Source organism: Cibotium barometz, chromosome 19 (genome assembly GCF_041138505.1).
Source record: "Cibotium barometz isolate CiBa-2024 chromosome 19, ASM4113850v1, whole genome shotgun sequence".
Taxonomy (NCBI): Eukaryota; Viridiplantae; Streptophyta; class Polypodiopsida; order Cyatheales; family Cibotiaceae; genus Cibotium; species Cibotium barometz.
Window position 1 is genome coordinate 54,654,424 of NC_141064.1, and position 72,089 is coordinate 54,726,512.

Below are 72,089 nucleotides of genomic sequence, written 5' to 3' on the forward strand. Positions count from 1 at the left end.
TCTTATTCACATCTTATCTCATCACATCTATTCACATCTATTCACATCTATTCACCTCTATTCACATCACATCCATCCATCCATTTGCATCTATCTAATTCACATCACATCCATCCATCCAATCATCATCTATCTAATTCACATCTTATCTCATCACATCTATTCACCTCACATTCTCATCATCTCTATTCACATCACATCCATCCATTTATTCATTCCCATCTATCTGATTCAAATAACATCTCACATCTATTCACCTCACATCTCATCACCTCTATTCACATCACATCCATCCATCCATTCGCATCTATCTAATTCACATCATATCCATCCATCCAATCATCACATCCATCCATCCATCCGTCCAATCATCATCTATCTGATTCACATCTTATCTCATCACATCTATTCACCTCATATTCTCATCACTTCTATTCACATCACCTCTATCAAATCATCTTTCTGATTCACATCTTATCTTATCACATCTATTCATAGAATTTAAACATAGAATTTAGGAGAAATCTAATTTTTGATATAAAGATTCTCTAAACATCTATTTATACATAATTCAAATTTAAGGAAATTAACACTTTTGAAATAAAATTAAATCCTTTATGCATCTTCCTATGCATAAATTTAATTTTAATGAGAATAACAGTTTTGAAAAAAAAAATCTTATATGCATCCTTCCTATGCATAAATTCAATTTTAATGAGAATAACACTTTTGAAATAAAAATAAATCTTTTATGCATCCTTCCTTTGCATAAATTTAATTTTAATGAGAATAACACTTTTGGAATAAAAATAAATCTTTTATGCATCCTTTCTATCCAAAAATTCAATTTTAATGAGAATAACACTTTTGAAATAAAAATAAATATTTTATGCATCCTTCCTATGCATAAATTCAATCTTTAATGAGAATAACACTTTTCAAATAAAAATAAATCTTTTATGCATCTTACTATGCATAAATTCAATTTTAATGAGAATAACACTTTTGAAAAAAAAATCTTTTATACATCTTCCTATGCATAAATTCAAATTTAATGAGATTAACTCTCTTGAAATCAAAATAAATTCCTTTATGCATCTTTCTATGCAAAAATTCAAAATTTAATGAGAATAACTCTTTTGAAATAAAAATAAATTCCTTTATGCATCTTTCTATACATAAATTCAAAATTAATGAGAATAACTCTTTTGAAATAAAAAAAATTCCTTTATGCATCTTTCTATACATAGAATGAAAATAACACTTTTAGAATACACAAACATGTGGGGATTACTCTTTTTGAATAACTTAAAGATAAAACTTATCTCCACAAAATTTAAGAAAATTTTGCAATAACCTCCTTTGTATGGCTGACCATTTCTCAATTTTTACATCCTAAATCTTCTTAGAATTTACCCGAAGATGAATTCAAACACTCTACTCTAATCAAATTTCACTTCTAAAGAGCAATCCATAGGAAAAGTTTAACTTTTTTTTATTTGTTTCTTGTTTTAGGATAAAGAAAGGCTGCTATTCTTAATGAAGAGAAGGGGGAAGCCTTTCCATCAAGGCATAACATCCAATTTCAGATTTTAAAAAAACAAGAAATCTACAGAGGAGTAGAGTAACAGTGCATAAAACACTATTACCCTTCACAAAGGGGGAGGCTTCTATTTATAGGAAAAAGTGAGCCTCTAACCAAGCAAACTGATTCTAGAGTTTTCCAAATCAGTTTGGTCACTTTTTGACCATTTTTAGGCCCAGTTTAGCTTACTTTTTGGATCTAGTTGAAAAAGGAGAGATGAAAATATCTCATTATTTATGAGTTTAAAACTCATCCACACATGTGAAATATGTGCCTCCTTCATGGTGGGAATTCCCCACACTGAGGTGTAAAAAATGCATCATTTCCTTTAAATATCTCTTATGTTTTAACTAATAACCTTGTCCTTAGTCAACTCTTCATCTTATGTGAGTATTTACTCAGTTTTGGGGGATTTTCTTTTATTATTCAATTTATCTCCTCCCTACATTTAGATTAATCTTATTGGTCCATAGGAACCTTAATCCAAAATTTTTAAAAAATCTAGACCCTCGGGATAAGGTCCTTTTTACCTATTTTCAATTTATTGCAATTGCACATTGGAAAGTTCTTTTTGAATTTCTGTTTCATGGGAAATCATTTTAAACACTAGGAGGATTTTTATATCCAAAAATATCTCAATTTTGAATTACCTCCCTCTATACATTTTGAATTACCTCCCTCTAGACATTTTGAATTACCTCCCTGTAGACATTTTTTCTCTCTCTAGGCCAAAACAGGGTAAAACAGGATCTTTCTTTTATTTCAGAGAGGGGAATAATTATAAGATTAAAAGGGGAGGTTCTTACACGTGTACCCCTCAAAAGGTGGAGGGAGGAATCCTACATCTTACCCCACTTAAAAAACGCAAGATGTCCTCATCTTGCAAAATTAGAGGATAACTCTTTTCCTTAAGATTCAACTTATTCTGGAATTCCTTATAGTCTGGTGAACCCAATAGAATCTTGGGATAAAGATCCCTTATATAGAACTCATCATTATATAAGGGATAAAGATCCCTTATATAGAACTCATCATTATATAATAATTCACTTAGATTATAACATTCAAATCCTTATCACAATAATGGTCCATTACACCGAACCTTCTATCTGAACAGTCCTCCATAAGAATTTTCAATTATACAGATTTTTAATTTGACATCCCTTAACTTGATCCACTGGGTCAAGAGTTAATAGTAGCAATCTGTCAGCACAATCCACTAATCTCATAATGATTTGCTGAAGTCATTATTGTCCTTCCAGTTACGAATATCAACACAGGGACTCGTCCCATTCATCCTCATTGTGGTTTTGCTCATTTTATCGCTTTTCAACCAAAAAATCAGGAATCTTTATTTTTTCAATCAGAATCCAATTCAACTCATCAGTTCACATCTCATCACCTCTATTCACATCAGATCATCCATCCATTTGCATCTATCTAATTCACATCATATCCATCCATCCAATCATCATCTATGTGATTCACATCTTATCTCATCACATCTATTCACCTCATATTCTCATCACTTCTATTCGCATAACCTTTATCCAATCATCTATCTGATTCACATCTTATCTCATCACATCTATTCATAGAATTTAAACATAGAACTTAAGAGAAATCTAATTTCTGATATAAAGATTCTCTATGCATCTATTTATGCATAATTCAAATTTAAGGAAAATAACACTTTTGAAATAAAATTAAATCCTTTATGCATCTTTCTATGCATAAATTCAATTTTAATGAGAATAAAATTTTGAATCAAGAATAAATCTTTTATGCATCTTCCTATGCATGAATTCAATTTTAATGGGAATAATACTTTTAAAATAAAAATAAATATTTTATGCATCCTTCCTATTCATAAATTCAATTTTAATGAGAATAACACTCTTGAAATAAAAATAAATCTTTTATGCATCCTTCCTATGCATAAATTGAATTTTATTGAGAATACCACTTTTGAAATAAAAATAAATCTTTTATGCATCTTCCTATGTATAAATTCAATTTTAGTGAGAATAACACTTTTGAAATAGAAATAAATCTTTTATGCATCTTCCTATGCATAAATTCAATTTTAATGAGAATAACTCTTTTAAAAAAAATAAATTCCTTTATGCATCTTTCTATGCATAAATTCAATTTTAATGAGAATAACTCTTTTGAAATAAAAATAAATCTTTTATGCATCTTACTATGCATAAATTTAATTTTAATTAGAATAACTCTTTTGAAATAAAAATGAATTCCTTTATGCATCTTTCTATGCAAAAAATCAAAATTAATGAGAATAACTCTTTTAAAATAATAATAAATTCCTTTATGCATCTTTCTATGCATAAAATCAAAATTTATGAGAATAAATCTTTTGAAATAAAAATAAATTCCTTTATGTATCTTTCTATACATAGAACGAAAATAACACTTTTAGAATACACAAACGGAGGGGATTACTCTTTTTGAATAACATAAAGATAAAATTTATTTCCACAAAATTAAAAAAAAATTTACCATAACCTCCTTTGTATGGCTGACCATTTCTCAATTTTTACATCCTAAATCTACTTAGAATTTACCCAAAGATGAATTAAAACACTCTAATCTAATCAATTTTCACTTCTAAAGAGCAATCAATAGGAAAAGTTTAACTTATTTTGTTTCTTTCTCATTTTAGAATAAAGAAAGGCTGAAATCCTTAATTAAGAGAAGGGGGAAGCCTTTTCATTAAGGCATAACATCCAATTTCACATTTAAAAAATGAAAGAAAGTAACAGGGGTGGGTTAGTCCCTCACCAACAAGGGAGTGGCTCATGAAGGAGTCACCACTTAGCATCTCACGGGAGAAGCTCACCATTGATTCTTGGAACAAATAACATTATCATGAATGAGCCATAATCCCATTTACATTGGTATTTATACTCCACCCAAGAGTTCACACCTACTTACTAGTTGTCCATGGCCTTGGGCCCATAATGCTTTCTTACAAACCATCCCTTCCCCAATGGTTTCGTCCTCGAAACCTCAAATGAATACCCCAAATTCAGAGAAGAATGTTCCATGTGGCTGAATTTACACCAACCCATATTGCTCTATCAATGCTTCATATCCCTCCAATGCTGAAATAGGTTGCCATGAAGCTTCTTCCTTAGGTAAACCTTTCCATTGAAACAAGATACTCCACCAAGGTACGAGTGCGAAGTACCTTTTTCCTTGTACCCAAGATAGCTTCTGGAATGTATTCAATCATTCCCTCTTCATTCATTGGAGGTAACTCATCAACCATTTGATCGATCATACCCACATATCCTTTCAAGTGAGAGACATGAAACACATCATGAATCTTTGTTGTAGATGGAAGTAAGAGTTGATATGCAACCTCCCCAACTCTTCGTATCACTTGATAAGGACCATAATAGCGATGAGCTAGCTTGGTGTTGGTGCTTCCCTTCAAATACGCATATCTTGACTTTGGTATTCTCAAAAGAACCCAATCTCCCACTTTGAATTCCAATGGTCTTCGATGAACATTGGCATATTGTCTCATTTTCTCTTGTGCAACCTTCAAATTACTTTTGCATTGTTGCAACAAAGCTTGCATCCTTTCAGCTTCCTCCTTGGCATTATGGTTAGAAGTCTCATATGTACCCACCAACATAGGCAAATTGACCTTGTAACCATATAAAGCCTCAATGGGTGACATGCCAATGCTCACATGATATGTTGAGTTGTAAGCAAACTCAGCCAAAGGTAACCAATCATCCCATGTGCTTTGAGTATCATGACAATAGTGGCATAGATATGTTTCCACCCATTTGTTTACTCTTTCTGTTTGACCATCGGTTTCGGGATGATAGGCGGTGCTTGGAGTAAGCTTGGTTCCCATATATTCAAACAATGTTCTCCAAAAAGTGCTCATGAATTTGACATCGCGATCACTCACAATTTGTGACGGCATACCATGCAACTTGAAAACCCCATCAACAAATTGCTTGGCAACATTTTGGGCTGAATATGTGACCTTGGAAGGAATGAAATGGGCCACTTTGGTCAATCTATCCACCACAACATACAAGCTGTCCCACCCTTTCTTTGTGCGCGGAAGGTTAGTAATGAAATCCATTGATATATGACTCCATTTGCCTTCGGGAATGGGCAATGGCTGAAGCAAACCTCCCGGTTTATGTGTAGGATCCTTGTTCAATTGACATGACCGGCACCCACTTACATAAGCCTGAATGCTCTGCCACATCCCCTTCCAAAAGAAACTTTTCCTTATTGCATCAAAGGTTTTGTAGACACCCAAATGACTAGCCATAGGAGTACAATGCATCTCTTCCATGATCTTCTTGATAAATGATGAAGTAGGAACCAAGTAGACTTTTCCTTTGTAGTAGAGGAGACTATTTTTCAGCTCATAATGGGGTAACTCTTCACATACACCTTGCTGTAATTTCTGCACTATTTGTGAGGTTTCTTCATCAAACAAGTACTCTTCTTGTATCTCCATGATCCAATCTTTATGCACCTCAGAAATAGCATACAATGAGCAGGCCCACATACGAGACAAGGAATCGGCAACCACATTTTCTTTGCCCTTTGTGTATGTGATTTCAAAATCATAGTTTTGTAGTGTTACTACCCACCTTCTTTGCTTAGGAGACAAATTGGGTTGTGTGAGGAAATACTTCAGCACCCTATGATCACTTCTCACATAAAAATGACTCCCATATAAGTAATGGTGCCATTTCTTGATAGCATGGAGTACAGCAATCATCTCTTGCTCATACACATGGAGTTCTCTTTCTTTGTCATTCAGCTTTCTACTTTCATACGCAATGACTCCATGGTCTTGGTAAAGTACCGCACCAATCCCTCTTCCACTTGCATCCGCCCTTATTGTGAAAGGTTTGGTGAAGTCTGGACATACCAAAATAGGTGCTGATGTGAACATCTTCTTCATATCTTCAAAGCTTTTGTTGGCAATGGCATCCCAAAAGAAGGTTTCCTTCTTCAATTTGTCCGTCATTGGGGCTGCAATTTCTGCATAGTGGGCAATAAAGCGCCTATAGAATGAAGATAACCCCAAAAATCCCCTCAATTGAGTAGTGTTTGAAGGAACCGGCCAACTCCTAATACATTCCACTTTCTTTGGATCCACACAAATGCCATCCTTGCTCACAATGTGACCCAAATATTCCACCTCATGTGCCATGAAGGTACATTTTGTCTCCTTAACATACAACTTGTTTTGCCTCAAGACCTCCAAAACCTCTTTCACGTGCTTCAAATGCACTTCCTCATCTGTGCTATAGATAAGTATGTCGTCGAAAAAGACCAATACAAACTTGTAGAGGAAAGGTTGAAGCACTTTGTTCATCAATGCTTGAAAAGTTGCCGGTGCATTGCATAATCCAAACGGCATAACCATGAATTGGTAAAGACCCCTTTCTATACGAAATGCTGTTTTGTAACTCATCACCACTTTTCATCCTTATTTGATGGTATCCGGAACGCAAATCAATCTTTGAAAAGCATGTGGCACCCTTCAACTCATCCAAAAGATCATCCACCCTTGGTATTGGAAATCGATTTTTGATGGTGATCTTATTCAAATCACGGTAATCAATGCACATGCAGAAAGTACCATCCTTTTTCTTCACAAGTAGCACCGGAGAAGCAAAAGGAGATTGACTTGGTTCAACCCATCCCATGTCAATGAGTTCTTTGACTTGCTTTGCCACCTCTTCCTTTTCAACCTTTGACAAACGATAGGGAGGCTTGTTGATTGGTTTGGCATTTGGTTCCAAATCAATAGCGTGATCAACACTTCTCTTTGGCGGCATTGATTTTGGCATGGTAAACACATCTTCATAATCCTTGAGTAGCTTAACCATGTCCACATTTTCGATGCAATCCTTTTTGCTATTATCTTCCTCTTTGCAAAGCTGTAGTACATAAACATAGCCCTCTTTCTTGAACTCTTTCTTCATTTGAGTAGCATTGATCATGAAGAGCTTGGACCCTTGCATTCCATTCAATGTAATAACCCCTCCATGATGCACAAAACTCATGAAACTTTTCTGTAAGTTCATGGTAAAAGAGTTCAAAGTGGACAGCCAATCACATCCAAGTACTATGTCAATTGGTCCCAACTCAATCACCAAAAGATCAACTTTGCAAGAGTAGCTCTTGGACAACTCCAATTCTGTACTTTGACACTTCAGATTGCAACCCATTGAATCACCATTGGCCACTTGCACCATGTGCTTGTTTGGTAAAGAAGTTGGTTGCATTTTGAGAGTGTTCAAAGACCTTTTATTGACAAAACTATGCGTGCTTCCAGTATCAATGAGTGCATATGCTGTTCTCCCATTCACCTTGATCTTCAATCTCAATGTGTTGGCACCCTTACTTCCCGCATAAGCATCATGAGAGATTGTACACAAGGTAGTATGTGCACTATTGTTTTCATTCCACACGCATAGAGGCATCCCATCATCCATTTTGTCATGAGCAAACTTTAGTTTCCCACCCGGATCAAAAGGAAACTCGGGATTTTCTTCATCAAAACCATCATCATGAGAACCTCCACCCTCATGAGGATCTCCCCATCCTAAGGCATCATTGCATTCAAGGAATTCCTCCTCCTCATGATTAGCCTTGTCCTCAGTGATAATGTAGCTTATGGAAATATCCTTGGATTTGCATACTTTGAAGTGATCCTTGTTCCATTTTTCTCCACATTTGAAACATAGACCTTTGAGCCTCATTTCATGCAAACGGTCCTCCTTGATAACCTTGCTTTTTGAACCCCCATTTGCTGGCTTGGACTCATTGTATGTAGCTTTGTTGGACATAAATGGTGGTTTAAATGGAAGTCTATTAGACCCTCTACCATACACAGTAGGAAATCTTAGAAGATTAGGTCTTGTGTTTGCATGAGAACCCATGTCAGTCCTTGTGATCACTTCCCCTTTGATATTCCCTTTGCTAGCCCACTTTGTCAAGTACTTCTCTTCATGAATTTCTGCAAGCATCATTGCCTTCTTCAAAGTGGCGGGTTCATGAGACTTGACATCACCACCAATAGGAGCTTTCAAGCCCCTTATATACTTGACAACAAGATAATGCTCATCAAAGTCGTCCAAGTATAATAGAAGCTTTAGAAACTTGTGAGAATATTCCTTCACGGTAGTGATTTGCTCTAGCTTGTCCCATTCCACAATGTGATTGTCCCTTTGCATGCGAGAAGTAAACTCTTCTGCCATGTCATTCTTGAATTCTTCCCAAGTAGTGATGACATAACCATGAGATTGCTTCCTCCTCCACCAAGTGTGAGCAAAACCTTCAAGATGAAGTGAGGCGAAGTAGACTTTGGCAATCTCACTCCTTGGGCTGATTTCGAAGTAGAGATCCATCTTGTTTGCCCACTCTTCAAAGTCTTCGATAGAATTTGATTCTCCTTTGAACTTATTAAATATGATTTTGTCCTTCACAGCATTGTCAAAATCACCATGCATTCTTGAACCCCTCTGCCGTGCTCTTGGATCATCAAATCCTCTTCCTTCACCCAAGTGTCTATGCATTTGCTCATCTTCCAATTGCCAATCACCTGCATCTTTAAATCCCTTCTGTTCATACCCTCTTCTTGCATCTTGCATAAAGGATGAAGTTCTTGGAATACTGGCATTTGATCTCTCATAAGAAGCATCACCCATAGGTCTCTTGCCCTTGTCCATGTAAGAAGAATGTGGCATCATTTGAGGTGGCATCATTTGTCTTAGTTTGTTCTCTTCTGGCATCATAGAAGGCTTTCCATCATGTTTTGCATTATAATGTACACCATCCATTGCATTCATATCGGCTTCTTGGTTGAGCTTGAGAGGAGCCAATTCACTAATGGCTTTCTCCAAGTCTTTTAACCCTCTTTGCATCACGTCATCCAGGTAGTGGTGTCGCTTGTCGAACTGTTCCATGAGGTGTTCACCAAATTGTTGTTGCCGATTTGTTTGGTTATTTTCAATCCTTTGAAACATACTCTCCATAGCCATTAACATCATGTCCACTGTTAGCGGAGTAGTTCCCAAAGATTGAGGCATTTCCACTGGCTGAGATTCATCTGGAGATGGTGCTTTTATGGTTGAAATTTCTTCATTCCTCGTTGATGAACTCGTTGCCATCATTGCTTCCGGTTGTCTTTGATCATTTTCATTCCGGGCTCCCTTGTTTTGACCTCTTCTAGTCATTTCCATGCGCGTAATTGATCCCTCCTTACAAAGACCACTTACTTGATTTTTTTTTCTCTATTCAAACGGTATCCGATTTGGGTGATCTTTATATCGACACGAATCTCTCGACGAGACAAATAAGAATCCCCAAAAATAGATCTGAAAAAGTCAACTTTTTTTACCAGTCAACTGTACCGACTGAAAGTCAACTCTTGATGTTAACCGCTCAATTCTTATCCGATTTGGGTGATCTTTATATCGATGCGAAGCTCTTGATGAGACAAGTAAGGATCCCCAAAAACAGATTTGAAAAAGTCAACAACCTTTGACCAGTCAACTATTCTAATTGAAAGTCAACTCTTGACTTTGACTGCTCAATACTACTCCGATTTGAGTGATCTTTAGCTTGTTTGAAAGAGGTTTTCGGGTAGATTGAAGGGCTTTCAGGACAGATTTGAAAAGCTTTTGAAAAACCCTAGAAATTCAAGGATTTGTCGTGGCTGCAAGTAGGCAAATTTTGCAAAAATTTTGCCATAGTCTCCCCTCTTTTTGCACCAAATCTCAATCAAATCAAAGCATCTCAATCAAGTATTAAAATCCTTATGCATTTGACCACTGTAAGCAAATCAATCCTCAGTCATTTTTCCATCTAAGCATGTGACCTTATGGCATCAAATTTGTCCCTTTGCATGTGAAGTCGATGTAGAGGATTTGCTTGTTTGCTCAAGTCGAATGAAGTGGTCGATGAAGCGCGTCGATGCTTGTCGATCTCCCGGCCAAGCACTTCTCACCCCTTCACCAAGTTTACATCCACAAGGTGAAGGTTGAGGCCATTTCTTTACCACCAAGTACCTAATCCTCTTCCTTACCGCGTTACCCGGCACTAACGGCAAGGAAGATTCAAGACATTCTCCCCTTGGCCTCTTCTCCAAATGCCAAGGTACCCTTACTTCATTCTAGATTCTAGGAATAAAGTGGGGTACAATCGTGAGTGGAATGTGGTTACAAGCTCAAATGAATGAGTAGAGTTGACTTACAATTGATTTATAGCATGACTCATGCTCATTCATATCATAATACATGGTTCATAGTGCTTCCTTCATCACATCCACTCATGGCAATGTCAATACATTTCCACATACATCAACAACATCCAAATCATGTGAAGTATGTATTCAATCCCCCAAATGTGCCAAATGCCAATATGCAAGACATAGCATTGAATGGCTATGTGTAGCATTCAAGCATTCATAATGCATAAAGAGCAGCATGAATGGCCATGATTAAAGTCCAATTTCTGAAAATTAGGGTTTTATGTGTAATAAAACCCTAATTCACTCCATAGCTTGAAAGAATGCTTCAAAATTGTAAGGAAGTGATGGAGCAACTCACCAATGTCACCCAGGAAGCCTTAATGCTTGAATTTGTTGAAGGAGATGAAGATTAGGGTCACTTTGGTGAAAAACGTGGGCAGCTTTGGTAGTGATTTTCAGCCACATTGGGAGCCCCATTGCTCATCAAAAATAGGTGAAATACTTCATAAAACATTGCTAGATACATGAGAGACTCAATGCCCTTTGCTCATGTTGAGATTCCATGACTAGGGTTTGCAAGAAAGCTCCCAAATAGAAAAACGTTTTTGATTAATCAAGATTAGTGAATTTTTCCCAATTTGGTCCACTCATTCAAAAAAAAAAGGTCCATGTGCTCAAATTTGAACCACAAACTCTACCTTAGCCATATCCCCTTCCCCCATGAATCAAGTGAAGCAGAAATTTCACGAAATGAGAAGAAGAAAAGAAAAATTAAAAATCATGGATCAAAAGCCATGCTCTGATACCAATGAAAGAAAGTAACAGGGGTGGGTTAGTCCCTCACCAAGGGAGTGGCTCATGAAGGAGTCACCACTTAGCATCTCACGGGAGAAGCTCACCATTGATTCTTGGAACAAATAACATTATCATGAATGAGCCATAATCCCATTTACATTGGTATTTATACTCCACCCAAGAGTTCACACCTACTTACTAGTTGTCCATGGCCTTGGGCCCATAATGCTTTCTTACAAAAAAAAAAACAAGAAATCAAAAAACCATAGAATAGAATTTAAAAAAAGTAGAATTTCTAACTTATATGGAGTTTTGTGAGCTTTCCTTTCGCTTGAGGGATTGAGGGTTCTACTCTTGCTTGGATCAAGAGTGGCCACCAATTCTTTGTAGAGAGGAATTAGTCAAAAACAAGTGAATTATCAAAGAATTCAATGTTTTTGGCTCTACGGGGAGGAGTAGAGTAACAGTGCATAAAACACTATTACCCTTCACAAAGGGCGAGGCTTCTATTTATAGGAAAAAGTGAGCTTCTAACCAAGCAAACTGATTCTAGAGTTTTCCAAATCATTTTGGTCACTTTTGGACCATTTTTAGGTCAGTTTAGCTTACTTTTTGGATCTAGTTGAAAAAGAAGAGATGAAAATATCTCATTATTTATGAGTTTAAAACTCATCCACACATGTGAAATATGCGCCTCCTTCATGAGGAAAATTCCACACATTGAAGTGTAAAAAATGCATCATTTCCTTTAAATATCTCTTATGATTTAACTAATAACCTTGTCCTTAGTCAACTCTTCATCTTATGTGAGTATTTACTCATTTTTGGGGGATTTTCTTTTATTCTTCAATTTATCTCCTCCCTACATTTAGATTAATCTTATTGGTCCATAAGAACCTTAATCTAAAATTTTCAGAAAATCTGGACCCTCGGGATAAGGTCCTTTTTATCTATTTTCAATTATAAAAGTGTTACTTTTATCATGATTGATTTCTATGCATAAAAGTATGCATAAAAGAATATTTTTTTATTATAAAAGTGTTACTTTTATCATTATTGATTTCTATACATAAAAGTATGCATTAAAAAATATTTTTATTATTAAAGTGTTACTTTTATCATTATTGATTTCTATGCATAAAAGTATGCATAAAAGAATATGTTTTTTATTATAAAAGTGTTACTTTTATCATTATTGATTTCTATGCATAAAAGTATGCATAAAAGAATATTTTTTAATTATAAAAGTGTTACTTTCATCATAAATGATTTTTATGCATAAAAATATGCATAAAAGATATTCTTTTATATTAAAAGAGTGATTTCATCATAAATGATTTTTATGCATAAATAGATGCATATAGAATGATTATATTTAAATAAGGGTTCTCATAATCCTCTGTTTAATTTTTGTAAAAATTAGAAAAATGAATAAGTAGATAATCTGTGAGAAGAAATGCTACCGTTTCATATTCACTAAAATGCTAATGAGAAAATTCAATTAAACTATCGAAGTCGGAGATCGAGATAAATGAATATTTTATTCCTCATAAGAAATTCATGTTTTAGAAATCTCTAAGCAAATATTCGTCGAACGAAATTTAGAAAAAGAGAAATTGAAATAGTACCTTTCGAGAAAGATAGTTTAGGAAGAAACTTTCCGGACCCAAACTCTGATTCAGACTATTAACCAAGACCTAATTCCTTCGTCAATTTCAATCAATGACAATTTCAATCAATGACGATGTGCCCAGTTCAGGAAAAATTTACTCAAATCCCCCACCGAATCTGAAACTAAGTTAAGACTTGATTTTGATCCGAGAATCACGTTAACAGAATTCAAGGAATTCTGTTTGGAATTCAGACTTGGATCTAGAAGTATTGAGATACAAATTTAAGATTATTCATGCTTTTCAAACAAAATCAAAACTGAAAACTTGCATAGAAACCCTGTTTTCTTAAAGGACTGTCTTACGCCAGAATGCTAGAGGGAGCATTTGGCATATATGTTTATCTAAGGGAAGTTCGGTTGCAATAGCTAGCAGGGAGTGTTTGAGGGACAGCTCATGCGGCAAAAACCTGTTGACCAGCTTGGGTATGGTGAAAAATGGTGTGCTTCCGCCGGTACGATGGGCGAGGGCTGACGAAGTGGTCCCTGAGTGAAGTACCACGACACCTAAGGAGGATCCTGGAGGGTTCTGACCAGGTGATGCACGGGCTCGCGGTGCTTTAGGACACCCATACATATGTCGAGGAAGATATATATATGTATGTTGAAGAAATGATTATTGTAATCTGTTACTGGATCTCGTTGTTGTTGACCAGCTGGTCCCAAACGGAGAGTCCAGAGTGGTACTGTTTTTGTGAAACAAGGGATTGAATGGAAATTGTGAGTTATGAAATCTGTGATCATATCTATTTTGTCAATAGATTATTATTTTTATATTAAAAAGAGGAGTGTGTGCGTATCTGTTTTCTAAAGCTAAAGTTAAGAAAGGCATTTCAATTATGGGTGGGTGAGTACTTGTTTGGTTCTACCAATTCCAGTGGTAGGGTGGTGGCTAACCCATGGGCTGAATAGGCTGGAATCAGTGGAGTTTTAATAATCAAACTGAAAAATCTTAGGATTACGCTAGGATTCGAGTAGCTAATTAATTCCCTGATAAATTTCTCAATTGAGTGGATCAACGGCTGTGCCTGATCTTGATTAGGAAAAAAGCATTGAAATCGCTCAGACGATCAAATTATATCAGTGATAGTTTCCTTCTATCTGGTTTATTCAGGTGAAGGATAGTTTAGAATTGATCTCATTAGAAAAAAATTCGTTAAGAAAATTCAAAAAGGTGGAATCGTCCCCGCTTTTCGGGCATGGGAAATTTTTTTGGTTTCGGTTTTCGGAGTGACATCCAGCTTAGTCTCGTGCCCGGACATTCATGGGCGAGGCCCCGAGTGAGAAACCCTGCCCCGCGCATGAGGGGGCTGCTTTCGCTGTCAACTACTGGGAGTCCGGTGCGCGGAGGGGACAGAGGGATCTCACACAAGTTCTAATACAAAGGTTATACAATGGTTGTAATGGAGCTAATTTTGACCTCCCAATATATGAGGATGAGGGGAATAAGCCCCCTAGTTTAATGACATCATATCCAGGATGTACTATACCCCCTTGAGAGAATCTAAGGCCACCTCCCAGATCTCCTCAAATAGGGTGTCCAGTTGACCTATGCCATGTGACTCCCTTGCCACCTAGACTCCTATTTTTGACTAGCATATCTAGTCCCTTTTACACCTTGTAAAAGCACCCACCACAAAAGTAATACTTAAAATTTAATTTATGCATAGATAAATGCATAAAGGAATTTATTTTTATTTCAAAAGAGTTATTCTCATTAAAATTGAATTTATGCATAGGACGATGCATAAAAGATTTATTTTTATTTCAAAAAGTGTTATTCTCACTAAAATTTAATTTATACATAGGAAGATGCATAAAAGATTTATTTTTATTTCAAAAGTGTTATTCTCAATAAAATTCAATTTATGCATAGGAAGGATGCATAAAAGATTTTTTTTAATTTCAAGAGTGTTATTCTCATTAAAATTGAATTTATGCATAGGAAGGATGCATAAAAGATTTATTTTTATTTCAAAAGTATTATTCCCATTAAAATTGAATTCATGCATAGGAAGATGCATAAAAGATTTATTTTTAATTCAAAAAGAACTTTCCAATGTGCTAACGAATTATGAGTAAAATTAACAATTTTTAGCACTTGGAAGAAGCAGGGTAACAGTGCAAAACACTATTGAGTTTCAACAAAGGGGAAGGATTCTATTTATAGGAAAAAGTGAGCTTCTAACCAAGCCAATTGATTCTAGAATTTTCCAGATCAGTTTGGTCAATTTTTGACCATTTTTGGGTCAGTTTAGTCCACTTTTTGGATCTAGTTGAAACAGGAGAGAGGAGAGATAAAAATATCTCATTATTTGGGAGTTTAAAACTCTCCCACACATGTGAAATAGGCGCCTCCATAAGGCAAATTCCCCCATATTTGAGGTGTCAAAAATGCATCATTTCATCTAAATATCTCTCTTTTTTAACTATTAACCTTGTCCTTAGTCAACTCTTCATCTTATGTGAGTATTTACTCATTTTTGGGGGATTTTCCTTTTATTCTTTTATTTATCTCCTCCCTACATTTGGCTGAATCTTATTGGTCCATAGGAACCTTAATTTAAAATTTCGAAAAAATCTTGACCCCCAGGATAATGCCTCTTGAACAGATTATATAACTTAATTTCTAATGCACCTTCTGAAAGTATTTTTGAACTTCTGTTTGACGGGAACTTATTTTAATAAGATGAGGTATTTTTCCATCCAAAAATATTTAAAAATTGAATATTCTCTCTCTAGAACATTTTCTCTCTCTAGGCCAAAACTGGTAGAAACAAGATCTTTTATATTTCTGAAGAGGGATTTGATTACAAGGGAAGATGCTGGACATCTTGAGAGGCTCCTCCTTAGGTGTCCTGGTACTTCACTCAGGGACCGCTTCGTCGGCCCTCGCCCATCGTACCACTAGGAAGCACACCATTTTTCACCATACCCAGGCTGGTCAAGACCTGGGTAGGTTTTTGCCACACGTGAGCTGTCCCTCGAACATTCCCTGCCAACTATTGCAACCGAACTTCCCTTAGATAAACATATATGCCAAATGCTCTCTCCAGCATTCTGGCGTAAGTCAGTCCTTTAAGAAAACAGGGTTTCTTTACAAGTTTTCAGTTTTGATTTTGTTTGAAAACCATGAATAATCTTAAATTCGTATCTCAATACTTCTAGATCCAAGTTTGAATTCTAAATAGAATTCCTCGAATTCTATTAACTTAATCCTCAGATCAAATTCAAAAGTCTTAACTTAGTTTTAGATTCGCTGGGAGATTTGAGTACATTTTTCCTGAACTGGGCACATCGTCATTGATTGAAATTGACGAAGGAATCAGGTCTTGGTCAATAGTCTCAATCAGAGTTTGGGTCTGGAAAGTTTCTTCCTAAACTATCTTTCTCGAAAGGTACTATTTTAATTTCTCTTTTTCTAAATTTTGTTCGACGAATATTTGCTTACAGATTTCTAAAACATGAATTTCTTATGAGAAATAAAATAATCATTTATCTCGATCTCCGACTTCGATAGTTTAATTGAATTTTCTCATTACCATTTTAGTGAATATGTAACGGTAGCATTTCTTCTCACGGATTATCTACTTATTCATTTTTTCAAATTTTGCGAAAAATTAAACAGAGGATTATGAGAACCCTTATTTAAATATAATCATTCTATATGCATCTATTTATGCATAAAAATCATTTATGATGAAAGTCACTCTTTTAATATAAAAGAATATCTTTTATGCATATGTTTATGCATAAAAATCATTTATGATGAAAGTAACACTTTTATAATTAAAAAATATTCTTTTATGCATACTTTTATGCATAGAAATCAATAATGATAAAAGTAACACTTTTATAATTAAAAAAATATTCTTTTATGCATAATTTTATGCATAGAAATCAATAATGATAAAAGTAACATTTTTATAATAAAAAAATACTTTTATGCATAGAAATCAATAATGATAAAAGTAACACTTTTATAATTAAAAAAATATTCTTTTATGGATACTTTTATGCATAGAAATCAATAATGATAAAAGTAACACTTTTATAATAAAAAAATATTCTTTTATACATAGAAATCAATAATGATAAAAGTAACACTTTTATAATTAAAAAAATATTCTTTTATGCATTATTTTATACATAAAAATCCATAATGAAGAAAGTAACACTTTCATAATTAAAAAAATATCAATATGTATCTTTCTATACATAGAATTTAATTCTATTGAAAATTCTTTTTTTATAAAAATTAATCAATATGCATCTTTCTATGCATGAATAAAAATGACACTTTTAGAATACTCTAATGATGGGGATTTCTCTTTTTTATTAAATAAAGATGAAATTTATTTCATAAATTTTTAGAAAATTTGGCCATAACCTCCTTTGTATGGCTGACCATTTTTTAATTTTTAACTCTCTAAAATTAATTAGAAGTTCACCAAGAGTATTTAAATCATTCTAATGTAAATATTTTCTACTTATTTAAGAGAAATATTATGAAAAGCTTGATTTTATACAATAATCAATCATCTAGGATAAAGAATGGTTGGATTTACTAAAGAAGAGAGGGGAATGCCTTTTTTCAATGAGGCATAACATCATTTCATTTTAGAAAAGATAAAAATCATAAAAAAAACCATAAAAGAAATAGAAAAGAGAAGAATCTCCAACTTACATGGATAATTTGAGAGCTTTCCTTTGGCTTGATGGTTTGAGGGTTCTACTCTTGTTTGAAACAAGAGTGGCCACCAATCTTTTAGAAGAGGGAAGGTCAAAAACTAATGAATTATGAGTAAAATTCACAGTTTTTGGCACTTGGGAGAAGCAGGGTAACAGTGCAAAACACTATTGAGTTTCAACAAAGGGGAAGGCTTCTATTTATAGGAAAAAGTGAGCTTCTAACCAAGCCAACTCATTCTAGAATTTTCTAGATCAGTTTGGTCAATTTTTACCATTTTTTAGTCAGTTTAGTCTACTTTTTGGATCTAGTTGAAACTCATTATTTGGGAGTTTAAAACTCTCCCACACATGTGAAATAGGTGCCTCCTTCATGAGGGGAATTCCCCCATACTGAGGTGTCAAAAATGCATCATTTCATGTAAATATCTCTAAGTTTTTAACTATTAACCTTGTCCTTAGTCAACTCTTCATCTTATGTGAGTATTTACTCATTTTTGGGGGATTTTTCTTTTATTCTTCTATTTATCTCCTCCTTACATTTGGATGAATCTTATTGGTCTATAGGAACCTTAATTTAAAATTTTATGTGAGTATTTACTCATTTTTGGGGGATTTTTCTTTTATTCTTCTATTTATCTCCTCCTTACATTTGGATGAATCTTATTGGTCTATAGGAACCTTAATTTAAAATTTTAAAAAAATCTTGACCCCCAGGATAATGCCTCTTGAACAGATTATACTTAATTTCTAATGCACCTTTTGAAAATCTTTTTGAACTTCTATTTTAGGGAAAATTTTAATAAGATGACATATTTTTCTATCCAAAAATATTTAAAAACAGAATATTCTCTCTCTAGAACATTTTCTCTCTTTAGGCGAAAACCGGTAGAAACAAGATCTTTTATATTTTTGAAGAGGGATTTGATTATAGGGGAAGATGCTGGACATCTTGAGAGCCTGGGGAGGAATCTTACAACTTGAGTAAAAAACTTGAGTAAAAAGGCTCTGTGTGCCTAGTTCTTTGTGGACTACATCTTGTGTCTTCTTGAGTTGTTTTGTTACTTAACATTCTTATGAAGTACTTGTAGAGTTTGGGTCTATTTCTAATATTTTTATAGTCCTAGTTTACTCCTTACATCCTTATCTTTCTAGAGTTACCAAAAATGAACGAGATAGCATAGGAATGGATGTTAAGGAATAACACACTACCTTGCACACACAAGAGAAAGAAGAAGATAAAAGTACATGAAAGAGTTGAATCTGTAGGATAGCACTTGGCCAACCCTCTGAGGATTAAATCCTCAATGTGAAACCATTGGGTTGCGGGGGGGGGCTCACTCCACACTCTCCTTGTGTAACCCAAGAAGAGATCCAATTCTAGGTGGTGATCAAGAGGGAAGGAGCTATGGAGAGCTCAGCCTCTACCTCATGCCAATTGTATGCAAATGGGACATGGTAGATAGAAATGAGAAGGTAGAAGAGAAGATAAGGGAGAGCACTACCATTCTTACTCACATACACCCAATAATCAAAGCAAGCAACAACAACACAAGCAATCAAGCAACCATAAGCTCAAATGAGAGAGACAGAGAGAGGGAAAACTCAATGAAGACAAATGGGATTGTCCCTTTTCATAAATCATCAAATGTCTTATATACATGAGCTCATATTTATAATGTTCGGCTGCCCAATTACAAGTGGGGGCCCAAAACTAGTCTTCCTAGTTTTACTAGCTCTATGTACATCAAAAGGACCGATGTTACACATGTCGTAAGCTCGATCATCCCATGTCTTATATACAATTAGCGCATTGCGCGGTTACAAAGGGATGTGTTACAAAAGTGGCATAGTAGTTGCACAAAAGGTCATGTTAACCGGAATGGTTAACATACACCCCTCCCTAAAGCAGATCCATCCTCGGAACTGGTCGGATCTATCTCTAATAGATAGAGTAGGTGCTGTGGATGAAATCCTAGCGCAAGGTGGGAGCAGGAGGGGCTCAGTGGTGGAAGACCTGCTCGTAACTGGTCCAAAAAGTGGTCTCCATCATGTGTCTTCACATGTTTGAAGCCTTCAATCAGGCATCCACATTACGTGCTCATAGTAGCTGAAGAGCTACTTGAGAGTGGGCCCTTTGTTGATGTTGAATGCAAGGTCTTGAGAGCCTTCGAAGTAGTGGTCCCAGGTGGGGAACAACTCTAGCAGTGTGATGATAAGATGGAAGAACCAAATGGTGGCAATCACAACAACTAGGTCGGGGACCTGGTAGCAGCACATAAACTCATGGAATTGCTGGACCATATTCTCTTTGATGCAAAATGCTGTGCGGACAGGGGTGTGAACCATGGAAAATTAAAAATTTATCTTTTGGTTCTTCTATTCCTTTGCATGGAAAGTGTTCCAAGCCCACTGGTGGCGGATTGTTGGGAGGTTGTCTAGGGTGATCTGCAGTGAGCATGGCATGTGACAATATTTCTCCCAAATGAATGGTTTGGCGAGGAAAGGTCACTGTCAGGCCAGTTGCTCACCCATAGGATCTAATGTTATCGGACAAGCAATGACAGGGGGCCGGTGGTAGCCACCGCGGTGGTAGCCACCGTGGGTTTGGGGTGGGTGATCACGCCGCCATTGCTGCTTGTGCTTCGCATCGAGGTACAGGCAAAGGAAATTGATGTTTGAGGCGATCGATGATGTGGGTAAGGGACTAAGCCTAGAGTTATCGGGATGACTAAGCAAGATGACTATTTCCTGCTCAAACTCCGTGCGGTCTAGGGGATTGCACCAGTTGAGGGGGGTCAACTTCCTTGCACTCAGATGGTGGTGGTAGCGAGATCTCCCTTTCTTCGAGGGTATGGGCAAGTGGTTGCTAAACCAGCGATGGGGGGTGAAGGGGTTGTTGATGTCGAGGGTATTGTGTGTGGCAAGGCTTGCATCGAGAAGTGGAAAGGGGGGGTTGGTGGATGTAGAGGGTATATCCCAGAATGTGGTCTACATTCCTAAGTGAAGAGATAAGAAAGGTGGTGAGGGGTGTGTGGGTGATGTGGGAGTGGGTTGGGAAAATGTTGAAATGTGCAATGTAAAATCAATGGGTTATTTGGTTGAGTGCGGGAACGCATCCTAGAGGTGCAAGATATTGTGGTAAGATAAGAATGCCACATGTAATATTGTATCATGTGTGAGTGTTGACTAAAGAGTGGAAAGGAGTTGCCACACATGGATGATGACATGTAAAGTGGGATAAGGCTAGAAAGACTATATCATTGTATGGTTCAATTGAGATATGGAATAGAGCTTGGTGTTGAGGGCAACACAATCTCTCTCTCTCTCTCTCTCATGGAGTTCTTAGTGTGGTTTAATCCACCTTAATTATATTGCTTAATCTATGTCTAACACCATGATCAATCCCATTTTAGGATTGTTAGCATGGTATCAAAGCTTGGGTGGGATTTTGGTCATGGGGTGAAAATTATGTATAGTATTCTTGGATATGAGCTTATTTGATTAAGCATTATTTTTAGTTATTATGAAAAAATTATGCACACTCATCATTATGGATTGTGTTTGGAGACTTAGAAGCTTCTTATGGAGAGATTTGGAGATTATGGTGCTGCCATGGAAGCTAAAAATGGAGATTTTAGCAAGTATGAAGGCTATGGAGTCTTCGATGTCAACAAGGAAGTTGCCAAGAAAAGATTTGTGAAGGTATTTTGGATTTTACCTCATTAATTTTTTGGTTTAAGCATGGAAGAATGCTAAATGTAAAGAAGGGTTACTAATTTATGGGATGGCTCTTGCAAGTTGGCAAAGAGCATGTGTGGTGAAAAGCTTGTCCAAGAAAATGGAAAGCATTGCGGGCAAGAAAAGGAGCCATGAATGTGCACATCAAATGGAGGGATGGATGATTTTCTCATGAAAGATGAGCATTGTTCGGTGGAAGCAAGAGGAATCTTTCACAAGGTATATTACCTCAGGTTGTGGGGAAATCCATGAAAAAGAAGCAGCCTTGAAGCTGGTGTATGCAAGAGAAGCATGCACATAATGGAGCTCAAGTGAGAGCTCATGGAGAAGACCATGAAGATGGCTCCTAATAGGCATAAAGAAGATGGAATGATCATAGCTTGCAGGAGCTACATATGGAGCTTAGGAAGATGCAACCAAACAGAATGCCTACTAATGGAAGGCAGTAGATGAAGCAAGCTCAAACATTGAGCAATGAAAACATGTATGCCTAATTGAAGGCAAGGGACAATGCTTGAGCAATATGGGTGCACAATTTATGCAGCATGTTCTCACTATGTAGAGGATAAAGCATCAGCTCAACACACATGGATAAACTGCTATAGTAGAAGAGCAGCTAGTAGTTGGATGGACAAGATTGTTAAGATTCTAGAAATGGGATTGGTCATGGTGAAGGACATAGATTAAGCATAAGATTAAGGTGGATTAAACCACACTAAAAACTCCATAACTAGAGAGAGAGGGAGATTGCACACTCAACACTATTCCCTTGCATTTCATATCACAATGAACCATACAATGATATAGGCTCTCAAGCCTTATCCCTCTTTACACATCATCATCCATGTGGCAACTCCTTTTCCACTTCTTTTGGTCAACACTCACACACCATACAATATTACATGTGGCATTCCATCTCACCACAATATCTTGCACTTCTAGAGTGCTTTCCCACATACACACATACACACAATATCTTGCACCTCTAGGGTGCTTTCTCACATACACACAACACCGTGATTATATCTCTCAACACCCCCTCTTAATCGAGGTGTTCCACAACTCACCCATCATCCATCATCCATACAATGTAGCATTGCACAAACGCAATTGTTATCTCTCAACACTCCCCCTCAATGATACATTGGAGTGTCCATTATCCAAACATGTGTGCCCGTGTCTACCATCTTAGACACCTAGTCCATTTTGAGTCGACTCATCGCTCACAGCGGAACCACTGAGTCCGATTTGAACATGGAAGTTCGGGAGGGATCCAACCCATGCGCATGCACCTCACACGTGCATCGCTTTTGCACACATCACAACAACTACCATTTCGAGCTTCTAGGTGAGCTCGGGCAGGTTACCCTCATACCATGGATGATTACAAAAAAAAATCTCGTTTTGAGCTTCAAGCTCGGGTACGATGACCCTTCTCATTCATGGGTGAGAGAAAAAAAAAATACAATCATGGCTGAAGCCGGGCAAGGCATCAGCTACATTTCAAGAAGAAATATCATCTCAAACAAGGCTTCAAGCTTCACAAATAATGGTGTGTGTGAACGAACCCTTATAATCAATAAGGGTTTAAAGAACCAAACAAAAAATTAATTAATTTTTTTTTAATTGCTCTGCACGCGCGTTGAATGCGCCTGTTGTGGACGCTGACGAGCCGCTCTTCAGTCAGATTCCCTGACATACACGTCGTCTTCTTCACGTCAGGTCGTCTTCATCTCTTTCTCTCGAGTCTCAACCTGCGCACAACAGCTATGGCGGTCTCCTCTGTGTACGAGTCTGCGACTCTGTTGCCCGTTGCTCCTTCATACTGTGCTGTGACATGTGCATCAATGCTGCGCTGGTTCCTGCGCCAGCTTCCTCCTGGCCAAAAGTTCCACCAGTCGTGCTTCTGCGAGCTTCCAACTCGCTGCTTTTCTCTCCAGCTGGATGTTGCGACTGGCCATTTCTTTGCCTTCATGCTCTACGCTCCTTGCGCCAATGGAAACCTCCTATTGATGCTCTGCTGCAGGCTCAATGGCGACCATCTTCTATGAATACTCCAACTTTCTTGTCCGCCTACATCTGGTCTAAGCAGTGCTTCCTGTGTTTGCAAGCTGCACCATGTATCTTCATCCACCTATTCTTCAAGGCCTTGCTTTGGCTTGCATGGAAATCTCCCCGTTCAGCCTTTCTTACATAGAGACAAACTCACCCTGCACGTCTGACAGGCTCTTTTCCAACACAATCAACAGTTTGACTCCCATGCCTTCTGTGCCTGTTTGAGATACTGCTCAAAAAATTGCACTTGCTTAATGTAGATTCTACTTGCTACAAAACTTTGCCTCAACCTCTTCCATGAGGTTTGTACAGCCATCAATGTGGCTACTATGGCTCAATATTTAGCCCTTAACATGCAGACTTTTGATCTTTGCCTCCTTAAACCTCCAAGTAGAGGTTTTCCATGACCATTGGAATGGCCTTCATGGCCTCCAAATCAGCATGCTCTTCCTTCAATGCATGCATCCATTCAAGGGTGCTTTTCATTTTGGTTTCTCTCAAGAAACCAAGGTGCAATCCAATGTGAAAACTCTAAAAGCTTTCACCAAACATTGCCCATCTTCTATGAGCAAAACCATGAGCATCACTCTTTCGAATGTGCTCAACCATGGACTTCTTCCAAGCCCATAACCGCTTGTCCCTTCTTAGACAAGCATTGCACCTCTTACACTCTTTGCTTGGAAGCAAAGAACCTTGGGATTCTTCCATCCCATCAAGCAACCCTTATACATTGAGCATTTTTCCATGCTCAAAAACAAAACTTTGAGGCAAAACTTCACAAAACCAACCTTCTTGAGGCATAATCAGCAGCATATCTTCTCTTGGCAGCTTCTCCTTGATGATGATGAAGACTCCATAGCCTTCATAATGCTGAAATCTCCATTTTCAGCTTCCTTGATGATGAGCAAGCTTTTCATGTTGCAAAACTCCATTTGCAACTCTCTTGGGCAGCTTCTATGCAACCTTCTTGTTGCAAATCTCCTCTCAAATCCTCACAAATGCAAATCTCCTCTCAAATCCTCATCACAAATGCAAATCCAAATGATAATATGAGTGTGCATAATTTTTTTTCATAATAAACTGAAAATATAATGCTTAATCAAAGAAACTCACAACCAAGCTAATATACATAATAAACACCCATGACCAAGAGCCCATTTGGCTCTGATACCATGTTAAGATTCTAGAAATGGGATTGGTCATGGTGAAGGACATAGATTAAGCATAAGATTAAGGTGGATTAAACCACACTAAAAACTCCATAACTAGAGAGAGAGGGAGATTGCACACTCAACACTATTCCCTTGCATTTCATATCACAATGAACCATACAATGATATAGGCTCTCAAGCCTTATCCCTCTTTACACATCATCATCCATGTGGCAACTCCTTTTCCACTTCTTTTGGTCAACACTCACACAAACCTCAATTTTCACATAGCCTCTTGCCTTTCATCTCCTTCATGATTCAAGATAGAGGGTAAGGGTTAACATTGCTCAGCGGACAATCGTAAAGATTTACCTATGGTCCCTAAAGTCTTTCCGCATGCTTATTACCGCTAAAACCATTGGTACCTCCAAAGGAGGGCGGCAATAAGGCAAGGGCTATCTTGAGAAGTCACAGGCCCACCAAGATAATAACTCCTTATCCCACTTATCATGAATCATCAAAGAGGTCCAAAATTGGGTTAAGCATGAGGAGCTAATGCTAAATGAGACATTCACATGTAAAGAGAGTGTTTGAATAGGGATTTGAAAGATAAGAGAATGGCAATGACACAAAATGCTCAATTGAGGAGGCTCATTCCTTGATTTGAAAGGAAGAGGAGGGCTCCTTTTATAGGTGGAGAATCACCCTCTCTTCCATTGTTACAAATTACAACATAAAAATCTTCAACCCTTCAGTGACATTAGGGTAGATGTCACCATCAATTGTCCTCTTAGGCTAAGTCTTCTATTGATTATTAAATTGAAGACTTTTTGACTTTGAGAGTGTGATGAGATAATTGCCAAGTCTAAGTGGCATGTAGGTGGAGATCCCATTTACACATGGCGGAATTCTCCTCTTCCATGTAGGCATTCTAGAAGAATCTTTCCACCTTCACACACTCCTCCACATGCCTTCCACACTCTCCAACTTGTAGCCTTATGGTGAATACCATATTAATAATACAATAAAAATCCATGTGAGCATAAAGGCCCACTTTTATTTTCCACATCACTAGCCTATCTACCATACCAAAGTATTTATCAAGCATACTTGTGGCATTTACAATGTGTGCACCCTAAATCAAGTAAAACCATTATATTTGAAGATAGAATGCTATTATCGGGGTAGCCGCCAAGCTGCCGCATCACCACGCCGTTATTCCATTGTGGGCGCCGCAATCTTCTTGGACAAGCTTCCACCTTATTACTATTGAGAAACCATCAAAATATGCACAAAATTGACAATGAAAGATATCAATTTTTCACATCACAGTACAAATGCATGTGAGGGGAGCTAGCTTGATAGAAGGGAGGAGTCAGTGTAGGAACTCAAGGAAAGTAGTTTTCTCAGTGTCGCTAAAAATGCGCTTAGCGATGCTTTAACGACACTTATAGCAACGGTTATAGCAGCCTTTATAGTGATGCTGGGTAAATTCTAGAGAGCAATACTATGCATATACCATTGATACTGCAAAATTTAGTGCATGTATTCATATTCAATTTTTTAATTGCACACTTTTTGTGCCCGATACAAATGTCTTCTACTAGTTCGGATAGTGATTGGTCACCATTAATTGGAGATCTAGAGCGGTTGCAAAGAATCCCTTTTTCATGTGCAAGATGCAAGAATGTTTGTGTACCTAAATGTCGAGTGACATTGGAGCATATTAGAAAGTGGGGATCATTTGAACCAATGCTAGCCAACTTGAAGTTGCAAGCCAATTCCTCGGTTAGTATATAAACTTATGCCTTGAAAAGTAAACTTGTGGTTTGCCATATTTAATGTTGAGTGTCATTTTTAAATATGGTTCATTAGGATGAGGAGGGCATGGACATTTGTGCACAAGTACTACACAATATGCCTCATTATTATATTATTGGGAGAAACTTGAGGAAGGAATATAGGCATCGTAAAGGAGCACTTGGAAAGTGAAGCATGTTCAGAACATTTGGAAGACCCGGGATTTCCTCGACATGAGATAGAGGAATAGGATGTCATGGAGGAGATAATCACTCACTTTTTTCAAAGTGAGGGTGAGGAAGAGACACCTAACTTTGAAACACATGAAAGACAACATGTGTTACACAGAGGCTAACACACCATTGTATGAGGGTGCAATGCACTCAACTTTGCGGGCATGCTTAGAAATCCTCAACTTGCAAACAACATATGGATGGAGTGACAATAGTGTGAATATCCTACTCCGGTTATTAAAGAAGATGCTCCCAACAAAAAATTTGATGCTCACAAAAAGAAGTGATGCTTAAAGAATACTTTCCAAGCTTGGTATGGATTACACTATTCAGGGGTGCCTTTGCCAATGTCATGCAATGTCCAATTTGTGGAGAGAATCGTTATAGGAAGGATTTATAGGGTGCAAAAATTTTACAAAAGGTATTGAGGCACTTTCCTATTATACCTCGCATTTAACATATGTTTCAATGTCAATCTATCATTTGCGTTAATGACATGGCATGTGAACCATAGTTCAACCGATGGCATGATAAGGATGCCCACCGACTCATTGGCTTGGGCTCACATTAAGGATGGATGGCCAGAGTTCAAAGATGAGCCCCATAATTTACGGCTTGGATTGGGTATGGATGGGGTGAACCATTTGGATTGAGGTCTACATCATGGTCTACATGGCCCATTGTTGTTGTGAATTACAATATTTCTCCATGGATGTCCATCAAGAAGGGTCATGAGATGTTTGTGCTTCTTGTGCCTGGGAAGCACAAGGTAAAGATTATGGATGTATACCTTCAGCCCTTGATTTATGAGCTCGAGAAATTATGGAGAGGCATAAGGATGCATGCTGTTTCTCATCCAATTTCACGCTGCAATGCAATGGTCAAGGGTATCTTGATGTAGAATATGCATGTTTTTTTGGGCTATAAGGAATCCTCAGGTACGTCGTACTTAGAAATGGATTCTTATCTAAGCATACACAAATGATTCATTTATAACTCTAATGTATTGTAATGTCTATTAACTTTCAATTCTTACATGCCAATTTTGTAGGTCTCACAACTGCAGGATATAATGCATGTCCAATTTGTGCTCCATCACTTCTTTCTCCAAACAAGTATATGCATTAAAGAAAGTGGTGTGTAATGAACATAATCGATTTCTTCCTCCAAACCACCCAAATTATGCTGCATTAGAGGTTTATCTGATTGTGATGAGAGGTACAGAGTGGGAGGCCATGTGGCATTTGCCTCCTACAATGCCATTGGAGGGAAGGTGGAGAGATGGAGATCAGTGGTACAAGAGATGGAGGGTGACTCCCATCACATTACCCATGGGCATGAAAAGGTACTCAATCTTCTATCGTCTACCATATTGGAAAGAGTTAAGAATAAATCATCTTTTAGATCCAATGCACATTTTTAAGAATGTGGCGTCAATGATTTGGGACCATCTAATTGGTAAAAAAGACACCCATGCAATAAGGGATGATTTAAAGGATATCGGACGCATGGAAAATGCATGGCCAAGGGTAGTCAATGACAAGGTGGTTTTACAAAGGGCACCATGAAGGTTGACAAGGTAAGAGGAAAAGAATGTCAAGAATCAAATTTCATCTTTTCGTACACCAACCGGTGTAATGCACTCATTAAAGGGTGCATTTACAATAACAAAAAAGAAGGGCGAGCATCAATTGTATGATCTCAAATCACATGATTGGCATAAGATGATGCAGGTGCATATATAACTATAACTATTTTTGGGCACTCCTCAGTTTATGTTGTGTGGACTCTATATTGATCTTTTATTATTTTTAAAATTTGATTGCACTAGTTCATACTTCCAATATCAATTGGTGGGTGCGGAGAAGAGAAAGCTCAGAATGTCATCTATAAATTAGGTGGATTGGCGAGGTTAGTTCCACTCAAAAATATAGATTTGTGAATTTGGTATAACATATAGCTTTGAAATTATCTATTATTCTTTAATTTATCATTTATTCCTTTGTTGAATAGGTGGATAGTGTCAAAGAAGATTCATCGAGATTCCATTGAGAAGGCTTGAGTTCAGTCAATTGAGGTAGTGTGTATGATTGAAGAAAGCTTTCCAAGCAGCATACTCACAACTCAATTGCACCTTCTAGTACATTTGGTGGATGAGGTGGCTATATGTGGCGTTGTTCATAGCCGGTAGATGTTCTTTCTTGAACACTTCATCAAAACCTTTCAGGGATTTGTGAGGAAAAGGGCAAGGCCATAAGGAAGCATGGGAGAGGGATCATTGGTGAAAGAATCCCTTGTATATATCTCTTAATATTTGAAACAAATTGATCCATCTATGCCTAGATTCATGCATAATAACGAGGATGAACGAATGGTGTCACATGTGCCACATGGAAAAGGACGCATTCGAAAGATGGATGAGTCCATGCGCAAAAAGGTCATTACATTTTGTCTTCTTAACACTTCTATGATGGAAAAGTAGATTGAGAAATATGAACATGCAAGAAAGATAAGGACAGAGGAGAGAAAAGCATTCAATTTTAAGAGATTAACACAAAGGCACATGGCATACCCACCGAACCTAAAGGCTCTTCCAAAGGATTGCAATATTGAATGGCTTAGAGATTCCCTAAGGTGAAAGTATGGGAGAGGAGATTACAAGAGAATAATGGGAGTATGCAAGGGGATGCGACTACCATGTAAGTAAAGATGTTTTTCTAAGATATATAATGTTGAATACTAAATTTCTTAAATATAAGCTATATTAAAGTTTTTTGATTGGGTTGTAGTATAAAGTGCATAATGCAATGTGGTTAGAAGATCGACATTTTCATACTCAACGTGTAGAGTCCAAGAGAATCACATATGCTTGTGGTGTAATGGCAAGTTTTGACCAAGAAAGTTGAGCTAGTAGATGAGATAATAATATTATAGCAGAGAAACGTGAATATTGTGGAACAATTTAAGACATCTTGGTGATTGGATTTAGAGCTTTCAAAGTGTTTATCTTTGATGTTAAGTGCTTCAAAGTGGTACACAGAGGTCCTCAAGCAATCGTCAAGAAGCATCCAAGCGGATTTTTTGCAATTGACTCAACTAAATTATGTCAAGATTCAAGAGACACATACATTTCTACCACAACATTGTGAACACGTTTACACTTGATTTTTAATTTTGATGAATCTATAGATATAAGAAAGGAATTGTATATATTTTCTTGTAAATAGTTTGTGGTTCTTTCTCTTAGTTTGTGTTTCATCCGGACCAAAGAGATCCTAATTGGTGGTATGTAATACAAGTCGATCCTCGATCTAAACGTGTATTTCAAGACAAGATGTTGAAGAAGAAATGCATGGTGGACATTTAGTGGTGGAGAATGCAACTAACAATCAATATGATGACCATGAGGACCATGATGATAATACCTCTACATCTTCTTCAAGTAGTGGAATAGGACTTTGTATTAATATAGGAGCCATAGAAATTATGGATTTAGAGATAAACCAATTGGTATACATGGATTTATTGTAAGATGGACTTGATGATGGTACAAATTAAATATATAATATTATAACATATGTACACATTGATCGATTTGTATAACTATTTGATGATTTTGTTGTTTTACTTCAATAATATTTGGATGTTTGTCAAGATTTTTGGGTTATAATTTATTTAAAGTTTTTATTTTCACTTAGTTTCAACACTCTATTTTTTTTACGGTGCCGATGAGCGAAGCTTATAGCGGCGTTTTGTTGAGCGACGCTTATAGCGGTGTTTAACTAGAACTGTTGAGCGGCGCTAATAACGACATTAATAGTAACACTTATCCAGCGTTGCGACGTGGCGCTAATAACAACATTTATAGTGGCGTAACGTAAAACGCCGCAAATAAACATTGCTAATAGGGCCTTCTCTTGTAGTGATATTGTTTTTGTTGTATCTATGACAAACTCAGATATTAAGAAGCTTAAGTTATTTCATTTACCTTTTTGTTGTTCAGAATAAATGAGAAGGTTTCTGAAACATTTCTTGTTGTCTCCATGAGCACATCATGACGTAATTGTGTAAGTGTGCAACACTGTCTAAGCAATATAACACCCACAATAATCTATCTTTGTAAACCTTAATATCAACCGATTCATTATCATCACTAAAAGAGTTTAGGTCTTGATTCATTGGGACCAATTGATTTTGAATAAGCCTATAGCGTTTGTAATAAAAAGAGAATATGAAATTATGAGTCGCAATCATAGATTTGATTGTAGTTGAGTTTGGTACCACTTCACAATAGACTTTATTATAGGTTTTTCTGTCCTAGCCATCATCTAGAAAGTCAAAATTATCTGCAATAGCATTGGCTTTGTAGCTGATAATTGTTCTACAAACCTTCACAACATATTTACTGAACAAAGCCACAAAAATTGTAATGGGCATGCAAATATTTATTTTGACAATTCTAGTTGCAACGCCTGGCCGTAGAGGACACTGCACTTCCGAGAAGAGTTTAGCTCTGTAAGTCTCTATAATAATGGCATGAGGAATGGGCTAATCCATACTATGCCATTCTAGAAGATCTAGCCTTCTCAAGGCACCATAGGTGTTTCCCTTCTCCATCATTAGTAGAAATGATCATAAAAGAAAATACTTGATTGGGCTAAGGAGGGAGGGTTGGGTTCGGTTGGGCCATCATAGAAAAATGCTCGTATTTTCTTTGGACACCAGTGTTTTATCGTTGCTTACATTGGCATTTCTACTAATGCTTTCACGCCAAGTTTTTGGTATTTTTATCGATAGTTGTAGAACTATTATAGTTCAAAGGAGTTCAACCCCCAAGTGAAAAAAAGCAAGCAAAGTGGTAGAATTGACCACACAAGTTGTGAATGCCATCAGCTTGTGTTGATAATACATGTGACAAGGATAATGACGGGGTGCTATTAAGCATGTTTCATATGACATTGTTCACAACCGGAAGAGTGAGTTGGCATATATATTGTGTGTGTGTATACATACATGTACATACACACTTACAATGGTGTCACGCTTGCTTTTTGGCATTTTAGCCTGGAAAAACAACTACTTATTACTTATTTTGAGTGGCCGTCGAAAATACGGCAAAATGTGAAAAATGGGCATTATTCCTACTAAACCGTTCATTTGGAAGGGCGATAAAAGATCATCGTTGCTGGCATCCAGCAAATGAAGAATCTCTTTGTCTTGTATCTCGTGGGTGTCTTTTTCAACGTCACCCTCATCAGTATGGTTATGCGGTCTCCCCAAAGCGCTGTCCTTATGTTATTGACTATAGATTGACAATGATAAATGAAGGAAAAATGACGTTTATACTATCTCTGTCTCTCACACACCGTCGGCAAAAATGTCGTGGAATCAGAGACTCAATTCCTTTCTACTGTGCGATGTACCACAACCAACCATCAAATGACAGCGTTGCAATTAAAAAAAGGGTTTCACAAAGTCCTATAATTAGGGGCCCGGGGCTCTGATTCAACTGGTTGTACTTGATGTTGGCCTCACCACAATCGGACTGGTAACAAGATGCTCTCCATGGTCCGTCCAAGTAAAGTGACCAAACACATACTGCCCTTGCAAGATTTGTTTGCCGTGCACCTGTAGGTTTACCTTGAACGTTTTCTTTTCCCCTTTGGAGGAAAACACCAGCTTGGGAGGTATAACCTCCACGTGGATGCCCTTTGGAGGGGTCACAATCACCTCGTACACATTGTTTCCTCCAACGTATGTCACAGTGCGCTCCACCGTGCGGCTCCCGGCCAAGCTTGACACCGTGACAGAAGGATAGTTGAGATCCGCGACGGAGCGGCGATAACCTTTGGGGCAGGTGAACGGGTGATCGCCGCCAAGCATTGTTTTAAGTGAGGACTCGTTGTAATGTAGACTGCAAAGGAAGAGGAGATAGTCCTTGGGTGAGGCGTCGTACAAGAGCCCAGGATCAGCAGCAGCGTTGGGACTGAGATGGCCGGCACCATAGTTGAATGGTGTGGCATCAACAAGTGCTGATCCATCGGTGATCGGCTTTCTGGTGTTGTCGTGATCAGTCGCTGACATATATGTAGGAGCAGAGAATCATTAGTTGAATACTACAATGATCAACGTGATTATGATACAAGGACGGCTAGCTGAATCTCACCGGAGGTCATTATCGCAGATTTGATTGCAGCAGCGCTCCAGTCCGGATGAAGAGCTCGGAGAAGAGCCACAACGCCGGAGACGTGCGGGCAGGCCATGGAGGTGCCGGATACCATTGCGTACTTTATGGGAGGGTGATCTGGTGTGTACTGATCCGCTGGAGGAGAAGCTTGGGTCCAAGCTGCCAGAATGTTAACGCCTGGAGCTGTAATATCAGGCTGCAGCAGAAAAGAAAGATCACAAATTTTCATGAGAATTTGACCTACACATATAAAATTATATATCGTATTTAGCTAGTTGCTGTATTTAGCCGCTCGAATGAAGAGGCAAAAAGTTACCTTGAGGATATCAGGATTGAGCGTGTTGGGACCTTGGGAAGAGAATACTGCCATCTGAGGGGCTGGTTTAGCATCCAGAAGCGTTTCCGGATGGCCTATGTATGCCACAGCGGAGGATCTGAGAAGGTTCCGATATGCATGGATGTTAGTGTGGGTCAATGGCGTATTTTTCCACTACAGCAGCAACTGGTGCAAAGTATTACCCTGTCTTGTTGATGTAGTTTAGAATCGAAGCTACGTCCTGCACATTGAAAATATGGGTTGCCGGGAGAACATGGGGATCCGATTCTGCATCATCTCCGTCGGAGGGCTGGTTGAGCAGGATCATGCCCACCCCTTCTGCCTCCTTCACCACCGTGCCCTTTTCGACGCGTGGATTCACTCCTCGCAGGCACGCCACGATCTTCCCCTTCACCTTCTTCGGGTCCAACGACCCAGGGAAACACCGCTCGCTGAGTTCCAAATTACAACGTCGATATTAACCACAACTAGTAACAAATATTACCCTTCTTGGTTTAGCTGAAGCTTCAACTTTCTCACACGCCTACCTGGCCGTAGAGTTTGCACTTTTGGATTTGACATGGCTGCTTAAAACGAGTGGATACATCTTTCTGTCCAGACTTGAATGAGAAAGGCTGAACCCCTGCGAAACCACAACACGAGAGCATGAACCATAATTGTAATTACATCCCGCTTTGCCCATGCAAGGGAAGTGACTCATTCAGCGTAGACCGTAGGGCCAAGAGTGCAGCGCACTAAAAATAACGCTGCATTTATATGATCGGCTCATTGTAAGCCCAGGCCCGAGCCTCGAGGGGAGAAAGAAATGCACCACAATCTCCACCTTAGGAAAACGACATTTGGCCAAGGCCCAAAATATTTGCAAACATCTCACCAAAAAGGTTTAGGGGCCTAGGGCTGCAAAACATAAACCCTTGCGCATGCGAAGGCAGCTTGAGACGGCGTGAGGGATAACCCCTACAACCACAGGGCGTAATTCCGGCCGTTATGTAGAAATACCAAACTTTGAACTTATCGTGCCTTACATGCACAGTGGGCACGCAGACATCCGAAGGGAGGGAGGGAGGGAGGGAGGTGGAGAACATATAAAATTAGAAATATTATTGATAATTACTTTGAAAAAAACACCCTACATCATAACAACTAAACTAGAGAGTAGTTTGTATACTTATACTATTGAGTTACTTAGCTTAGTTGAAAGTATGGTAATTATTTAACTATAGCTGTTGCCTGTATGTCGATTTTCAGAAATACATATTTGTATGGCTTTATTTCACTTGATTTCTTTTTTTTTTTTAATGAGGTTTCCAAATTCAACTATTCATGCATATTTGCACGGGCTATTGCTGCCTCCTTACCGTATACTTGGATCCATGCTGAGGCCAAAAACTGTCTGTCAATTGTGCTGGCCGCAACGGTGAGCACCCAAGGAGCCACATTGGACACTGAGGAAGGGCTAGGCCCATCGTTTTCGGCGGAGCAAACGACCACCTTGCCTGCAACCACCACTGCATGGAAGCTACCCAAAGACACTGCATCTTGGAAATAATCCACCAAAGGAGGGCTTCCGCCCATTGACAGAGAAAGTATATCCACCTCATCGTTGATGGCAGCATCGAAACCAGCGAGTATGTCAGCGTCGTAGCACGAGTTTTCCCCCGGCCAGCACACCTTGTACATGGCCAGGCGTGCTTTGGGTGCCCCTCCTTTTGCAGTCCCGTTTGCGATGCCAAATACGTCAGCAACGTTGGGTACAAAGCTGCCGCCTGCAGTGGAGGAAGTGTGACTTCCATGGCCTTGCCCATCTCTTGGAGACACGAAATCTCCCGTGGAAGTAGAATTGAGAGGCCCTCTGGCAGCTTCATAGCCTTTGATGAAATAGCGTGCTCCAATCAATTTTCTACAAGAGCACCAATGCAAATACTGAGCACCAATGCAAATACTGAAATCAAATCTACCTTAGATAGCTTAAAGCACATTGCACACCTGTTGCAATTGGCCGACGTGAAATTTGTGCCGCTGACACAGCGTCCCTTCCATCTTGACGGTATCGGACCAAGGCCGTCGTCACTGAAGCTCTCGGACTCAGGCCAAACGCCTACCAAATCGAGGAGACCATTAGTGACTTTGCTTATGAGTGCATATAAGATCGAGGATACCATGAAAGCTATTTGTGTGTGTATATATATATATATACTTGAAGTATCACGTTGTTTATGATCAGTGCAAACCTGTATCCAGCACTCCGATGATCACGTCTTCACCGTAGTTTGCTTCCTTCCAAAGGGAACTAGATGTAGTCATTCCGGATTGCTCGTTTAAACCCAAAAATTCCCACGATCGAGTGGTGTGCAAGCTGTGCCCTCGATTTGGAAACACAGAGATGACCCCCGGCAATGCTGCAATATAGCAAACACAAAAATACAGATGTTGATTAACCAGCGCCTGATTCTTTCCCTGAGAGTGGGAGTTCTACACATCAAAACGTATACCAGAGATGGCAGACACATGATGAGGCTCCAAGGTGGCAGCGAAGCCGTTGAAGGAATGCGTGTAACTATACAGAAGCGACTCCCGTGCTGCTGGTTCGCTGCTCCATTTCACAAGGATGTCGCCATTCCACATTATTTAGAGGAGAGACAAGCAATGCCCTATTATTATATCTAGCGACCTCAAACGAAAATGAAACACACAAACTAATATGTAGGAAGCCTAGAGAAGAAAGAAGGTGTTGAAAACACTAGCGCGCACCTGCCCAGAACTCCTGCAAGCAGTCGTTGGTGGGATGCGTGGATATTTTCCACAGGCTCAACGTTATTGTCATCAAAAGCGATACCTGGATCACCAGGGTGACCACCCATATAAACAACGTACGACGACTGCAAAATGTGACAGCATAGAGAACCTACAGTATTAGAACTCAAATACGGTCCAGCTCATGATTAACTGTCGCATGAGCTACTAGCCGTACCTTGCTTATCGCTGCCCATGTCGGGTTGGCCAAAATCACAGCAAGAAAGAAGACTCCTAACATCTGCAATAATATTACTGCCCATGAGCAGAAGACAGGGCATTTAAAAATGTGTAAGACAGGTCAACACAAAGTCTTTCTTCTTTCCTCGTAGTTTATAACTGAAAATGAACATATAGAGAGTTTCTAGATACAACCAAAAAAAAAAAACAATCATTTTCGAAAGGGTATTTTTAATTATATTGTTCGCTCAATAGGAATATTATAAACAACGCAAAAATCCAGACATTATAAGATTCCGATGTTAGTCTCTAAGCGAAACGCAAAAAACCGGCTAATAATACTGCGAAATCTACGGAGAACCTTCAAATCCAAATCTACACAGTGATGTTGCTGTAGAATCTATACAAGATAAAAGACGACTACCTCTCACTCCACGTGGGCAAAGGAGGAGGCATTTATTCAAATCTATCTATCTACTACCCTTTTTACTTGGAGAAAAGAGAGGGATAAATTTTGAACAGGAGAAAGGAGAAGAGAAGACACTCTTTGGGGGTTTCTTTCCCATACACCTAGATGCACTGGGCTCACAATTAATTGTCATCATCAAGCCATTTGCTCATTGAATGAGTTTCTTATATATATATATATATATAATACATTAGAAAACAAATTGTCCACCTTTCCACATACATATATATATCTTCTAATATTATATTATGTACATGTGTAAGAGAGAGAATATAAAAAACCAATACATGTGTAAGAGAGAATATAAAAAACCAATACATACATAGATAAATACACACATATACACACACATATATTATGTATGTATGTATTGATAGGTATATAAGCATGTATATATATATATATATATATATATATATATATATATATATATATATATATATATATATATATATATCATACATTAGAAAGTAATCCCCCTCCTTCACATACACACATATATTTTCTAATATTATATTATGTGCATGTGTAAGTGAGAGAATATACATACCTATAGATATATAAATAAATATATACATACACACATATGAATATATACACACATATATATTATGTATATATGTATCTATAGGTATGTAAGCATGTATATATAAATAGATCTATACACACACTTACACGCACAGGTACTAGGTACTACGAGAGAGAGAGATGGGGACATGCCTGGAGGAGGGAGAGAGAGATAGCTATAGAGAGAGAGATAGCTATAGAGAGAAGCAGTTGTTTTTTGAACCTTGGTCGCCGCAGCAAAACTAAACGAGTTCAGAGACGTAGGAGGCGTGGGTGACTAAACGAGTTCAAGAGACGTAGGAGGCGTGGGTGACTTGATAGTGATGATGTTGCGCCACGGACGCCTCCTCCTTCTCCTAACCACGGCAGCATCTTCGCGTTCAAGCATGGTCAAGTAGCTTTAAGCGAACCTCGTAGACATTTATAACCTACAGTCTTCTTGATTATAACGATGCTACTCTAGACTGGAAGTACAAAAAGGAACGTGAACTAGCTTTAAGCGAATCTGGTAGACATTTATAGTCTACAGTTTTCTTGATCGTACCTAAGACAATAACAAGAGCAGCAGCGAAACGAGATCTACGCAGGACGGCCGTTTTTCTTAATCTAGAGGCGTGGGTGGCGTTGCCGCCAATTTCAGAGTGACGATGTTGCGCCACCAACGCCTCCCTTTCGTCGTCGTCGTCCTCCTCCTACTCCTAACCACGGTAGCACCTTTGCGTTGAAGCTTGGTAACCTGGTAAGCGAATCTTGAGAGACATTCGTCAACATTAAAGTTGGACTAACCTGCATGACTCCAAGGCTCTTACAGGCTCCCGCGAAAGTCTTCCTATAGCCTGTTATGCAAGCAGCCCCTGCACAAATACAGTGCTGAACGGCTCATCGATCCTTCATCATTGAGGAAATAGCACGACTAGAAGGCTAGAGAAAACGAAGGGAAGAAATAATGGAGAATCATGTTCAACTATTAAGCTTATAAACGACTTAGTTGGTTATGACTTCTAACCTAGCTGGATGTTTAATGCTAATCAAACTAACCAAACATCATTAACATTTTAATGAATTACATGAACCGACTAGATAGCTGGTGGACAAAACGAAAGTAACATTTATTCCTTAGAGCTTTTGCGGACCAAATAAATAGAGGACTGTATCTATTGTAAATAAACGAAAGATTCGAATCCAATAAACATAATTTTAATATATCATCAAAAGAGCCGTCGATCTGAGGCCTCCATATATTCACACACAACGCACACAGATGGAAACATTCTTACAGAGCTGTAAACAAATTTTACTGCAAGTAAAAGACTCACCACAGTTCATATAAAACGTTGAAGTCTTGAAAATTCATTGCGAGTAAATTTGAAATAAAGTCTGCTTGAGCCCGACAACTATTCTTTCATTTTAATACATTATTAGTAGAAACTTCAATAATAAAAACCATAAGGTTTTTTTCCGCGTGTATTCGCAGCTCTAGGTTTTCCTTCGTTCCATAATAGAGTATGCAATCACTGGGCCTCACAATAGATGAAACAATAGATGAAGGGCTGATCCTTTTGAAAAGCGAAGCGAGTAGATTTAGATTAAAATAGAGGGAGTACAAAACATGCTTTTTGATTGAAGAAGCATAACTTCTATCTGGGAGCTAAAGCAAATAAGAAATATAAGCTATTCTATGGTTTCTTTGAGTGCAAACAGACCTTGATCACTACAAGAGGATGATGGTATAGCCGTGCGACATAGTGAGAAAAAGTAGTGAGAGTTGTGGCGGCTACATGTAATAGGATTTTTTTTTTCCTAGCCGCGCACGGCTATATATGCGTGTGGCTGTATATGTGTATACAGTTGCGTACTATTACAAAATTAATTCTCCCATGCAATGTGCGTCCTTTCTTTGCCGATCTTTTCTCCCAAATGCACAAGCCATATGCTTAAAGCTTAATACATAAGCCATAAAAAGCTTTATGCATAAAGCCATGATATGCATACAGCTTATTAACATATATATTTTCTTATGCTTGTAGATTGTCCTTGCACCATAAGCTCACCTTTGCAATGCACTGCCTACTTATCTTCTTCTCAAGGTAAGAGTACTTCTCTTTCATAGTTCATTTCTTTACTTGTTTATGGTGCACCCCTGGGTTCTTAGGAGTATTTTATTTCATTATACATAAAGCATAAGGCCATATGCATTAAGCTTATGCATTGAGCTAATGCATGAAGCCATATGTATTAAGCTAATGCATGAAGCCATATGTGTTAAGCCTATGCATAAAGCTTAATGTATATGGCTTTTGTATAAATATATATGTTATAAATCCATATGCATTAAGCTTATGCATAAATATTAATGCATATGGCTTTTGCAAAAGTACATATGTAATAAAGCCATATGTATTAAGCTTATACTTAAAGCTTAATGCATATGGCTTTTGCATAAATCTTATGCATAAAGCTTAATGCATTGAGAGCTCTCTTTATACTCAATGCTTATGTATAAGGCTTTATGCATAAAGGCAAAATGCATAAGGCATTTGCATGAAGCTTAATACGTAAGACTTATGCTTAAAGCTTAATGCATATGGATTATGCATTAAGCTTATGCATAAAGTTGAATGCATAAGCCATATGCTTAAACATTTATACATAAGCCATATGCATAAAGATTAATGTATAACCCATATGCATAAAGCTTATTAACATATATATTTTCTTATGCTTGTAGATTGTTCTTGCAACATAAGCTCACCTTCGCAACACATTGCCTACTTATCTTCTTCTCAAGGTAAGAGTACTTGTCTTTCATATTTCATTTCTTTACTTGTTTATGGTGCATCCCTGGGTGCTTGGGAACATTTTATTTCATTATACATAAAGCATAAGGCCATATGCAATAAGCTTATGCATAAAGCCATATGCATTAAGCTAATTCATGAAGCCATATGCATAAAGCTTAATGCATATGGATTTTGCATAAATATATACATATGTAATAAAGCCATATGTATAAAGCTTAATGCATGTGGCTTTTGCATAAAACTTAATGCATTGAGAGCTCTCTTTATGCTCAATGCTTCTGTATAAGTCTTTATGCATAAAGGTAAAATTCATAAGTCAGATGCATTAAGCTTAATACATAAGCCATATGCTTAAAGCTTAATGTATAGGCATGTGCATAAACCATATGCATAAAGATTAATATATAAGCCATAGGCATAAAGCTTAATACATAAGCCATATTCATAAAGCTTTATGCATAAAGCCGTATGCATAAATATTATTAACATATACATTTTCTTATGCTTGTAGATTGTCCTTGCAACATAAGCTCAATTTTGCAACGCATTGTCTACTTATCTTCATTTCAAGGTAAGAGTACTTGTCTTTCATAGTTCATTTCTTTACTTGTTTATGGTGCACTCCCGAGTGCTTGGGAGTATTTTATTTCATTATACATAAAACATAAGGCCATATGCATTAAGCTATATTTTATTTCATTATAAATAAAACATAAGGACATATGCATTAAGATAATGCATGAAGCCATATATATTAAGCTTATGCATAAAGCTTAATGCATATGGATTTTTCATAAATGTATAGTAATAAAGATATATGCATTAAGCTTATGTATAAACCTTAATGCATATAGCGTTTGTATAAATAAATATGCATATAGCTTTTGTATAAATTATATGTAATAAATCATATGCATATATCTTTTGTATAAATAGACACGTAACAAAGATATATGCATATGGATTTTGCATAAAGCTTAATGAATATGGCTTAATCTTATGCATGCATTGAGAGCTTTATATTCTCTTTATGCATTATGCATAGACTATATGCATAGACTATATAATGTAATGCTCAGTCGATGTAATGCATTTGTACAGGTTTATTTTCAATGGCTAGACCCGAAACATTAATGAAGACAATCAATAACATGTTATTATTACTTATGTACCAAAACAATGAAGATGCATACAACATTGCTCTTCATAGAAAGAATAAAGTCCAGCTTGCAGAAATGGATGGGACATGGTTCTCTACCAAAACCATTTTTGATAAAATTAAGCCCTATTGGATGTGATTGCATTGACTTTTCCGTTATGAGTTGCAGATGACGTTGAATCTTCCACATCTTTTTGGAGTCTATACTTTGATGGAGCATGTAGGGGCAAGGACAAACTTGGTAGTTGCAGCATTGTCATATATCCACTTGAAGGGAATGCTATTCTTTTGAGAGATCTTTTGGGAGATTATTTGAGCAACAACATTGCTGAATATCAAGCACTTTTGATTGGTTTGAGAGCACTACTTCTTTTGGGAGCATCTCATGTTCATATCTATGGAGATTCACAACTCATGGTCCACCAGTTTCATGGCCAAGCCCGCACCCTCCACCCTTTGATGCACTACTATAGTCTTTTAGCCCGTGTCCTCTTCACCCATTTCACCTCTTCTTCCTTGACCTTTTTGCCTCGTCATGGAAATTGTGTTGCAGATTCCTTAGCTTTGATGGCCCTTTCTGGTTCCTTTACCCAAAATTTCGATCATGCCTTGGTGGATACCCATTCCTTGGGAAATAGTGCAAGACCTTAAGTGTTTGGGAGTTGAGGAGTTGGGTAGTCTTCTAAGGGTTTTCAAGCCATCCCATCCTTCCACTTTTGCTTCTCTCACTCTATCCATGAGCCGTCGATTGATTCACTTGTCAGATGTTACCTTTCTCACTATAGATCCTAGCCATTTGCTCATGATCCTATAGCCCAAAGGATAAGGCACTAGTCTAACCAAAGATTCTGGGTTCACACTAGCCAGCTAGCTTTCCCCGCAGGATGCCACTATTACACCATGACTGTGAAGGAGAACAAGGCGAACTCGCACGCTCCCTCACACGCAAAAAAAAAAAGAGAAAGAAAATAATCCATCCCGACTACATCGCAGTGAAACCAGCAAGATCACAGGAAAATAACCTTTATATTACATGTTTTTTTTTAAGCTTTACTTTATTTAAAAAAAGGTATCATTAAAAAGAAGCTTTTCTTTATTTTAAAAAAAAAGTATCATTAAAAAGAGGCTATCGTCACTTTCACTTGGCCAAGGGAAATAACCTCCATATTATATATTTTTTCTAAGTTTTCTTTTATAAAAAAAACGTCGTTGAAAAGGAGTCGTTCCCACTTTCATTTGACCAAGGGGAAAAAGGGGTAAAGAAAAATAAAAGCACAATAACTTTGTCTTCTTTTCCTTGCATGTGAAGAGGGAAGTGGAAGAGGAGAAGATATTTGTAATAAAGAAGCAGGTGCAATTCCCGGCAGCAAACAATAACATAGTTTCGCACTCACCCACTCACATAGTCACACGTTAGCAAGCCTCGTAAGTTGTTTGTATTCAAAAATTGAAAGCATTGTAAAATTCAATCCTTGAGGGCCGTGAGGGCATTGTTTCTCGTGGAGGGCATCATTGGCAAGTGCGCAAAAGCTTCATCAACATCAAGCAAGAAGTGGCTAGATAAGATCTCTCTCTTTTTCTCATATAAAAGCTACATAAATTTGCTTTATGAATCAAACACGTGCACATCAAATTCAATATACAAGGCACATTGCACATTATATCTTGCCTCGTTCATTGGTGTCGTAGTGTCATCTCACTCTCTTGTCATTTAGCACAAAGCTTGTTTAACATTTGTGTGTGCATACATCATCAGCACTCCATTATTGCAACACCGCATTTGTCAGAAAGATCCATAGCACACATTCCTATTAACTAGTGTCTTCTCCATTGGAGTGTTGGGAGAGTGTAGCTCCATTCTTTGTTGAATATCTGGGGGGGTTGTCGGGTTTTCTCCTTTTTGCCTTGCTCGTCCAGATATTTTCCAGACACCTAACCTCTTTATACCTTGCCACCCACGTCGTTATAACTTCACTATTGAGAATATAAAATGTATTCACCTTATTCAACATTGATGTCTACATTTTCCTTTCTCTTTCTTTGCCTTGTGGTACATGGGACACTATGCACTTTTCTTCCTCATTACTCCAGAGTCCACAATGGTGGCCTTGTGGGATCCATGCAAGAAAGATACTCTAAAATGTGGACACATTCTTCTTGCACTAACCAACTCTCTGCCGCCATGTGGACACATGCTTCTTTCACTAACCAACTCTCTGCCATGTGGACACATGTGAACAAATGCTTCTTTCACTAACCAACTCTCTGCCATGTGGACACATGTGGACACATGCTTCTTTCACTAACCAACTCTCTGCCATGTGGACACATGCTTTTTGCACTAACCAACTCTCTTCCATGCTTCCTTATTGCCTAGCTCTTTGCCTTACAAAATCCTTCAAGGTCTTCATGAAGTGCTCAAGGAAGAATACAACCAGATGACGATACCTTGGAGGGTCCACCACTCTCTCTCAAGGAGGTGAAGAAGCTATGTCCGAACAATTTTGTTCTTGTGACACATTGGTTTGGGTTTCTAGCCATGCGAAGCCTAATTCACCATTGAAGCTATCAGTTCTTCAACACACAAGCTAAGAATAAGCTATCATGCAACAATTTTTATAGAGATAGAGAAGACCTTACCCATTAACCAATAAGTTCCTATCTACTTCGTACAGCAGGTCTTTATGCAAGAGATCGTTGGATACATGTGGATTCAACTTCTTGCCCTGGCAATGCTAGCCAAGGTAAAGGCTATGAGAGACTACGTGAAGAGACAACACTATAGTAGAATGGACTAGGCCAATTACCCTTACACCTACAAATTAGGGGACCAACACTTAAACAGTCCTTTCCAAGGGGTCTCGAACGCGCTCCGTTTGGTTTTTTGTTTTTCCACAGGTACATGGACAGATGCTACCTTAGCGAGTACCTTAGCGGATCATCTAGGCCGAACCGCTGGCATCCGCCACCCCACAGGGTAAGCCACCGTCTCTCAAGCCTACCTGAATGATTCTACCACACGGAGAGCCAATCCATCTTCAGTTTTTCCTCGTTGTCACACTAGCAAGTTGGGGTGTGGGATGATCCTAGGTCATATTGTAAAAAGTGCTACTCAAACCATAGTTCATTTGGAAGTGGCATTGATGAGCCAAGGTCATACTATAGAAAGTGCTACTCAAACCATAGTTCATTTGGAGGCCCAAATTCTTGAGCTAGAGAGATAGCTGGAGAGATACATGGCACTTTTTTTACGTCTTTCCTCCCTAGATATAAATATTCCCAAGTTTAATATAAACAAGATAATACATGATGTCTCTTGCCAATCAAGAACTAGTTGAGGATATCACCCAAATGTAATTTCTTTTAGCAAACATCTTTATGGACATGTAATTGATTTTATGGCCGTTGTAAAGATGTACCATTTTTTTGAATTGGAAGTACTTTCACATGATGTAATGAATTTATCTCTTTAATATAATATGTTCTTTTTTGTTATGATGTGTTATCTTTATAATTTTTGATGAATTGGAAGTACTTTCACATGATGCAATGAATTTATCTCTTTAATATAATATGTTCTTTTTTATTATGATGTGTTATCTCTACAATAATACAATGTCACAAAGTAAATGTTCTGATATACCACATGTAATACGTATATGAAAAAATAAAGAAACATAAAAAGTTTTAATATTCATTAGAGAGTAAAAATTTATACATCATTATCTTCTACTAGCATGGACACCAAATCATAAACTTCTTTTATCTCTAATGAATTTGATGTGACTTTCCACTCTCTTCATCTTTGTTGCCTCTATCTTTAGCCCCACTACATCATGTGTCAATTTAGGCAGCATCTTTGTAGTGGATGCTTGAGTTCCAATTATGTGAGGTCTATATATCATTCGCACGTTGCAATAAATATCAACTAAGTCCATAACACATGATGCTTTCAATGTGTTACGTCACTTTGTGTGAATGAAACATGCAGGCCAATTTCTTTCACAACTACTAGAGGAAGTAACCACCATATATAAAAATTGTGCTCCAACATACTGCAACTCAAATGTCTCACTGCCATATTCTTACTGCCACATTGGAGTTGTTTCTTCTTTAATTACATCTAAATGCTAAGGATCATCAAAAGCACCCATTTTATTCGTTGATTAAAAGTTTCTTTTCCTTCATCTCCTAAGCAAAATAATATCTTGAAATTTGCATTGACATCATTATTTGGGATTGAGCATGAATTTGAAAAGTTGGATCTAGCATGAAGATTGCCTCATTCAAAGGAGTGTGTTTATATCCATCGAGTATTAGTTTGAGCAACAATCTATAGCCGTTCTATACCAGAGAGCTTATCATGTTCTTTAACTTGTTGGCGAATTTCCTTTGACATTAACCAATACACTTTAACTATAACAAACTTCTATGTATCATGTTCTTTAACTTGTTGGTGAATTGCCTCTCTAACTTTAACCAATACCCTTTTCCTATAATAAACTTCTTTGTATCAAGATGCAATAACATAACAAATGACTTTACAATACTAACTATCTTCTCTACATTTTGTCAAAATGTATATGTGAGTAAATCAAATTTACACGCTTTGCAACAGCATGCTTTGGATTTTTAGCCACCCATGCATCCAATTTCCTATTGTCTACTGTCTCTTGTAATGTAGCTCGACCCAGTGTCAATCTCTCCAGAACATACTATGCAGTGGCAAACCTTATCATACAAAAATTTTGCACGCATTTATCCAACCACATACGACACAAGGCATGTGTGAACTGATGCTGTCTAATGAACTTTACCAAGATATTTACATCTACTAATGTAGGTTGTGCAAAAGGAATCTTTTCAATATCTTTTAATAATAGATTAAAAGTGTATGCAATACAAGGTACCCTTGTTATCTTTGGTTTTGCATTGAATTACAAGACCGACACCTTTGTAATTTGAAGCATTATCTATCACTATTGTTGTCACATTTTTCGGGCCACCAACTGTTGCAATTACTCTCTCATACACTTTCTCAATGTATGATAATGTCTTTTTCCTTAAAGATGTATCTATTGCTTTAAGAAAAATAGTGTCTCTATGCAAATGCAGATTACATTTATCAGGGGCTTTTGTTGATAGCTCGTCTATCTGTCTAGTGCAATAGTACAACCAAAGGTCGAAACAAAATCAAACACCTTGCATTTCAGGGCAACCTCAATAGTTTGCTTCACTTTCTCTAAGTATGTGTGCACATTTTATTATAAAATCTGGTAGTGTAAATCCTAACTTTGTTGTGCATATTACGTATAACATTAAATGCCACAAGCTACAAAAGCATGCATCCACTTTAAATGTAACTCAAGCATATTTTATCTTTCATCATAAGTAATTACTTAATTGTGATAAATTTCAAATACAGATGCCCATTGCCATTTTATATGTACTAAATACTAAGCAACTCCACAATTATGAAGTAAATATATGCTCTCTAACTCACTTAAATTATGAGAAAATCTAAGTATATTTCTAAGCTACAAGAAAACAATACATATGTAGACACAAAAGACATGCAAGCTATGAAAACAAAAAATCAATAATTGATATTCAACTTTTTTTGTAGTAACAAAAGACAATGCTTTAAGCTCATGCAAAATTACATTTATTGTAATCTTAAACAACTTGACAAGTATGAAGCAAGCTTCCAATACATGTCAAGTCACATCTCACTACTAAATAAATGATCATAAGCACCTTGACTAGTGTGAAATAACCTTCCAACACATGCTAAGAGATTTTTAATTTATTCTAAGCAACTTGCAAGTGTGAAGCAAGCTTCCAATACATGCCACGTTACTAATACTCTATCCTAATAAGCAACTTGCAAAAAAGTGTGAAGCAAAAGCTTCCAACACATGATGCCAAATTACTTTTACTCTATCATAAGCAACTAAGAAGTGTGAAGAAAAATCTTCAAATACATGCCAAGTTACTTCTACTCTATCCTAAATAACTTGCAAAGTGTGAAGCAAAAGCTTCCAACACATGTCAAGTTACTTCTATTCTATCCTAGGTAGCTTATAAGTGTGAAGCGAGCTTCTAACACATATAACAAGTTACTTGTATTGTATCCTAAACGACTTAATAGAGCTAACTTTCAACACATACCAATTCAACATAAACATTATTTTTTTACCAACACAAAAAAAAAAATGTACTAGATTTAAACATTAAAGATTTTTATCATTATTATGCTATTTTTTCCAAAAAACTATAAGACTACTCAATATATATATATATATATATATATATATATATATATATATTCTTAATATTGCATATATTTTAATCTATTAAAATTAAAAATCTAATTTTAATTTTTTATATAATTCATTTTTGTTCTCAATGTCTGAAGTTTACAAACCGAGAACAAAGTATAAAACAATGATAAAATAAGCTCTTTTATAGTGAAAGCTTTTTGATTGAAAGGTTTTGATAGAAAAAACTTTTGATTGAAATGTAACATCTAAAATGTATACTCTATTATGTGTGATGTATCACTGTATAATACGTCCATATAACTATTCCAAACATATTAAACAAACATCATTCACATATAAACGAATGATGGCTTGGTTTTCCCTCAGTAGGACACCTGTTGTTGTTTAAGTTCTTGGGAGGATTGATAAAATATCTCACGATTTTGTGCTTAAGCTGCTTGAACTAACATAGTTGAGTTATGGAGCTATGCTTGATATCTATCTTAGTAGAGAGTCGTCTTGTAAATGATAGCTCCAAGTCTTCTATGCTTTCTATTTATAAATCTTCTAGCATTTAAAACCAAAGCAAAGTGCCACTTTCTAAGGTTAAGCCAAAAGCATTCATCTTTGTTCGAGAACAGATCACTCTTTTGGCTATACATACGTGCTTGAAAGCAACCAAATAGAAGTAGGAATCTCCCATTCCATTGAACTTTGAAATCATCTTGACTATTAGAGAGGGTCTTATCTTGGGATGGCCATACTCCACTTCCTCTCTCTCGCTCCCCTTATGGGTCTAACTAGTGCGGAAATAGAATTTATGGTTCTTCTCATTTCCTGAGCTATATGAATTCTGGGCCCTGTTTTAGTCTGTGTTCTACTATTGGCTCGGAAGTCATTATGGCCATGTTTCTAGGTTCAACTCTTAGAAGCACTTGAGTATAGGAGGTTGGTATCCCACAAGATGTTTCTCTTAGTCACTTAGGGGTCTCCATATATCACTGCTCCTAGAGCTATGATTACTGATTTGGTTCTTTCTAAAGACTCTTGCCTAATGGTTCTCATCCTAGTATGGAAGCTAAATGTCCCTCTAGTATAGGGTCTAATAATGTGGAGGAAAGCATAACTTTGGTTTCAAGTCTTTGGCTTGTGGAATAGAATGAAATTTCTCCTCTCAGCACCATAAAGCTTCTTGGTCTTGAGGAGAGAGGTCCTCACTTCACTTGGTCTCAAAGTTCTATGCTCTAGGTCTACATTGGGCAAGACTCCCCCTTGCCCAAACCTTTTTGTCCTTCTCACTTCATCGATCATTCTCTGAATGTATGTGTTACATCCCCATACATCCTTTGATCACTAGTAAGATGATAACACTTGTGCTGACTAGGGGGTGCATCCAAAAACTTGTAATTTCCATCGACGTCCCTCTGTATAATGGTAATGTTAAAGAGGTTGCCATGGGAATCCTCATACTAGCGCATATTCCCTTGATTGACTTGAACTCTCTTCAGAAAGAATGTCTTTTACATTTGGAGGTTGAATCTCAACGAGCTCCGTGCGAGCTCTTAAATTTTTGCGGAGTCTATGAGGTCCTTGCGCTCCAATTGGCACACAAAACAATTGGACACAGAAGGAGCTTTTTGTGGAGATATACATATTTCCCTCTGGATCTACATAAAATTCGTGTCCATTCTACGAGTCGATAATAACTTTTGGGTTATCTATGATCTTTGTTCATGCCATGACAATGCCCAAAGTAGCCATCGTTCCAAGAGAACCTTGTTATGGTCAATGTAGATCAGAATGTTTGTAGTTTCGTGATAACCATAGCGCTTTAGCCCCGTGCATTCTCACTAGTAGCTTGTCTCTCTCCAGTTTGGTGAGCTGCATGAGCACTTTCAACCCCTTCTTATGCTCACTAGGCTCCATTCCCACTTACGAAAGCTCTACAACATTTATACCCCACAATACTAATCTAGGACTCTTGGTCTGCTAGCTCGTGGGCCAGCCAAAGGCTAGCCCATGCCCATGGGGCATGGTAGGCAATATGGCCAACCCATAGGAGGACTTTGTGTCGAGTTGGCAGTCCTCAGCAAAATAGCTAGCCCGACAACATAAGACGCAAGCATACTTCAATCAGCTAGCCTAAAAAGCTTCCAGGCTTCAGTTGTGTGTTCCTAAATGGGCAAAGTTATTTCTTGCACAGCATTAAATGCTAACCAAAAAATGATATTTTGTGTAAACAAAACTAGCCGACAACAATAGTGAACCGATTAGAAGCATATATTCATATAAAAGCAAGCATTGGTATGCAACATAAATCATCAATCATAAATCAAGCATCAATCAAGCATAAAATCAAAATTAGCCTTCATCCTCTCCAGGCAACCCACCCTAAAGCCCCTCTTTATATGTGTAGTCCTACAACTATCCTAGAGTCTTCTATAGTGCCCTTGGATTGGTGGATTCTCTCACACGGTCTTCCTTGTCCTTGGGTTGGGCAATCATAGTTCTTGTTCTCAAGCATTCTAGAGAAATTGTTCAAAGAAATAATATAAGCAAATACTTTTGCTTGGAGGGGGCCTCTAGTGGGTATTTGGGACTCAATACTAGGTCGTCTACTTTACTTTCTCTTCTCTCTACTCAATGAATGGATACTAAAGATCTCACCAAAGTAAAGGTTTAAAGAAGGCTTTGTTGCATGTTACCATGGTCAACCTCACTGCACAAAGACCTCAAGGACAAGGATAATAAGATGCAAGAAGAGGTCGCGGGCCAAGCCAGGCTCCAAGCAAAGTTGAAAGAGGCACAAGATTAATGTTGAGGAGAGCTGCAAAGCTCAAAATGAGCTCACAGCAACTGAAGCAGCACAAGAAGAGGCAGCTAAGGCCCATGAAGAGAAAGAGGTCGACAAAGCAAAAGCCATTCAAGCTGAAGGCAAAGCAGCTGTAAACAAGTTTGCTGAGTAAAACAACAAGATGCTGAAGATGACAGAGGAAACCACCGCCACTTTGAACTCCTCCAAAGACCTGCATGACGAAGACGTAGAGAAGTAAGTGCAGAAAGAGACAACTTAGTACAAAGCCTTGCTCAAACAGGAAGACCAGCTCTTGGAAATGGCACACAAACAAATCAGAGAGCTCAAGGAGGCCATAATGGCTCCCAAAGATGACCTTCATTGACCTCTACTACACCAAAGTGCCGGACCTAACCATAGTTGTTGCATGCCATTTCTTTAAGCGTACAGTGTTAGTACTGTTGATGTAGTGCCAAAGGAAGCTTTTCCTTCAACCTCAATAAGGGCTCTAACTTCAGTCTCAGTACCTCAAGTGTTACAAGCAGATTAAATACTTCCATGTGCATTCAAAGACATGCTAGACACCGGAAGAGCTTTGCAGTCATAAGGTTGGCTTTCCCACAAACCATTTTTGAGGCATCTTCAACTTCTTTGGATTGCTGACTCGAGGATACGGTCACCTTCAAGAAGGGAGGTATGTCAACCACTTCGATTAACATGGCCTCGCCTCCTCCTAGTTTTTGTAAGACACTACACCATCTTATTATAACAAAGCCTATCCTTTGTAAGACGGTGCTAAATCATATGAAGCGGCCTTACTTCATGATTAATTAACAAATTGAAGAGGTCATTCAACTTCGTGTACACATTTGTTGTAGGCTAGACTAGTGTGCCATGGACTATTTTTTATCATGACGGGGCAAATGTGAAAGCTAACCTCTTTTATATATGCAATTTTACCATTAAGGAGATCTCCCTCACTTTTTTGCATATATTATGTTGGTTCACACTTCAGCTTATTGGATTCCCATACGATTGTGCTTAGCTTGGGCTTCCTCATTGCTTGAGGCTCACTTTATCTATCCTAGGTTATGCTAAGTAAGATTAGATGTTCTTAATCATCACTTTATTTAGCTTCTTGTAGTTTAGGTGAAAATGCTTTGTTCAATCCTTATTATGAAGAAGCATAAGAGTCTCCCAAGGTGACTTACTTGATTGGATGTGCCCCATCCCCCATCTTAATGCACTCAAACAATTATAGACCAACCTTAACTTCTTCCCTTTGGCTCATCCGATAAGATACAATGCTCACAAATTGACTTCTTGGTAGGACCCCTAGCTTGTCAAAGCAACATCATGGCTATTCCCAAACCCATAACAATGAGCTTTACCATAATCACTACTCACTACTTTTAGTATGTGGTGCTTGTCTTGTCCACTCCCCAATTTTCCATGTTTGCAATGAATAAATGGCCAGCAAAGTTTTCAAAGTTGTAAGAATGGGCTTTAGGTCTTGCCGGTCAACTTAATGGTTTTCGATGAAATACCTCACTGATGTAACCAAGTGTTTGGGAAATTGGTCGCTTTCACTAAAAGGTGGTAATTTTTTTTGTTCAAGTAAAATAGATCTAGTTGTTTTATTTTGTGTGTGTACACACATACTATTAATATTATATACTGTATTGTTTTAATTTTTCTCTTACACCCTAAAATATAATGTTATTACTATAAGGTACCTTAGCTAAGCCCCTTCAGCCCCCTCACCTCTACCGTGCCACCCGAGAGAGACAGAGACGATCAATTCCACACAAAGGGCTTGGTAAGAAGTCGGGACTTCTCATGTATCTCATCACTAAACACTACATATATGCACAAGCATGGCTACACATCTTACAAGCTAAACATTTAACACGATTGAATGGAGAGAGAGAGAGAGAGAGAGAGAGAGAGAGAGAGAGAGAGAGAGATCCATTAACATCTACAAAAGACCCGAAGGACCTATGCAACTATGAATAGTACAATGATACCATTTGTATAGTGCCATAGAAAAACTATTTTAAAAAAAGAGGTAAAAATTGAAAACTAAAACACGACTCGATATGCCTCCTAATGGAAACTACGGTGAGGGCATGGCACGTAGGATGGAGAAGGCATGCCCACTTAGGACTCCTATAGGATACAAATATGGCACGTGTATGGCTAGTATGAGTTGATGTCGATGCAATAGTGTCGGCATGGGTGGCTGATGTGGATGCTCGTGCCATGAAGAAATCAATGATGGATCTCTGGGCAATGTCTTGTATGGCTGGCCTTGTCTCTCAGCATATCCTCTCAATAGTCCATCCTTATGTCATCTGGGATCTATCGGGTACATCCACAAACATCTATAGTACTCATACTGCATCAGCCATGCCACTAACCCAAACCCCTCCTTGAAGGGATAGTGAAATCTCCCCAGTATGTCATAATGCATTGGGCATATGAATATATAGTGGACCTCATCCTCTACCTCCCCTATGGTGCATACTTCGCATATCTGCTTCTCTTGTGGGATGTTCTAGACTCTCCCAATCTCTACTCGAAGGTTGCAACAGAATACTCCAAGCTAACCAGCTATGATATGCATAGCATGTGACATATGGATCTGCATGTACCTTGGGATATTAACGAAGATTCAATCCCCGGTGAGTCTCAAAAAATGCTCTTTGTAGCCCTCCTGCTGATCTATCAATGGCAACAATAGTCATACTGAACACGTGACTGTAAATGCGACTCCAAGGTATACATATCTTGGCACAATCTCCACTCGTGCCTCTCTCAATAGGAAAGATAACCCTGACATGATCGAATTGTTGGTGTTAAATACCATCACTTTTGTTTTGCCCAAATTGACTGTAACGTCTATCTCCCTGCAGAATCTATCCAGAGAATCAAGGTTTTTTTACAATCCCTCCTCTAAATTTTGCCTAAATTGATTGTAACGTCTGTCTCCCTCTGCAGAATCTGTCGAGAGCATCAAGGCATTTTTGCAATCCCTCCTCTAAATCTGAGATGAGGACAATGTCATCAACGTAAAGCAATATAGGCACCACCATTCAGACCAAAGGTGATTCTCTACCTCTAAAGTTATCCACAAAGGATGCAATATCATCAATACATAACCCAAATAGTAGCAGGAAGAGTGAAGCCTTGCCTAGCCCCAATAATGCTACATATCTCTCCGGAGAGACTGCCAGGTGCATGCACTCTTGGTGACATTCGTAGTGTAGGATGATGTGGGCCTAGAAATAAGTGATATCTACGGTATAGGTTGATCCGACACATCATATAGCTGCCTCCAAAATGACAGGTTCTATGATGGGGGTGGGGTTTTTCTTCTTATCCAAAATGTGCCAAGCCTTTGAATTATCGTCACTTGAGAAAAGCTAATACACTTCATGTTCCTGTCTAGTAAGGAATGCCCTTTTCTTGCACTCAGTCAATCGCACTAGAGATACGCTACATCTTACGTACCCTTTCACATAAGAGGCACAATCTGGAGAGAATTATTAACGCTTGCCAAGGCCTATGATACCAAAACCAGAGTATATACCAAATATTCGAGGTGTGCAATATGCCCCCATACAATGTAGTGGAGATGAAACAAATGGAAAGCAATGCATAAATATGTAGAGACATCTAGAAGTACTATCCAAAGCCCATAGGGGCTCTGCTATCTCTGAAAGAGGTCTAAAATCTACCACTCATCAACTAATGGAGAGAAGGAGTAGAGCAACTGCTACGTACATTATAAACAGGACACCCACTGCAACTGTTCATGGTATGATGCCTAAAACAGAAGTTTACAAGCATAAGACCAAATGTGTCTCACTTGAAAGTATTTGGATGTATTGCATATGTGCATGTTCTTGATGAAGTAAGAATAAATTTGGATCCAAAAACATGAAAATGCATCTTTATTGATTATACTATGGAGTAGAAAGGTTATAGATGTTATAACCCTACCAATCGTCAGATGCCAGTAAGCAGAGATGTTGTCTTTGACAAGATGAGTAGCTGATATGCACTAGCGGATGAAAGCAACATAAGATCCAGATGTAAGAAGTATTGATGCATCACATGTAAAGCAGCAATCACAAGTACTTAGTGGACTTGGAGAGTTCTCTAGCAGTGGCTCCAATGTTAATCCATGGTCAGGTTAGTTGAGCACAGATGTAAGTACACATGTATCACGCAAAGGGAAGAAAAAAGATAGATCAACCTTTTGTGCCTCTTGCATGGTGGATGTAAAGAATACCTTCTTGCATAGTGATTTACAAGAAAAAGTAGACATGATGCAGCCACCAGGTTATGAGTGATGCACACCTAGATTTTGTGTACAAGTTACGCAAAGTCTTGTATGGCTTGAAGCAAGCACCTAGAGCATGGCCAAACAAGATCGGGAAGTATCTTGTTACCATTAGATTTCAATATCCAATGCAATTTTTTCTTTTTATGTGAAAAAGACAGAGGGATCATGCTATTAGTCATCTACATGGATGACTTGATTATCACTAATGATAGTGATGCTGATATATATGATGTCATGAGGCTTTTGAAGCAAAAGTTTAAGATAAAGGCTTTGGGTGAGCTACGGTATTTCTTGGGCATGAGGTGGTGAGATCACCTCATGGCATTTTGTTATTACAAAGACAGTATGGCATGACACGATGTAAGCCTATTTCGGTGCCATTGGAGCAGAACACAAAGCTTTTCGCAGATATACAGGTGAGCTTTTGAAGGACCCCACTACATATAGGCGCATAGTGGGTAGCTTGATCTACATAACCATTACTAGCCCAGACTTGAACTATGTTGTTGAACTTGTGAGTCAGTTTATGCAAGCCACTAGGAAGCCACTTGGATACAGGTAGAGAGATTCTCAGGTACATAAAGTCCACAGTTAATTATGGAATTTTCTATGAGGTTGACACAAAGATACAGCTACATGGGTATACATGCTAATTGGACTAGTACTGTTACAGACAAGAGATCTACCAGTGGTTTCATTTGAGAGTGTTGTTGTGAGTTGGAATAGTAACAAGCAGCCAACAGTTGCCTTGTCGAGTACAAAGTCAGAGTACAGGGATGTTATAACAACTTATGAGGTAGCTTGGTTTCAAAAGCTACTTGGTGATATAGATAAGCCCGTGGATAGGACAATTATCATTTATTATAACATGTGTAGCATACAATTGACCATTAATCAATATACCATGTTAGAAGGAGGCACATTGAGATACATTATCACTTTGTGAGAGAGAAAGTTCTAACAAGTAATGTAGATCTGATATATGTTACACATAGGATCGAGTGGCTACCATTTTCATGAAGACATTGGGCACAAAGAAGCTCCACAGGTTTAGGAGCTTACTTGGAGTGCAGTGTGGAGTTGAGCTCGAGGAGTATTGAGATATTGAGCTTAACTAGTACTACGACAAACATTGATGACTCACCTAGGTGATAGCTTCCGCACTTACCCCACTGACATGGTTGATGGGATTATGGTTGATATGTCGCCAATGGATGACAAGCTGTGAGACAGTCACTTTGGAGTGGCATAGTTATAGCGCCAGCTCATATAGTCGAGTTCACACTATAGACCGACCATTGTATGTTGTTGTAGGAGAGTACTTTCCCTTTATGAAAGTACTCTTATCTTTTAGTTATATGGTTGTATAGAAGAGAAAAATATTTAAAAAAATTCAACCATATAGATCTCTCTCATGTCTTGCACTCTTGTGTGTGTGTGTGTGTGTTTGCTTGCAAAGAACTCAAGCTCTCTCTCTCTCTCCCCCCCGCATTCTCTTTATAATGATCATCGGCTCCATCACATAGCATAGAGAGCATGGTAAAACAAGCGACATAACCACTTTCACACATGAGACTAGTCACAAAGCCCAATTGGCACTTTTGATTTGTCATGACTTATCACTTGATTATACAAAGCTAAGGTATCAATCTATGGCTCAAATTATATTTTTCCTTCAAGTATATTTTCTTAGGTCTTCTGTGCCTTTGGGTAGTGCTCTATACTTCATGTTATAATCTGTACACTACCAAACCAGGCCACATTTTTCATCTGGATAACTTGACACTACTCATTGCTCCAATACAAGACAACAAAACATGGCATGAAGATAAAATCTTCAAAATGACAATTTCAACAGCTTGATCTTACTTTAACATGTTCTGGGCCAGAAGTTTTGGGTCAACAAAACACATACAAATAGGCTTTTTTTGGACTAGCAAGTCAACACACAAGGGCAGGAGCGCAGCCAGTTGAAAAACTGACAACTCGAACTCAAGAAAAAACAACCCCATAGCACACATAGCCGGCTGACAAAAGTCTTCCTTCATTTCACACCTCTTCAATGCCCGCCTTCTATAGCTGACAAAAGTTCAGATTACCAATTTTTACCGGCTTCAAACACAATGAACCAAGTACAAACCTCAAAGCCTTTGTTTTGGCCATATGTAGATCTTGTAAATGATAAAAGTCAAGTGTCTTAGGGAATCATACAGAATGAGCTCAGGCCTTATTGCGATAAGTTCAGGCTCGTGCCTCATGGGCAGTGTCCATAACATCTATTGAAAACATGTAAGAAGGTGTATTTGTATGGTCACCGCCACCTCTAAGAGAAACTGGCGGAAAGTTCACCTGTCTACCAAGAAGTTCATGATCTATGAACACAACAACAACAGTTATGTCATCATGAAAAAACCTCCTAACTTTCTTCTCAATCTTTTTCAGATCTGAGTATCGTAGTTCACGCTTCCTAGCAGCTTCGTGAAGAGCTGCTCTGATCAATCTCCTTGCAATTCCCTGTAAAGCAAAAGAAGATCATTCAAGTTGCAGAGACATTAACTATTTTACTCCATAAATCTCTCTCTCTCTCTCTCTCTCTCTCTCTCCTACATCCACCATATACATACACTTGACAGTGAGAGTATCCCACGGTTGGCCCTTGATTGGTCGATGGAGTTGGATTGAGAGGGGCAGAGTAGATCTTGGTATTCTCAAGTTTCTCCTTCCGAAATAGCCTCGACTCCCCATTCCTAGACTTCTCCCAACAAGAAAGCCTTTCAAATGGGATGTCTCCCCCCTCTTCTAATATAACCTCGACTCCCCGTTCCTGGATCTCTCCCAACAAGAAATCAATCGCCTTATCTGGCTGGAGTTGATAGGTCTTCTCAAGTGATGATAAATGCTAAGCTACAAAAATTCATACTAATCACATGCCCAATGATGACACAAGTAGAGAGAAGTAGACAAGAGAGACTCTTTGCCTAACCTACTCCTGCATATTACCAAAAGTTGCAATCTGCTATTTGAGGCTGCCTTCTGTTGATCAAGGACTATTGTCCAATTGCTGAATGCTGAATTATGACCCTTCACCTCACGTTATATAGGGATTTTGATGGCAGGTCGTATGCTGGTAGGCCAGCCCCTTTCAGATCCCAAAATATCATCCAAAATGTCATTAAATGTGTTTCATTTTGTGCCCAATATATGTCCTAACCATTGGTGCATATCTTGGGCACCTAATGGGCTGCCAAAACTACTCCGACCTGCTCATATCCGGCCTTTGAACTTATGATTTTGGTGGCTATAAGTAACATGCATATCCATGTGGCATTGGATTAAGGTGTGCATGTAGCATTGAGAAAACCATGCACCTTTGCTCCATTCCTGACTAGGTCCATCCATAGGCTCATGTTCCTTTTCTTTGGCTCCTTTTCCACTTCTTGCTCCATTAGAATTACCGCCACTTGATCTCGCTCCCTTGCCAATGGTTGCTTTTCTGGAACTGATGACTCCTCTGCTATCACCCGAACTTTTCCACCACTTGCCAATGTCCCTATGTCCTTGACCTTCAACTGCGGCAACTACAGCATTCTTGTCAACTTCCACTACTTGGCCAATACTGCATCCTTGCTTGTACTTGGCCTCATGAAAGTTGGCATCATAAGGCATCTTGCTAGGTGTTCTTTGTTGAAATATACAAGTGAATAGGGTGTGTGTGGGAACAAACTCTTGGATAGAGGCTGTAAAAGAGAAGATGTAATTGTGAAAGAACTTGTGAAAAGGTTAGAAGAATCTACTGGGAGAGAATAATGGGTAACGTGAGGGAATTTAGGAGTGTGGAGATATTCTGGGAGATATTCAGGGAAAAGAGAAGAGGTGGAGAGAATCAGGCAAAAGGTGGAGATATTCTGGGAGTGAATCATGGAGAAATCAATGGGATTTGATGCTTGATGTAAACTCTATAAATTGAGGCATAGCCCTAATGAGAATTTGCTGGTTTTTGAGTATCCATGCCTACATTAATCTATTTGCTAATTATCACTAATTACATCTTAATCATTTGCTAATCACTTTGTTAATGATGTTGATTCTAGTGTATGATCCACCATAGCTCATCATTATGCTCAAATTTCAACATGGTATCAGAGCCATGCCTAGAATCAATTAGGTTTATGAGCCCATTAGTTAATTAATTAAGATTAGTAGATAATTAGCAAAAAATCAAATTTTTAGTGAGTTTTCACTTCTCCCCTTCACCCCCCAGTGGAGGACTCCATTCTCCTTGCACACTCAACCATTGCCCAAACCCTTCTAGCCTAAGGTAGCTAACCCATAGGAGCTCCAGCCCATCAAATTAGAAGCGCAAACTGCCCACGCAAGCTCCCGATTTTTGTTGATTAAAAAGCTACGTTTTTTTGCAGTAAATCAATGATTTCTACTTCATCAAATCAAATGGGTCTAATTCCTCTTAGCCCCGGGGGTTTTCAAGCATGCTCTACAAGCTGGTGAAGACAGAATTCAATTTCATCAAGTCTACATTGAGATCAAAGCTCTTCATCAAATCTGCAGGTGACTTTGGTAAAACAGAGATTAAGCTTTCAATATTTGGTCAAATCTTGTGTTTCTTGGCTTAATCCTCTACTAGACTCATTGCTATTGATGCCTTTGAAAGCATTTGAGCTCATTTGAAGTGGAAGGCACCAGATCTAGACTCCCTGCATACTCTGTTTTTTGCACACAAAACAGAGCATTAATTTGCTAATCAATGATTAATCAGTGCTAATCACTATATTTTGGTGCAATTGAGGATTCAAATTAACCATTAGGTATCTGATACAGATCCCTATAACTTCAGATTACAAATCGGAGTTGGTTTGATACTCTAACCATCCCGTACAAATTGGTTACCCTTGATTTAATGTAATTTCTGGGAAAAATTGTGCTGATAAATTTGTGAAAATCATCATTTTGCATTTAACCCTTGGTTAATGCCTGTAAATCTCACTCAAATTCAAGATTATTCACAGCCAGAGTTGCATTTGGAATGTGCATGAGAATGGATGCTATACGCATTATGTATTGGGCACATTGCATCAGTGTAAAAATGGGAACAGACACTGCCCTTGTCCGGAATAAGGCAAGAGGTAAGACCTCCCGCATAAATTTGGGTTTGCATTGCATAATGATACAAAATAAACATAAAAAGCCCAAAGGAACTGTCAGCAAAACATTGAAACATGTTGCTCACATGGAGCAAAATGACCTGACGGACGAGCTCATGGCCCTAGCCATGAAAGAAGAAGAATATCTCTTCCCAAGAAGAGGATCCACACCGAGAAGAAGATCTGGAAGACATGGACACGAGAAGAGAAGCTGCCACAAGAAGAGAAGCTGCCCCAAGAAGACTGAAAGAAGAGACGGATGCGTGGAGAGAAGCTGCCACGACAAGAAGACTGAAGAGAAGAGAAGATGTGAGGCTCCAAAGAGTGAGGAGCCATGTGAAAATCTCTGAGAGAGAGAGAGAGAGAGAGACCCCACAACCCAATGTAACCTGCCCCAATAAAGTAAAACCACCTCTGAGCCACCGATGATGTAGGCCACGTGGTAGATGTATGTGTGAGCACTTTAGTCACGGTCGCGGGCACTTATAGTAGCCTTGGACACATAGAGAGAGAGTGTGTCAAGGACTATGGAGTTTAGGGACTTGAGGCACTGGTCGCGGACTGTCAAGTAAGAGAGAAACTTGATACAGGGTCCAGGTGTGCTGAGATAACTTGAGGGGAGGAGTAGACACTGGTCGCGGACTATCAAGTAAGGGGAGGCAAACTTGGTATAGGGTCTAGGTGTACTAGGAGTATTCACTTGAGGGGAGGTGTTGAAATATACAAGTGAATAGGGTGTGTGTGGGAACAAGCTCTTGGATAGAGGCTGTAAAAGAGAAGATGTAATTGTGAAAGAACCTGTGAAAAGGTTAGAAGAATCTACTGGGAGAGAATAATGGGTAGCATGAGGGAATTTAGGAGTGTGGAGATATTCTAGGAGATATTCAGGGAAAAGAGAAGAGGTGGAGAGAATCAGGCAAAAGGTGGAGATATTCTGGGAGTGAATCATGGAGAAATCAATGGGATTTGATGCTTGATGTAAACTCTATAAATTGAGGCATAGCCCTAATGAGAATTTGCTGGTTTTTGAGTATCCATGCCTACATTAATCTATTTGCTAATTATTCACTAATTACATCTTAATCATTTGCTAATCACTTTGTTAATGATGTTGATTCTAGTGTATGATCCACCATAGCTCATCATTATGCTCAAATTTCAACATTCTTCACGCTCCCATCTTCTTTCTTCAGATGCCCGCCAATATTAGGCTTCACGTTATTGGGATTTTGAAAGAATTATTCCCAGTATGCTTTCATGTCTACGATGAAAGGAAGTTGTCTTGCTGCCTACCTAAGCTTTGACCTATTTCTACATGCAAACTATTATTACATGCAACACCTATGTAGGGAACCCTAACACATGCAGAAAACTCGTTGCAGATGCAAAAACCCAAATCCTAATTTGACTACAAATGCAAAAAATGCAGACCCTAATTTGTTACATGCAAAAAAAAGGCTGGGAAGAACCTATAAGCTATAATACATGTAACATGCTAACTATGCGAAGCGTAATTAATGATGATTAATGCTAAGCTATAAAAGTTAACACTAATCACATGCACAATGATGACACAAAGAAGTAGAGAGAAGTAGAAGAGTGTAGGAGATATGCACATTTGTGGTGGAATTGTATGTAGGAGTTAGAAGGTATGTCCGTGCTATCTCAGCAATGTGCCTATTTCTCCGCTCAGTAACTTGATTTTACTTCTGCGAAGTGTATCTACATGTAAATTGTCTCTAAATGCCATTCTTTTGTAAGAATTTAGAGAACTCATTGGCGAAGTATCCTCCCCACTCCATCTGACCTTAGGAACTTCACATGCTTTCTTGTGTGTTTTTCAACCCCATCACTCCGAAATTATGAAAATGAGTGAACACTTCACTCTTCTCCTTCATGAAATACACCCACACTTTTCTCATGTGGTCATCAATGAATGTTACGTAGTACCTGTAGCCACCCATAGACATAGTCTTCGCAGGAAACCATACATCTGAATGCACAACATCTAGCACATTCTTGCTCACATTTCTGTCATGTGGAAATACATGCTTTGTTTGCTTTCCAAATTGACATGCTTCACATACTTTCTACATACCTTCAGAGCAGAGTTGACCACAATTTCTTTTTAGTATGATTCAAAGGATAAGGTGTAAGAAAACCTTAGTTTTTTATCAAAAAGGATTTACAGGGTGTGGTGTAAAGGTTCCTAAATTAAGCCTTTATTTACATGCAACGTATGAAAATGCTTCTGGTGGTTACATTGGTGTGACGGTGTCCCAACGGAGGCATATATAGTTTTTGGTGGTCACATCAAGAATCACAATGATTTTACATTTGGGATCTTTAACATGAAGAGGTGTATATTTTGTTTTTCTCTCTCCTTACCTCTGAAAAATTGAGCGGACATTGGTTTTTGCAAAGCCATGGTATTTTTTGACCACTTGGACTTTGTGGGTAACCTGCCCTTGCTTGCATGCATAAAAAGGATTGGATTTTCTCACCCAACTTATGAGGGTCCCTTGTCCGAGCCCACGGGTGCTCAAAATGGATGTATTTGTGATGTGTGTTGAGTTGTGCATGCATGGGCGTTACATTTCTTGGGTTTGTTCCCACCTGAACTTCTATGTTCAAATTGGACTCAATGGTTCCGCTGTGAGCAAGTCAGCTCAAAATGGACGTGGTGTCTAAGATGGTAGACACATGCACACATGTTTGGTTGATGAAAACTCCAATGTATTATTGAGGGGGAGTGTTGAGAGGTAGTGATTGCAGTTGTGCAATGCTACATTAATATGGGTGATGGGTGAGTTGTGGAACACCTCGATGAAGAGGGAGTGTTGAGAGATGTAATCGCGGTGTTGTGTGTATGTGGGAAAGCACCCTAGAAGTGTAAGATATTGTGGTAAGATAAGAATGCCACATGTATGGTGTGTGAGTGTTGACCAAAAAAGTAGAAAAGGAGTTGCCACATGGATGATGACATGTAAAGTGGGATAAGGCTAGAAAGCCTATATCATTGTATGGTTCATTGGTGATATGCAATAGAATTGAGTGTTGAGTGTGCAATCTCTCTCTCTCTCTCTTATGGAGTTCTGAGTGTGGTGTAATTCACCTATTATGTTGCTTAATCTATGTCTATCACCAATGATCAATCCCATTTTTGCATTGTTTAACACTTTGTGTCAATTCCTCTTGGAAGGAGCACCTAGCGTGTTTACGCAAAGTGCTAGAAAGATGCAGGTTATATCGCATCTCGTTAAACCCTATCAAATGCCAATTTTGGGTTCGGCACGGTATGATCTTGGGACACATTGTCTCAAGGCAGAGAATTTTAACCAATGACAGCAAAGTGTGGCTCATTCTCAAGTTTCTCCCACCCACTAATTTCAAAGGTGTCTAGCGCTTCATGGGACATGTTGGGTATTATCGGCCCAAAATTTCTATGACAGCAATCATAACATATGGATCCACAAACCTCTCCAACCTAAACCCATACCTTGTGTCACACCACAATTTCCTACCCATTAATGGGTACCCAAGGCAACATCTATAGTGAAGGTTATTCAAGACAAAGGAAAGTAGAAGGTCCTATGTATGACACAACCACCCTCATGCTACCACCCGCGCTGACAAACTTCCTGACACAACCATCCTCATGCTATCGCTTGCGTTGACAAACTTCCTTATAGATATACCTTTAAGTCGAAAATCCCCTTGCCTATCATTCAGAGGCTTGACGGTACTACAAAGCTACCATCATCTCCTTGAGCCTCAGCTACCCCCTTACCACCCTCACTGGAACCCCTTGAGGAAGTGCTAGCCATGTATTATCAAGATAACGCTTTTGTAATATAATTATACAAATAGTTTTTTATAGTTGCACTCTGTAGCACATCCTCAATCATGCTAACATGGCAGATGACCGAAGGAGTCTAAGCTTCAAGTGTACACATAGAAGAAAAAAAATGTATTTGTGGATAGTGAAGAAGAGGATGCCTCATCTACCTTCTCAGGGGGAAAGGCACATCGACTAGTGATGGTGTAGCAATGATTACGAGGAACCATACCTATGCTATAAGCTATATGTTTAGAAAATGGCTTCTTTTTATATCATTTTTTTAATGGATTGAAGATGGAAATAATAAACATTGTCTCTATTTTGGCATGTTTTTTGAAAACTTATTGTTAGATTTTTAATTATAATCTCAAAAAGTAAGCAAAACAAAGTCTTTTTTTCATGTCAATTTTTGTAAGAAATATGTAAAGTGCCCAAAATATTATCGTTTTTTGGCAGTGTTGTACGCATGTGTAGACCACTTTTTAAAAAGAGGTAAAAAACTAAACTTTTTTTATGGAATCTTTGAAAGATGCTAAATGTTTCTCCTTTTCAGGAAACATTACCTATTTTGTCCGCAATAATGTTGGAAGGTGATTGAGCATAGAAACTATACAAGAGCACTCTCCATATCCCATAAAGTTATGCATTGTCCACATTAAAATTTCCTTCACCTCTATGCTATGTTGTGTCATTAGTTGGGACATATCATGCACTTGGATGCCACACCATGGTGTCTCAAGATTCTCGATAAAGGTTCAAGGTACACATCTATGTTCTTGACCTTGTGCTTGCCGAACATGAGAAGAACTAGCATCACATGACCCTTCTCTATTAACTCCCAAGGAAAGAGATTGTAGTTCCCTACTACTACTGGACATGTCCTCCATGATGTTGATTTGAGACCAAATGTATTGAATGCATCCATACCCAATTCAAGTCGTAATTGACGTGGCTCTTCCTTGAATTTTGACTACTTCTCTTCTATGTGTTGCCATGTCGTTGAATCCGCAGCACGGAGCCTCATCATGCCATTGGTGGAAAAACTATGAGCATACCATGTCATGACTTTGGCAATAGACTTGCACTGAAACATGTGTTGAATGTGGGATATGATAGGAAAATGCCTCAACACCTTTTTAGGAATCAACGTACCTTGCAAATCACTTCAGTAAAACAAGACTCAGCACATTTCAGACATTGAGTTGCATCTTTGTGAGCACCCTTAAATAGCATGCAATCATTGACACATACATGTATACGTTCATAATAATCCATGCCAAATGCCATCAATACTCTCCTAGCATGCGCCCTTGCATTTGGCATCTTGTTTTTTAGAGGAAGCATCTTTTTCATGAGCCTACATACACACAAAGGAACATGTATGAATTTCACTATTATTTATAAAGGGTATAAAAATTGTGCATTACTAACCACAAATGTTAGACTCACCGAAATATGCTTATAACACTAGCATTTCTCCAACCATACATAGTTTGTAAGTTTGATAACTCCAAGGTCTCACGAAGGGTGGAGTATGCACACCCATGTATAGTGGAATGCTCACGGATTGTCATAATTGATCTTTATTAAGTGTGGTTTCATGCTCAAAAAGAAATAATTAATCATCTCATCCATGCCCAAATATTCATCAACTTCATGTGCCATTGATGGAGGCATTTCTTCATCATGTTTAGCACACAGGATCACCCCACTTCTTGCATGGAGGTTTTAAAGCCTCTACATAGTCGTCCACTCATCATAGAGTAATGAGGCATAAACTTCCTCATTCTATGACTTATCTCCTCCTCGTCCTTGTCCTCAAAACATGGACTACCTTATGAATACCTAAATCACGTACATAACAACATGTGCTAGTGAATATATATACTCACCGAAGAATTTGGATACTGTATATCTTTAAATTAGCCATAATCTTACACATGCTTTATTGTGATTTGCTATAAATGCATGATTTGTCCCTTGCATCTCTCACATGGACATGGAATCTTTTGATACAACCAATCATGCTAACTTCCACAAGTTGCATGTCATGTGGCAGTCATCTATGCATGCACTACAACAAAATGAGGGTCTAGTGGCGAAAATAACATCACTTTTATAACTATAAGGGCATAGAGATGTCCACTGCTAGATGCACTGCTATTTTGCTACAACAGGATTGCAAAGAAAATAGCAGCAAAAATACGTTGCTAAGCAATGAAATATCGCTGCTACTTTCAATGTTGAGCAGCGATCCCATTGTATGGAAAAAAAAGTTGGGCAGACTGGGAGTTATCACTGGACTCGATAGTCTGTGCCAACTTTTTTTTTAAATACAGACAGTAAAAATTAAAAAAAACTAAAAAGAATTTAAGTGAACAAAATATATTTTATTTTGCTTCATTGGTAAGGCCTTTGGCCATATACAAAAAAAATCAAGGAAGGTATGACTAATTGAAATCTTCATCCGTCTTCATCTTCGCTTCTTTCACCTGTTTCACATTCATAGTCCGAATCTTCCTCTTCCTCTTCCTCTTCATCTTGCATACATGCAAACAAGAGTAAGGTAAGTATGACAACATATAGATAAGAGAAGGGCTGATGTGTTACATCATCATCTTGAGTCCCCAAAATGGACTCGTTCAAACACACACCTCACGAACGCATCCAAGGCCACAATTGAGGAGGGCTCTATACCCATAAGCATACTCTTCTTTTGCTGGGTCACGCCGCCCAACACCCTCCCTAGACTTAAAAAAATAATTTAAAAAGAGATACAATTAGTTAAAGAAAACACTATAGTTTAAAACCAAATTAGATTAAATAAAGGAGAATAGTAACGTGCCTCCACTCCTCTTGTGAGTAAACACTTGGCTTCTCCATGTTGTTCTTGGCTGCTCTCTTAATTTTTTCTCTCCTTAGAGAGAAGAAGCTTTATCCGCTTCTTCATCTAGTCTTTCGAGAAGGCAAGGCTTGGATGTGGAACAACAAACTCAATCTTGAGCATTATTAATGGTTTGATGGTGGAGACAATGAAGTTCCTTTATGCAACGAATTACCGAGGAGTTACCACACAATGATCTCCATGAGAAGAACATCCTCGTGCATTTTTTGGCACATTCAAACAAGTGTATGTAGGTTTAATTGATTGGGGGATGAGAACCTCCACAAAAACAATCAAGAATTATCCAACCCTTACGAATGATAAGCAAGAAACTTGGAGAAAGCATCACAAAAAGTATAAGCATGTTGCTCCAGAATGTTTCAGCACTTGTCCTCCTATCTTTAACTTATCATAAGACATATATTCTTGATGTTATCAGGTGAAGCACTTGTTGGAATATGTAAAGGTTGAGGATACAAGTGACGTACCTTTCTTAGTGTAATATGTAAAGGTTGAGGACACAAGTGACGTACGTTTCTTAGTCTGTAATATGTAAAGGTTGAGGACACAAGTGACGTACGTTTCTTAGTCTGTAATATTATTAAAGCTTGTAATAGTGGTCTTGCCCAAAATGAACCTAGGCCTATAAACTCTCAGCATCCCTAGCTCTGATGTGCTCAACATTTTGGGTGTTCAAATGTCAAAGGGTTTTGGGCTTCATCCTCATGAAAGAATAAGAGTATCTTATTTTTTATTTTTCAAATCTTTGATGATTCAATGAGCTAGAGTATTTCTTTGAATGTGCTTTATGAATATATGATCTAAGTGCATCTTATTGATTGTTCACGTGTTATTGAAATCTTGAAGTCACTCATTTTTATTTACTCCAGTACCAATATGCAATGTTAATATATAAACCATGCAATGTTAATTATCAACTTCTAAAAATCATGGCCACAATTCTAAGTTCTTGATTTTTTAGTGGTATATTTGTAGTGTATATGGCACAAGAAGTAGAAGCTGACATACCTCAGCCCACCACAACCTCCTCGGCCATCACTATCTCCTTTACCACATGAGATTGATCATCGACAATCTCAATGGATACTAAAGGATAAGTACTTGCAATTTGGCTATAAAGACTTGTCATAATTTTTGGATAACAACCAGATGACGATACCTTGGAGGGTCCACCACTCTCTCTCAAGGAGGTGAAGAAGCTATGTCCGAACAATTTTGTTCTTGTGACACATTGGTTTGGGTTTCTAGCCATGCGAAGCCTAATTCACCATTGAAGCTATCAGATCTTCAACACACAAGCTAAGAATAAGCTATCATGCAACAACTTTTATAGAGATAGAGAAGACCTTACCCATTAACCAATAAGTTCCTATCTACTTCGTACAGCAGGTCTTTATGTAAGAGATCGTTGGATACATGTGGATTCAACTTCTTGCCCTGGCAATGCTGGCCAAGGTAAAGGCTGTGAGAGACACTACGTGAAGAGACAACACTATAGTAGAATGGACCAGGCCAATTACCCTTACACCTACAAATTAGGGGACCAACACTTAAACAGTCCTTTCGAAGGGGTCTCGAACGCGCTTCATTTGGTTTTCTGTTTTTCCATAGGTACATGGACCACTGTATGGACAGATGCTACCTTAGCGGATCATCTAGGCCGAACCGCTGGCATCCGCGCCATAGGGTAAGCCACCGTCTCTCAAGCCTACCTGAATGATTCTACCACGGAGAGCCAATCCATCTTCAGTTTTTCCTCATTGTCACACTAGCAAATTGGGGTGTGGGATAATCCTAGGTCATATTGTAAAAAGTGCTACTCAGACCATAGTTCGTTTGAAAGTGGCATTGATGAGCCAAGGTCATACTATAGAAAGTGCTACTCAAACCATAGTTCATTTGGAGGCCCAAATTCTTGAGCTAGAGAGATAGCTGGAGAGATACATGGCACCTTTTTTACGTCTTTCCTCCCTAGATATAAATATTCCCAAGTTTAATATAAACGAGATAATACATGATGTAGCAAATAATCCTCTTGCCAATCAAGAACTAGTTGAGGATATCACCCAAATGTAATTTCTTTTAGCAAACATCTTTATGGACATGTAATTGATTTTATGGCTGTTGTAAAGATGTACCATTTTTTTGAATTGGAAGTGCTTTCACATGATGTAATGAATTTATCTCTTTAATATAATATGTTCTTTTTTGTTATGACGTGTTATCTTTACAATTTTTGATGAATTGGAAGTACTTTCACATGATGCAATGAATTTATCTCTTTAATATAATATGTTCGTTTTTATTATGATGTGTTATCTCTACAATAATACAATGTCACAAAGTAAATGTTCTGATATACCACATGTAATACATATATGAAAAAATAAAGAAACATAAAAAGTTTTAATATTCAATTAGAGAGTAAAAATTTATACATCATTAGAGAGTAAAAATTTATACATCATTATCTTCTACTAGCATGGACACCAAATCATAAACTTCTTTTATCTCTAATGAATTTGATGTGACTTTCCACTCTCTTCATCTTTGTTGCCTCTATCTTTAGCCCCACTACATCATGTGTCAATTTAGGCAGCATCTTTGTAGTGGCTGCTTGAGTTCCAATTAATTGAGGTCTATATATCATTCTCACGTTGCAATAAATATCAACTAAGTCCATAACACATGATGCTTTCAATGTGTTACGTCACTTTGTGTGAATGAAACATGCAGGCCAATTTCTTTCACAACTACTAGAGGAAGTAACCACCATATATAAAAATTGTGCTGCAACATACTGCAACTCAAATGTCTCACTGCCATATTCTTACTGCCACATTGGAGTTGTTTCTTCTTTAATTACATCTAAATGCTAAGGATCATCAAAAGCACCCATTTTATTCGTTGATTAAAAGTTTCTTTTCCTTCATCTCCTAAGCAAAATAATATCTTGAAATTTGCATTGACATCATTATTTGGGATTGAGCATGAATTTGAAAAGTTGGATCTAGCATGAAGATTGCCTCATTCAAAGGAGTGCGTTTATATCCATCGAGTATTAGTTTGAGCAACAATCTATAGCCGTTCTATAGCAAAGAGCTTATCATGTTCTTTAACTTGTTGGCGAATTTCCTTTGACATTAACCAATACACTTTAACTATAACAAACTTCTATGTATCATGTTCTTTAACTTGTTGGTGAATTGCCTCTCTAACTTTAACCAATACCCTTTTCCTATAATAAACTTCTTTGTATCAAGATGCAATAACATAACAAATGACTTTACAATACTAACTATCTTCTCTACATTTTGTCAAAATGTATATGTGAGTAAATCAAATTTACACGCTTTGCAACAGCATGCATCAGCGATAGCATGCTTTGGATTTTTAGCCACCCATGCATCCCATTTCCTATTGTCTACTGTCTCTTGTAATGTAGCTCGACCCAGTGTCAATCTCTCCAGAACATACTATGCAGTGGCAAACCTTATCATACAAAAATTTTGCACGCATTTATCCAACCACATACGACACAAGGCATGTGTGAACTGATGTTGTCTAATGAACTTTACCAAGATATTTACATCTACTAATGTAGGTTGTGCAAAAGGAATCTTTTCAATATCTTTTAATAATAGATTAAAAGTGTATGCAATACAAGGTACCCTTGTTATCTTTGGTTTTGCATTGAATTGCAAGACCGACACCTTTGTAATTTGAAGCATTATCTATCACTATTGTTGTCACATTTTTCGGGCCGCCAACTGTTGCAATTACTCTCTCATACACTTTCTCAATGTATGATAATGTCTTTTTCCTTAAAGATGTATCTAGCAAAAGCTTCCAACACATGATGCCAAATTACTTTTACTCTATCATAAGCAACTAAGAAGTGTGAAGAAAAAGCTTCAAATACATGCCAAGTTACTTCTACTCTATCCTAAATAACTTGCAAAGTGTGAAGCAAAAGCTTCCAACACATGTCAAGTTACTTCTATTCTATCCTAGGTAGCTTATAAGTGTGAAGCGAGCTTCTAACACATATAACAAGTTACTTGTACTGTATCCTAAACGACTTAATAGCAAAAAGCTAACTTTCAACACATACCAATTCAACATAAACATTATTTTTTTACCAACACAAAAAAAATGTACTGGATTTAAACATTAAAGATTTTTATCATTATTATGCTATTTTTTCCAAAAAAAAACTATAAGACTACTCAATATATATATATATATATTCTTAATATTTCATATATTTTAATCTATTGAAATTAAAAATCTAATTTTAATTTTTTATATAATTCATTTTTGTTCTCAAGGTCTGAAGTTTACAAACCGAGAACAAAGTATAAAACAATGATAAAATAAGCTCTTTTATAGTGAAAGCTTTTTGATTGAAAGGTTTTGATAGAAAAAACTTTTGATTGAAATGTAACATCTAAAATGTATACTCTATTATGTGTGATGTATCACTGTATAATACTTCTATATAACTATGCCAAACATATTAAACGAACATTATTCACATATAAACGAATGATGGCTTGGTTTTCCCTCAGTAGGGCACCTGTTGTTGTTTAAGTTCTTGGGAGGATTGATAAAATATCTCACGATTTTGTGCTTAAGCTGCTTGAACTAATATAGTTGAGTTACAGAGCTATGCTTGATACCTATCTTAGTAGAGAGTCGTCTTGTAAATGATAGCTCCAAGTCTTCTATGCTTTCTATTTATAAATCTTCTAGCATTTAAAACCAGAGCAAAGCGCCTCATTTCGAAGGTTAAGCCAAAAGCGTTCATCTTTGTTCGAGAACAAATCACTCTTTTGGCTATACATACGTGTTGAAAGCAACCAAATAGCTGTAGGAATCTCCCATTCCATTGAACTTTGAAATCATCTTGACTATTAGAGAGGGTCTTATCTTGGGATGGACTTCCTCTCTCTCGCTCCCCTTATGGGTCTAACTAGTGCGGAAATAGAATTTATGGTTCTTCTCATTTCCTGAGCTATATGAATTCTCGGCCCTGTTTTAGTCTGTGTTCTACTAATGGCTCGAAAGTCATTATGGCCATGTTTCTAGGTTCAACTCTTAGAAGCACTTGAGTATAGGATGGTCTCGTATAACCATAGGTTGGTATCCCACAAGATGTTTCTCTTAGTCACTTAGGGGTCTCCATATATCACTGCTCCTAGAGCTACGATTACTGATTTGGTTCTTTCTAAAGACTCTTGCCTAATGGTTCTCATCCTAGTATGGAAGCTAAATGTTCCTCTAGTATAGGG

At 37.9% G+C, this 72,089-nt stretch overlaps 1 pseudogene; it reads right to left on the reverse strand.

The window, feature by feature from the left end:
• Positions 1–32,494: 32,494 nt before the first annotated feature.
• On the reverse strand, positions 32,495–58,556 carry LOC147628746 (subtilisin-like protease SBT5.3; annotated as a pseudogene).
• Positions 58,557–72,089: the final 13,533 nt, after the last annotated feature.